The sequence below is a fragment of the Nyctereutes procyonoides genome, unplaced genomic scaffold (assembly GCF_905146905.1).
Source record: "Nyctereutes procyonoides isolate TBG_1078 unplaced genomic scaffold, NYPRO_anot_genome, whole genome shotgun sequence".
In the NCBI taxonomy this organism is placed as follows: Eukaryota; Metazoa; Chordata; class Mammalia; order Carnivora; family Canidae; genus Nyctereutes; species Nyctereutes procyonoides.
The window spans coordinates 7,460,330-7,532,418 of NW_026575082.1; the positions used below are offsets into that span (position 1 = coordinate 7,460,330).

At 40.1% G+C, this 72,089-nt stretch overlaps 2 pseudogenes; both read left to right on the top strand.

Annotated features, from left to right (window-relative positions):
* The first annotated feature begins 3,176 nt into the window (after positions 1 to 3,176).
* LOC129514471 (TSSK6-activating co-chaperone protein-like) lies at positions 3,177 to 3,548 on the top strand (annotated as a pseudogene).
* Positions 3,549 to 17,015: 13,467 nt separating this feature from the next.
* On the top strand, positions 17,016 to 51,633 carry LOC129514461 (dnaJ homolog subfamily A member 1-like; annotated as a pseudogene).
* The last annotated feature ends 20,456 nt before the right edge of the window (positions 51,634 to 72,089 follow it).

Here is a 72,089-nt window from a genome sequence, read left to right on the forward strand (position 1 = left end):
AACAGTCACCCTAAAATTGATATAGAATCTGGGGCACCTGTGTGGCTCAGTGGTTGATGTCTGCCTTTGGCTCAGGTTGTGATCCCAGGATTCTGGGAGTTCCACATGAGGCTCCCCACAGGGAGCCTGCTTCTCCTCCTGCCTATGTCTCTGCCTCTCTCTGTGTTTCTCTCATGAATCAATAAATAAAATCTTTCTTAAAAATCTAAAAAAAAAAAATTATACAGAATCTCAAGGGACACTTAGTAGGCAAAACAATCTTGAAAAAGAAAAACACTGGAGGGTCTCATGTATGCTGATTTCAAAACTTAACTACAAAGCTCCAGTAACCAGATCACTTTACAGGCATAAAGACAGACATAAAGACCAGTGGAATAAAATAGAGAAATGAATCCTCACATACGTAGGCAAATTATTTTAGTCAAGGGCACCAAAACCATTCAATAGGTTTTGGTAGGAGAGGATAATCTTTTCAACAAATAGTGATGGGAAAACTGATTTACCCACATGCAAAATAATGAACTCTTACTACTTACTCTATATAAAAATTTACTCAAATGAATCAAAGACCTAAATATAAAAGTTTTAACCATAAAACTCTTGGAAGAAAAGATTGAACAAAAGTTTCATGACACTGCATTTGGCAATGATTTATTGGCTATGCTATCCAAAGCAGAGAAAACAAATGAAAAAATAGATAAATTAGATTTCATCAAAATTTAAAATGTTGGTATAGCAAAGGATCCCAACAGAATGAAAAGGCAACCCAAGGCATAGGAGAAAATACTTGTAAGTTATAATATGAAAACAGATTAATATCCAGATTACAGAAAGAACTCCTATAACCCAACAAGAAAAACCAAACACCCTACAAAGTGGGCAAAGGACTTAAACAGATGTTTATCCAAAGAAGACATATGCATGACCAATAACCACATGAATAAATGTTCAACATCACTCATCGTAAGAGAAACGCAAACCAAAACTACAATACCACCTCACACCTGTTAGTATGACTATTATTTTAAAAAATAAAATTTTAAAAATTAGACAAATAGAACAAGCGTTGGCAAGGATGTGAAGAAACTAGAATCCTTGTGCATCACTGGTGGGAATGTAAAATGTGTAGTCTCTGTGAAAAAGAGTATGGAGTTTCCTCAAAAGATGAAACATAGAGGGGCACCTGAGTGGCTCTGTCCATTAAGCATCCAACTCTTGGTTGGATATAGAAAAAGCTATAAAAACAGAATGACCAAAACATTTTTGAGAAGTTATAATTAATTACTTGTGTCTCCTCTGTCACCACAGTTGGTGTGTTATTGTATCCCAATGTAAATACATTAAAGAAAAGTTTGAAAACTACCTGTCACTTTTTCAATGTGCCTATATCCAAGAGAGATTTTAAGCCTATTTCACCCAAAAACATTTTCTAAGCAGAAAACCTGATAATACTTTGTGACAAAAGAACTGGGTGCATGAAAAACTTATGACATTTTTCACAATTGCCAGGATCGTCAGTGCAGATGTTTTCTCAAAATGTCAGTAATAATAAAAATCTACATTTGTCAAGAAGTCACTACTTTTCAAAGGACAATGCATACTTACAAAACTTCAAGTTTTCTGTTAAATTACCTTTTCTGAAAAATCTTGAAATTCAAATTTTTATGTCTATATATTTGACATAACTAAATGAATGAATATAACTAAATTCTCTTTGCTACACTGTTGATAACCTCACCGGATGGACGTTTAAACTTCATTAACATTTCAGAGAATGATATCAACATCATGGCAGCATAAGACATCCCTTGCTTTTTTCCTCCCCATGAAAAAACAAAAATTCAGCATCTATCTATGGACAAAAAGATGCATTTGAGGGATCTGTGGAATCCTGAACCATACACGTAGGGACCTGACCTGGAAGGACTCTCACTCACCCTTGTGCCTGGGAACAGGTAGATGGACCTCAGTTTGGCTGCGGGCCTTGCCATGGCCTGTGAACTATCTCCAGGCCCTCTTGGCCATGGTCCAGGAACCCCTGGAGAATACAGACTTAGACTCACCCCTGTGAGAGAGACCCTTCTTGGAGGTTCAGGTTTCTAGAAGAGAATTTTCAACACCCTGTTACAGAAAAGAAAAAAGAAGGAAACAAATAGACCCACAGAGGTGGGTCTAAGAGGAACAGTTTGACTTTCACCATGTCACCCATCCATGAAGGCAGCACAGATTAGGGGCAAGAGAGATCATTCTCCATGTATGACTTCTCCCATAGGGAAAAGGAGAGGGTGTGGGTGAGCATCCAGCTTCCTCAGCTGTGCAACATGCTGCCAAAATTCTCATTTCTCTCTCACCACATCAAAATTGAATAGCGAGGAATTGGGAAGAAACAGTGAGAAGAGCAGATAGGACTCTCAGAGGACATTAAAAGCCCACCCATGAGCCACTGGGAAAGTATCACTCAGGACTCCCCCCATCTGGCACATGGCACCTCCAATGCCCCATACGTCTCACTAACACAGGTTTTGGCAGAGGGCTACTGAGCAAGGACAGAAGCCATCCAAATCTGTAGGCCTGGGAGAGACCACAAATTTGAGATTAGTGCCTCCTTTGGGAAAACAGAGAGAGAGGTTGTCAACACTCAGCCTGGTGTGTTTCAAGATCCAGAGAAGACAGATATGCTTAAGAATGCTGCCACAAGAAGCAGCAAGAAGATGGAGCAAGAAGATGGAGCAGGTGTACCCACAGAAAGTCTGAGCTAGCCTCGGTACCTCTCTCCCGAACACAGTAAAGACTGGAAGAGGTGACAGCTATTTCATGCAAAGAGAGTAATGCAAAACTAGGAGCATGAAAAACAAGGAAATATATCAAAATCTCTTAAAAAGATCAAAATAATCTCCCAGTAACTGGATCCCAAAACATGGAAAATTTTAATTTACTTAAAAAAGAATTCAAAGTAGCTTTTTTAGGGAAACTCAGTGAACTAAAACACAGAAAGACAATTCAATGAAATCATAAAAAGCAGTATACAAGCAAAATGAGAAGCTTAACAGAGACAGAAAACACAAAAAAGAACCAAACAGAAATTCTGGAGCTGAAGAATATAATGAATGAACACAAGGATGGGAGCCTGGTAGGAGGTTTTTGGGCACAGGCAGCCCACCTGTTGGTGTGTCCAGATGGAGCAGCATGCCAGCCATTCCAAAGGAAAAGCCAAAGTGGAAAGTGATGCCATCCCTCTGTGTTGAGCCAAACTTTCCCCTAACTTTATTAATCTTCAAGCATGTTCCCCACCAACCACTTTCTTGAACATCCAGAGAACAAAGCTGCCCTCAGGACTTGACCACAAGCCCAAGGAATGCCTGGGACTCCTAGAATGTATGTATGCAATCTCCATTCAGACCCAGCCCTCCCAACAATAGATGGCTATTTTGGAAAATTTACAAGCATCCATGACACAACTAGCTCCTGAGAGGAGAAGCAAGAAGTCTTCTCTCCCAGTCTTATCCTGCAGTTTGCTGTTAAGTCATCTGCCTCAGTTCAGTAAATGAATTCTGGGGGCGGAAAAAAAGAGAATATAATGAATGAAATGACAACTGCAATAAAAAGTACTAAGAACAGGCTTAATTCAGCAGAAGAAAGAATCTGTGACACTGAAGACAGGAACTTTGAAATAATCCAGTCAGAGGACAAAAAGGGAAAAGGAATGAAAAGAAATGAAGGAAACCTACATGATCCGTGGTACACAATCAAAAGAAATACTCTCAGTTAACCAGATTCCCAAAGGAGAAGAGAAAGAAAAGGGGCAGAGAAATTAAAGATATAATGCTGGGTGGCTCAGTCCATTAGGGCACCAACTCTTGATTTCAGTCCAGGTCATGATCTCAGGGTCCTGGGATTGAGCCCCATGTCTGGCTCCATGCCTGGTGGGGGTCTGCCTGAGAGTCTCTCCCTCTCCCTCTGCCACCCTCCCACTCGCATGTTCTCTCTCACTCTCTAGCTCTCTCAAATAAAATAAAATAAAATAAAATAAACCTTTTAAAAAGAAAAAAAGAATGGCTATGAACTACCCAAATCTGGGGAGAAATGGATATCTAAGATCATGAAGCTCATAGGTCACCAAAGAAAACCAACTTGAGATCCTCTCCAATATGTATTACAGTAAAACTCAAAAATCAGACAAAGGAAAAATCATAAAAGCAGTAGGAGGAAAAAAAAAACTTATAACTTACAAGAAAACCCCCATTAGGCAATCAGTGATTTCTCAGGAGAAACCTTACAGGCCAGGAGAGAATGGGATAATATATTCAAAGTGCTGAAGAAGAAGGAAAAAAAAAAAAACTGCAAACCAAGAATAAAGGAGAGATAGATTCCCAGAGAAACAAAAGCTGAGGGAGTTTACCACAAGAGCTGCCTTAAAAGTAATGTGGAAGGGTGTTTTGCAAGCAGAAATAAAAGGATGCTAACTAGTAAGATGAAAACGTACGGCAATACACAACACACTGACAAAGGTAAGCATATAGTCAAATTCATAATACTCTACTACTGCAAGATGGTGGAATGTTAAGCACTTAACTCTAGTTAGCCTTTTAGAAGGTTAAAGGACAAGAGTATTAAAAATAAATATGGCTAAAATAACTTGTCAATGAACACAGTATAAAAAGAGCTGAATTCTGACATCAAAAATATGAAAGGAGGAGAATAAAAGGGTAGAACTGTTGTATGCACCTGGAATAAAGTTATCATCATAAAATAGAGTATTATAACTATAAAATATTTTATGTGATTCTCATGGTAACCAGAAAACAAAAATCTACAGTACATTCAAAAAGGATAAAGAGAAGGGAATCAATGAAAACCACTACATAAAACCATTAATTCACAAAGGAAGCATCAAGGTAGAAAAAAAGGAGTAGGAGGACTATAAAATAGCTAGAAAACATAAGATGGCATTAGTAAGCCCTCACATATCAATAGTTACTCTAAATGTAAATGGACTGAATTCTCCAATCCAAAGGCACAGAGTGGCTGAATGATTTTTTTTTTTAAGATTCTATCCATCTATTAATGAGAGACATAGAGAGAGAGGCAGAGACATGACAGAGGGAGAAGCAGGCTCCCGGTGGGGAGCCTGATGTGAGACTTGATCTCAGGACCCCAGGATCACGACCTGAGCCAAAGGCAGATGCTCAACCACTGAGCCATCCAGGCACCCCAGAACGATTTAAAAAAACAAAAACAAAATTTAATTATATGCTGCCTACAAGGATACACTTCCATTTCAAGGACCCACATAGATTCACAGTGAAAGCATGGGAAAAATATTCCATGTAAGGAGAAGTCAGAATAAAGTAGGGATAGCTATACTTACAGCAGACACAGTAGACTTTAAGAAAAAATTGCAACAAGAGACACAGAAGGTCATTATACCATTATAACGGAGCCAATTCATCAAGAAGATCTAACAATCATAAACATAGATGCTCCCGCATCAGAGCACCTAATTATATTAAGCAAATGGTGTCAGACCTGAAAGGAGAAAGAGATAACACTGATAATATTAGGGGACTTCAACACTCCACTTCAGCAATGGATAGATCATCCAGACAAAAAAATCAACAGTGAAACACTGAACCCTTCTGCACTGTTGGTGAATGATCCAGCAATCTCACTTCTGGGTATTGACCCAAAGGAAATGAAAACAGGATCTCAAAGAGATATGTGTACTCCCATGTTCTCGGCAGCATTATTTACTATACCAAAGACAGGGAAGCAACCTAGTGTCCACCAAAGGATGAATGGATAAAGATATATATATCATAAAAAAGAAGGAAATTCCACCATTTGTGACAAAACAGGTGGACCTTGAGGGCACCATGCTACATGAAAAAGTCAGAAAAGCAGGGGATCTTTGGGTGGCTCAGCAGCTTAGCACCTGCCTTTGGCCCAGGGCACGATTCTGGAGTCTCAGGATCGAGTCCCACATCAGGCTCCCGGCATGGAGCCTCCTTCTTCCTCTTCCTGTGTCTCTGCCTCTCTCTCTCTCTCTCTCTCTCTCTCTCTCTCTCTCTCTCTCTCTCTCTGTCTATCATAAATAAATAAATCTTTGGGGAAAAAAAAGTCAGAAAAGCAAAGCCAATGCTGTGGAATCTAAGAAACCCAAATGCGTAGAAACAGAGTAGAAAGGTAGTTACCAGAGACTGCGGAGTGGGGAAAACTGGGAGATGTTGGTCAAACTCCCATTTAGAAGACCAGTCAGTTCAGATGATCTAATAAACAGCAAGGTGATTATAACAAATAATCCTGTGGTTTATACTTGAAAGTTGGTGAAAGAACAGGTCTTAATTTTTCTCACCACAGAAATGAAATGGACACTAACACTATGTTGGAAATCATGTTGCAATACATAAGTGTATCAAATTAACATGTTGTATGCCTCAAATTTACATAATGTTATAAGTCAATGCTATCTCAAGAAAGCCACAAAGAGAAAAACGTTTCATATGTTGCTTCTCCTTTGGTAATGCTAAAACGTTTTAACCAAAGTTGGTGATTTGGATAATCTTATTCAAAATGTATGATTAGGTAACCATTGCGAGCCAGATACTATGTTCAATGCAAATTATACAAAATAGGGCAGCCTGGGTGGCTCAGCAGTTTAGCACCGCCTTCAGCCCAGGGCATGATCCTGGAGACCTAGGATCGAGTCCCATGTCGGGCTCCTTGCATGGAGCCTGCTTCTTCTCCCTCTGCCTGTGTCTCTGTCTCTGTCTCTCTCTTGTCTCTCATGAATAAATAAAATCTTTTAAAAAAATTATAGAAAATAGAATGGCATATTCCATTGAGTATCGATTACAAGTGGGGTTGTTTTTACAAATCCATGAAATTAAGGGGAAATATAATTAAGTGACTTTTGCTCATACTGGAGAAGTGAAAGATCAGAATAATTGAGAGACCTCTTTGTTGTCAATTTCAGCCCAAAATGCCATTTAAACTGTTTTAGCTGAAAAGCTGGATTAATTGCTTTGTGTTTTGCCCTCTCAGATCCTCCCTGACCACTCTCTGGTATGTATGCTGAAGAACTAGAAAAGAAAAAAAAAAAAAAACAGGCAAAAGATTAGCAGCCTGGAGCATAAGAAGGAAAACAAAACAAAGTAAAGAAGCTCTACAATGACTTTTAAGTTAGAATGAAGAATATCTCTAAACTGGTTCGTGGAGACACTTTTATAAGCATTGAGTCACACTGCAACATAGTTTTATTAATAATGTAGAAGCTTTAGAACAGCAAATGTTTCTGACAGAGCAATACTTTAACTTGAAAGCACAAGCTCCCCTTTATAAACAAAAATGTTTCTTTCACGTTGCTCTGGAAGCACAAAATTTGGTTAGCAATTTCTGAAAGACATCATTAGCTCTTCAGCGCACCATTCCTCTCCTGCGCTGGACAACTCCTCCCAGAAAGGATTTAAATAACAGTGCTCACTTTGAAGAGTACAAATCTCATTGACAGCAAAGGCCACCTGAGGCAACAAGGTTGCTATAGCCTCCTTGTCAAACAGGGTTGGAATCTGAACCTTGAGAAAAAAGGACAAATTCAAGCTCTAAGGTTCAACTTTTCACTCATCTTAAGACTGACATCCTAAATGTTTACAAATAACTATACTTTACTCCTAAACAGGTTTAATGCATGCTCATCGATATCCTCTTTGTCTCCACAATATCCTCTTTGTCTCCACACCAGAATCGTCTACTTATATCTGAATCTGCTAATATATAATAATCCTTGTGGAATAGGCAGAAACAAAATGATTATTTTCAACAATGGTAATCAGAATTTACAGGGTTTTTTTTTTTACACACATTTTGACAAGGAGCAATAACTGTGTGTCCCAGAAGAAAATGAATAAATTCTCTCTTTTTCCAAATATTAGTTCTTTGACCTAATGTTCACACTCAGTAACATTAACTAGAAAGACCGAATAAGGGTAATGGAAAGATTGCCTTTGTAGATATTCTTAGTATCATTTTCTGCTTTTTGACTTGTTTCTTCATATCAAGTGATTTTTAGGGAACCAATCTTGCTTACTGCTACCCAAAAAATTACTCCTATAACTCAATGGCTTAAAGCCACCCATTTGATTTATTATATCTCATTTTAGGGGTGAGAAGCTAGGACGGGGTTCAGGTGGGTGGTTGTTATGCTCCACATGGCACTGATGGGTCACTTGGTGGGACACAGCTGGAAGCAAAACCAAAACACTTTCACTCACGTGCATGCACCTTGGAAATGATGCAAGGGATGGTTAGGAGTCTGGGCTCAGCTGGGACTATCACTTGACAGGCCTACGGTGACTGCACCCTTTGGGCAGTGTCAAAATATCCATAATTGTTATACGGTGGCTCAGGGATCCCAGAAAGACCGTTCAAAGAAACAGAAGGTGAAGCTGACATTTTCTTAAGAATTGGTCAAAGCCATGACAGAACCTAGCTCAGTTCAAGGGAAGGAGACACAGGTCCCACCTCTCAAGAGAAATGTCAAAGAAATCACAGCCATCTTTAATCTGTCCCATCAACGAGCTTTCCTGAGGACCTTCTCCATGTCCCCGCAAATACAGATCATGGTACTTCACCTGCAGACACCCTACTTTCTGACTTACCTAACCTTTATTAAATCACTCGGCTATTACTTCTAGTTAAAGAATTACCTCGGGCTTCTTTTAATGAGTTTCTTTTAATCACAAAAGAAACAAAGAATATTAAAAAGAATTGTTAGCATGCATATTTAAATTTCAGAATACCTATTTTTAGTCAAACAATCATGTTTGTTACCACGCCTTGATATTATCAAGAATGATATATTAACAATACTACACATAAAATCATTTTACTGATACAAGAAAAACCTGTCTCAACTTCAATAAATAATCAGTAGGCTATGGGCTAGCAGCTCTCCCATTTCATGGATTGCAGTTTGAGGCATATAACAAGTAACTTTCTTAGGGTCACTCAGCTGGTAGATGTCAGAGCTGGGCAAGCTGCCTCCCTTGTGATAGAGTGCATACAGTGCTTCTGTTCTATCGAATTACATCAGTTTTTAACATAAAATTCTACAATGAAGTTCAATGCTATTTATCCTCATTCTCTGTGAAACCTCGATATTCAATTTTCAGAAGTACTTATGATCATGTATGCACAGTACATTTTAAAAATCTCAAGGCATTTATATTTAAAACCTCTGACCAGAGCTCTAAGGACATCATAATTTATATTTATGCCCTATACAACTTAGAGGTAATTACATGGCAGTTGGGCTATTTTTTTCTAACTACTATACTAATGTTCAATGACTGCACTTTTGACAATCCACTGGAGTTTCATTAGCAGAAAAAAAAACATCTTGGTAAATGCAACAAGCATCATGCTGGTTTGACAGACCTGAGACAGGTCACTGAAAAAGAGGGAAGAAGTGACACTCAGGTAACTATCCTGGTGTTGGGTCTTAATGTGGTAATTAAGTATCATGAGCTCATTTTTAAAAAATCTACAAAATGATTTTTATCATTTAATGAGAACCACATTGTAATTAAATATTTAATAATGAAAAAAAAATATTTAATAATGGCCCTTACGAAGCATATTTTCAGTATCACCAGTATGCACAATATTTTAACACTGTTGTACCTCAGATTAATATAAGACTCAATGGATTCACAGTATAAATTACATATATCTCTAGCCTGTATCTAATAAAGAAAATTAAGGAGAAACATAAAATCTATAAATTTTATGAAATGTGCACTTAAATAAATAATCTATAGTAATAAAATTATGAGTGTCACAAATCAAAGAATTTCTGAAGTTGGTTCTTGAATGGACCAATAAGAAATATTTAATAATTTTGCTTGCTACATCTTCACTTAATAAATAAAACTGCCCAAAACTCATCAAAGCTTTTTTGAAAATGTTTTCAAACTAACATGACAATGTCCCTTAAGCAGCTTTGGTGACAAACTTTGAGTAAGCAATTTTTATGTTTTTACAGTATTTAGAAAATGTGAAACAAACAAAAATAAAGAGAATAGTAGAGTGAATTTCCTGTTCCTCATCACACAATTTTAACATTTTTGAAATCATTGCTATTAATCTTCCATCCTTGCTCTTACCAACCCCCCACCTCTCTGGTTTGATACAAATCCCAAGTGCTGTATCATTTCATTTGTAAATTACAATAAGCATTTAAAACTTCAAATTGTGCTAAGTTAGGATATTTTACACAATCGATGAATATTGAGTTTAAAATTTAATTATTTTTTAGAAACTGAATAAGAAATGAATATCTGAAGTAAAGTTGAAATGTCATTATCTACACAAGAGAAGCTACTATTTTTAAGATGTTAGAGAGTTATCATTTGGAAATCAATAATGCTTAAGGCAAAATCATCGTTATTAATTCATCAGCGACTCAATATTATTAATCTGGTTTAAGCTGCTGGTTTAACTATATTTTATTGTTTATACCATATCTAATTTCAAAACCCTGCAACAGTCTTGTACATATTTGAAATAATAACTGTGATTTTGTTTTTAAAATATATTTGCTAGTTCAAACTGATCCCTATTCCTTAATCAAAACTGTGTTTTATAGTTTTATAGTAATGTTTTGTAGTAACTACAGGCAAAATCGATGACAAAATACAAAATATATGATAAATCATGTTTCTTCTTATCAACTCCTTATTTTATCAGGCTGTTCCATGTATTAAAGGTAAAATAGCAAATAAGACAGATAAATTCTCCTGTCCTCAAAGAGCTTATAGTCTACTGGGAAAACAGACAATGAAGAAACAGCATTATAAAACATAGAACACTATATGGCAGCAAGTATTATGCGGAAAAATAAAGCCACATGAGGTGGCAAGCAATGACTTGGGGGAGTGGCAGTTGGCTGGATTCCTGATGAGGAGACTTGTGTGTAGTATCTCTGATGAAGGCCAGGAGGAAAGCCCAGCAAAGATTTATAAAAGAACAGCAAGAGGAAAAGACAAGCTTTGAAAGGAAAATAGAATTAATGTCTAAACAGAACTGCAAGAAAACCATGGAGATTGCACAGAGGGAGAAAGGGGGAAAAGCTCCAGGAGTCAAGGTCTATCATATTATCAGAAACCACGTTGTGGGAGAACTTATAGGCTAAAAAGTCGTGACTACAGATTTTGTTCTGAGTGTGATGACAATCCATTAAAGGATTCTAAACAGGAAAGGAAAGTAAACCTCATTTTTAGGTTTAAAACAGCATTCTGGCTTTTGTATGAAGAACTACAGAGCAACCAATATGGAAGCAAGGGGGTAAGTTAAAATTCAACTAAAGAAGTCCACAGAAGAAATGATGAACAAGGGTGGCGGGCGGAAAGATCCTGAGTAGTCACGTTTAAAATATGTATATAATTTATTTACTTGAGAGAGAATATGGGCAGGAGGGGCAGAGGGAGAGAAAAATCTCAGGTAGACTCCATGCTGAGTGTGGAGCCCAACCCAAGGCTCCATCTCAGGGCCCTGAGATCACAACCTGAGCTGAAACCAAGAGTCCAATGGTCAACTGACTGTGCCACCAGGTGCCCCACATTTAAAATATATCTTGGAAGTAGAGCTACAGAGCTTGGTGGATTGGATGTGGGATGCATGGAAAAGAGCATCAAGGAAGATTTCTATGATTTTCACCTGAGCTCCAAATAGATGGGGATGCCTTTAATCAACAACTAGGTGGAAAGCAGGTTTGCAGGAAGTAAATCAAGAGTTCTATTTTGGTCAGGTTACGTTTGAGATGCTTCCTAGACATCTGTAAATGATTTGCTAGAGCACTGAATACACGAGTCTGATGCTTGCCAAGGGGACTGGCGCTGAGGTATCCGTGTATGGGATTCATGAGCGTCTGAACCAGACTGAATGGCATGGAAATCAGTGAGATCGTCCAGGGGGTGAGTGTGCATGGAGAAGGAAATCAGGCTGAGAACTAATCCCTGGGAAGATGAGGAGCTGCCAACTCCTCAGGCAGAGAGAGAAGAAGAAAGTCAGCAAAGCAAGCTATTTGGAAGCCAGGTGATGTAGGTACTTCCAAAATGACAGCATGATCGGCTGCACCCAATGCTTCTGCAAGGGTGAGCTGATGAGAAGTGAATGTTGATTACAGAATTTGCCAAAAGGAGGAAGTTACCGGTAAACTGAGAGTAATCATTTTAGTGGTGTAGCAAAAATGAGTATTTTATTGAAGAAAAATAAGTTATAAATATAAGGAGATAAAGAAACAGAGAAAGCTAACCTCAAATTTTCAGAGTTTTGGTATGAATGGTACCGAAGAAATCATTTATCTGGAGAATTGCTGGGTTTATGGATGACTAGCCCCTTTTCCTTTTCTTTCAAGATTTATTTATTTTTTTTAGAGAGAGTGAGAGAATGAGAGAGCAAGGGAGGAGGGTCGGAGGGAGAGAGAGAATCCTCAAGCAAACCCCCGCTGAGCGTGGAGCCCAACGCAGGGCTCCATCCCAGGACCCCAAGATCATGACTGGAGCAGAAATCAAGAGTTGGATGCGTAACCAGTTGAGCCACCCAGGCGCCCTCATTCCTTTTTCTTAAGATGGAAAAAAATAGAGCATGTTGGAAGGTTAATTGGAATGACAGCATAAAAAGGGAGAACATGATGATGCAGAAAAGAATGAAGATAATTTCAGAGAAAAGTCCTTGAGTAAACTTAAAGATGTGGGCTCCAGCAGCCTTGGGGAGGCTGCAACTGCCCACCATGGATGTATAAGGTGAGTACATGCTCAGACTATGGACAAGGACACGGACTGGATGCTAGCACAGGTGGTCTGTCTACTGCCATGATTCTCAACCGGTCGATCATGAACACCAAAAATAGTTCTTTTTCAGAGCTGGAAGGTTTCAAGCATGTCAACTGTCCTGTGTCTTTAGAGAAGTGGTTTTCAAAGTAGGGTCCCCAGAGGAAATGCAACAGGATCACATGGTACTTCTGAGAAAAATAATTTCTCAGACCCTAACCCAGACTAACTGAATCAGAAACTCAGGAGGAGCCTAATAATGTGTATAAACAAGCCCTCCAGGTATTCTGATGCATGCTGAAGCCTGAAAATTGCTGTTCTAGAGGGTGAGGGAGGAGGTGAGGAGCTGTGCAGGCAGCATCTAAAACTACCCCCAGGCCCATGGCTTCCAAGCAACCACTCCCCTCAGACTCATTGGGTTACTATCAGTACCCAGCCCACCTCCGTGACCCTCTTCAAGAGCAGTCTTGAAGTCTCTACAATTATCTTTCTCAATTTATATTCTTGCAGTGACCATATTCATGGTCTGTAAACAGTGTTTTTATGCTAAAAATCCAAGTTTCTCATTTTTATGAAACTCCAATTTTATATGAGCCAAGAGCTATTTGCAAATGGTTAATATTTTGCTAACAAGTCAGTTCCACTCATTTGTACACTTCACATGTCACAGGAAAATAGAGTATCTTTACATTTCTGGGTATGAAATGTTTCTGAATATTATGATTATCTATGTCCAAAATATCACCTCAAGACCAGAATTTTCTCTTCATGCCACTCTTAGAAGAAACACTACTATCAGTTCTTTGGGTAATTCATGGAAAACTAATGACTCTCTCTCTTCTCATGACCTGGGGTAGGATGTTTGGATCTTGTTTTCCTAGGACTTCAACAAATAAATTCTTCTGGAGGCTACACAGACTGTGGAAGTAGGTGAGTATAGTACACATCTGAAATAATCATAAGCTTATGCTATCAAGATGGTATTTAAATTTTACTCTGGTTATCGCTTGGATTGATCAAATGTTTAATGTAAAGAATAGCCTTTTTCTCATTTTAAATGCTAAAGCTCATCTCGGTGGGAAGTATTACAAACTCTGTTTAATGTGCTTCTTTTACGATGTGAGCATCACCTTTGTCATATTAAAATCCATCCATTTCTAGTAAGATAAAATTAAAAAGAACTCCAGCCGAATATAATTAAAAACTTGGACTATATGTCTTCCAAAGAACCAAGTGCTTTCTGCACTTTGGGGAGTCCTATATGCTTTCCCACTGTGGCTAAGTTCATAAGTGCAGTTGAAAGGATCCGTGCTGATTATAATTACATTCTAAATTAGCCAATATTAGCACTGTGCCAAATAATTCACATAGCATGGTTTTCATGTTAGACAATCAATTACAGTTCAGATGAATCCATGCAAAAATCCATAACTTTTATTTAGGATCACAGTTTTTGTAATTTAACATATTATTACAGCAGAGCCTTCAAAAGGTCAGAGAGAACAATGGAGAGCAATTTCCAGTTAGTAAATGTTCCTTTATTGTCACAAGAGGGTAAGAAAGCTGAGGATATCTGCATGCTTGGTAGGATCAAAATTTCAACTTATTTTGACGCACGCCTTACAGAATACTTTAAAATAGAGAACAGTTCTATCTAAAACCTATTAAAATTTCACAGTAGTGTATCATGATGATACATGTTGTGTTAGAATCTTTTATGTTGGCCAATTCACTGGGAGAGTGCAGAGGTAGGAAGAAACACCTTGGGAGATGACACCAGGTAGGAGCACCTGCCTAGACGCCCAGTAGACAATAGTTTTACATTTTTCCAAATTTGAGAATTTAGCAATATCCTGCTGCCCCCAAGAGTTCTACCTATTGCAATGGCATAGCAGAATCATTCCAGAAAATTCTGTGATTTATCTTCTCCATACCAATGTATTAGAGACTTGGAGAGACACCTCTTATTTTCTTTCAGCATATGGACTATATTTCCCAAAGCCAAATGAAACAGGTTAAATTTCATTCCAAAACGCCTCTAATACAGTGAAAAGAAAAGCAAACACATTTTCAAACATAAGGATTAGGTCTTGTTTTTATCATCAGGTAAGAGTTAATAGTCACAAGTTTTTTCCCCTGAGATTTTAAAATTAAACCATCATCGGAATCTTTATAGGACAAGTCACTGGATATATATATCCTACCAAAACCATTTACCTGTCAGCAAGACATGTAAATCTACATGTCTATGGATGGTTAAGAGAATTAATTGGCCTATGTGAGCCAATTTAGACCAGGTTATATATTAAGTATATTTGGTTCAAAATCAGCAAAATCACACACACACACACAACTACCCTAGCCTCACTCCTCAACTCTGGCTCAACAGAAGCTCTCTTCAGAATAAAGGCACTGTCTGCAAAAGGATGTGGAGGGAAGAGAGTCCTTCATGACCTCTCCTACCACGTTAGCTGGTGGTTTCCTACTGTGAGGTCTGAGAAGCAGATCCGGAAAGAAAAGGATGAATGTTTGAAGCGTGATGACCAACTGTGAGACCCAATTTGACAAGCTCATGGAGACACTTCACCAGAGGTGTAGACAACGCAGAGGCGGGGGGCACAGCCAGGCAAGAGGGAGGAAGGTGATCTCCCTGAGGACACCACATGCTCCCGAGGTCCAGGGCCCAGATGCTAGGGCTGGATGGCCAGAGTTCAAGTCCCACCTCTGCTGATCAGTAGAGGAAGTCTCTTAACCTTTCTGAGCCTCTGCTTCCTTCATCTGTAAAATGCAATTAATAACAGCACTCCTGTATGATGAGAAAACTGCTGTTCTGAATGGCTGCTTAGGCAATTTATGGTATGACAACCCTGCTCACACTCAAATCGGTCCAGAGTTTGGGGTTTTTTCACCTCCCCAAAGTGGGAGTGTAGATGCTGAGGGAGCTACCCACCAACCCCATACAGGTGACCTGTGCCTCCTCACTCAGCAAGTCCTAACCTGCATATTCTTGATTTAATATACCAGCCAGGGATCCCTGGGTGGCGCAGCGGTTTGGCGCCTGCCTTTGGCCCAGGGCGCGATCCTGGAGACCCGGGATCGAATCCCACGTCGGGCTCCCGGTGCATGGAGCCTGCTTCTCCCTCTGCCTGTGTCTCTGCCCCTCTCTCTCTCTCTGTGACTATCATAAAAAAAAAAAAAAATATACCAGCCAGAGGCCCCCAACACACCTCCTACAAACACACAGTGGTTGTCCCAAGGATCCAACCTGTAAAGTTTCAGATCAAGACCTTGTGCGTGGTAACCACCACAGATAGGTTTGCTCTTGCTCCCATTAATATTACCTGCAGTTGCCCCTATTTCAAAATTAAGCACATATTCCCTGGACCTCGTATAGAGGAAAGAAAACATGAACACGTTGCTCCATGTCTTACTGCTGCTCTGTTTTTCTGTCTGCTTGCTTGGGTGGAATCATCTCGGCTACCTTAACTCTCCTGCACGCTGGCTTTACCTTGAGGAAAGAAATGAGCCAGGGTGGGAGGTGGTTTGGGTTGTGTTTATTTGAATAATGTAGACAAATGTTCCTGTTCTCTGGTTTTCTCTGGAAGCACGCCTGCTGTACCGCCCAGAGAAGGGGCCCTGGCAGGTGGGGGCCCAGGCACACAGCACCCCAGCACCTGCCGCTAGCGGGGAGCAATGCGGCCCAGAACACACCAGGCTTGTTAACTGCTCAGCACTCCTAACTAAGCGCTTTTCGACTCCTGGCTCATCTCTTCTGTTTGTGTTGTGTTTTTACTGTTGTTGCTTCTTTGGGAATTTGTGCTGTGCAGGGAGAAGGAAAAAGCTATCTAAAATGCCAAGGAAATATTTCAAGAAAATGCAGACATTTTTAGGTGCTGAATATGTACGTTGTAATAAAATATAAAATAAATAACATGGAATAAATATAAAGGTATTTCCTGTTTTTTTGTTTGTTTTTACCTAAAGGATTCCTGATTCTTTTAGGAACAATGGAAAAGGAGTACGTTATTCACAGTGATGGCACACAAGTGGAAAATATGTAAAATGCACCCCAGATGCACCACTGTGCAAAGTGGGAAAAGCAGCTCATTTTTTCTCTAACGTGTGATTCTCTGATCAACAAAGCTTGGCTGAGTGGCTCCGTGTGTGGTCACCCCTGCAGGTGCGGCGATGGGTCAGGGGGGAGCGGGAGTGGGGGTGCGGGCCGAGCTGGAAGTGGGGGGCGGCCTGGTGCGGGGGGGCCACTCCGGCCAGTGGGGACCCGGGGTGGTGAGAACCTGTGGAAATTCCCTTCTGCCTGCTTTAATTTTCTCAGGAAAAGGGTAAGCAAGGTCGCCAACAAAAAGCAACATCTCGACACAAAAATACCCCGTCGCTTACACATGTGCATAGACGTTCTAGGAGCTTCTACATCACCTTGGAGGAAACAAGAAGGTCGCGGGTCAGAGTCAGAAACCCAACCCAGTGGAGCGAACCCGACCGACGGCCCGATCCCGGGCAGCAGCGAGGCCGCCGAGATGCCGCGGAGGGACTGATGTCCTGGGACACGCGCCCTGGGGGGCCGGGCACACGCGATGCACGGTGCCCCCTGGGCCTCCGCTACCCCAGCTCTGACGGTCCTCATCCCCTGGGTCCCAGCGCCAAGGTCCCCGCCTTGCGGCAGAGCGCACAACCCTGGCGTGAGCTATTCAAGGTGTGCAAGGGTGGTCTGCACCCTAGAATCCTCACCCCCCCACCCCCAGCAAAAAAAAAAAAAAATGCAAAAAATGCAAAAAAAAAAAAAAAAAAACCTTGCCAAATAATCAGCGGTTCCTCTTCATATAGTAATCAGAGGAAATACTTTAAAAAGTATTCAAATTTCAATAAAAAGTATTCAAAAATCATTCACCCTGGCCTCTGCCTTGGTGGTGTCCACCTCTACACGCACGCACCGCTGCACACATCCATGCGGGGCATCCGGGAGCCTCAGCGCTTGAGCGGCTGCCTTCGTCGCAGGTCGTGATCCTGGGGTCCTGGGATCGAGTCCTGCACTGGGCTCCCTGCAAGGACCCTGCTTCTCCCTCTGCCTGTGTCTCTGCCTCTCTCTCTCTCCGGGTCTCTCATGAGTAAATAAATAAAATCCTTTTTAAAAATCCATACGAGGGATCCCTGGGTGGTGCAGCGGTTTAGCGCCTGCCTTTGGCCCAGGGCGCAATCCTGGAGACCCGGGATCCAGTTCCACATCGGGCTCCTGGTGCATGGAGCCTGATTCTCCCTCTGCCTGTGTCTCTGCCTCTCTCTCTCTCACTGTGTGCCTAAGGTAAACAAATAAATTAATTAATTAAAAATCCATACGATTTCAACACACATGCAAGCAAATCTACCCAGTTCCCTTTGCCATGCTGCACTGACTTCACACTCAATTTTTTATGGAGAGAAATTTCTGATCCTCATAAAAGTACGAGTATGGTTTTGTTTTCTCCCTTATTTATTTTCCTTATTTCTTGCAAATAACACAGAGAGGCAGAGCATGGTATTTCTTTCCAAGGCCCTTCGCACACGCATTAGTCACACGTATCTTTAGAAATCAACCTACAGTCATTTTCTTGTCAGCCTATAGTTAAGACTCCCTCAGCATCTCCCACATTTTGTCAGATGTGGCCTCCCTAGCTCCCATATTATCGAGTAGCTCATGCAGCAGTCTGCAGGAACTATACCAACAATTTCTATTTTTAGCATCTTCAAATAGAGCAAGACTGTGTCTAAGTGCTACCAAGGGTCTCCAAATATAATTACATACCGTAATTGATACTGTGAACCATATACAGTTTCCCTGAACAATCTAATGCAGTCCTTGAATGTCTGCCTCAACAAAACAATTTATTGGGCCATTGTGAGAGAAAATACAGAAGCAATAGTTAATTCACCAAAACCAGTACTTATAATCCATTTACCAAAAAATCGGTGATTTATATCACAGAGTGATGGGCTTTTTAAAAGTCATTTTATTTTTCAGTGTCATATTTTATTAACTTCTCCCATTTTGGTCCCTGGCATATTTACATAAATCAATCGCAAAATATCTGGTCTTCTTAATTTCATTTATGGACCATCAAGCTTACCTTTCAAAGATAAAAATTACTGAGGACTTTTCTGTGAGGCTTCAGAAAAATAGGATTTGAAAATAGATAATTAGGTAACTGGCTAAATCACAGTTATGATTTCAATTTTTCTTGAGCCATTAATGAGACTGGCAGTAATTGCCTTCCTGGCTTTTTCCACATGATTAGAAACTTTTCCAGGCTAACATCAAATTTACTCAGCCACATTTGGGTCCAATGAAGACAGAACTGTAGCATTTTTAGGGTCAGAATCAATGAACACATGAAAACAAAGCCGAGTCAAAGGCTTGTCCCAGTGGTTTCAATCTGCCAATCTTTTAGGGATGACATATTTTAGAACACACATTTGTGCCAGCAGAGATTTTTAATTAGCTTTCCGACCTAACAGCAATAATGGAGGGAGCAGAACTTGGGTCACCACTTAATGTGTTTTGGATCCTTTGAAAACTGACTTTTGTTCCCTTTTGAGCCTGGCGCTGACTGCCCTGCATCCCTCCGTAGGAGTTTTGCAGAGCGACAAATCAGCCATGGCACAAATGGTTTCTAATTAACAGTGACAGGATATTGACTGGGGTAACAATTGCTTGATAAAAACCAAAGAAAAGTTTTAAGGTCGTGTATTTTCCATTACATTCAGAAGTGATTACCCTCTCAAAGATTTTAGGTTGATCATTATATTTCCACCACAGATATTGGAAAATCCCCTTTTGAAAAAAAAAAATTTTACTGTTGTAGCTCAGTTGGAGGAAATGGATGAAAGACCACTAATCAATGATCATTCTTACCATGAATCAGCTCTTCTACTCGTAGCTGAATCTTACAAAATGCAAGACATGGGGATAACCAGCAACTAGACAGTGCTGACTTCTGGGGTTTTTCTTAAGGGGAGTATTGTACTCTGAATTCTTCTGCACACACAAGAGTTTACTCTTTCCGACACTATTCTTTTTTTTTTAAGATTTTATTTATTTATTCATGAGAGATACAGAGAGAGGCAGAGACACGGGCAGAGGGAGAAGTAGGCTCCTTGCAGGGAGCCCGACGTGGGACTCGATCCCAGAACCCCGGATCACACCCTGGGCCGAAGGCAGGCGCTCAACCGCTGAGCCACCCAGATGTCCCTGACACTATTCTTTATATACAATATAATGCTGCTCTTTCAAATAAAGCTGAACTGTTTTCCTGCTCCCCTAAATAACTAGATTGCCCTGGGTTCCTCAGAGTCAGCTGCCTTAAAATGATGAGAGCTCAAGTCACTTCACAAATCCCAAAGCACCCCATGGGTGATGACCAAAGCATTCAACATGGGGTTGTTATAGGTACTCCCCCAGGGGACATCTGCTCTCTTATAAGGGTATGGGCAGACAGCTGTTTGTCAGCTGTAAACCCTAAGTAGATCCGATTGTATTACATTACATACTGGAGATGAAGTTCCAAGCAAAGTTAGTCATTAAAAAGTATTCACTGTCAAAAGAACACACTTAAAAATTACTTGTATCCAAGATAAAATGTTTCCATTTTAACCAGGCACATTTGAGCTGTTCAGCATCTAGTGGAAACTCAGTAATTGTCACAGAGTATACAGTCAATTTCTTCCACTAATTAATAAAGTTAGAGTCTCAAAAGCAGAAAGAGCCTTATATATATTCAATTAGTTCAGGTATCCCTATAGTTGAATCCCCTCCAATGTAGCTCTGCTAAGTCACAACCAAGTCTCCGGACAACTTCACGGATGGAGGGTGTTCTAGGAATAAGGAATAGCAAAGGAAGAGACCCTAACGTAGGAGCACGTGTTGCAGGCACACTTGAGGAATACCAAGCAGCCAGTGTTACTGGAGTGGAGAGTGTAAGACAGGGAAAGAATAGATGAGCAAGGGGTGAGCAGGCTGCTAGGTAAGCAGTAGTGCAATTATTCTGGAGGAAATGGACGGAGAGGGTTTGGGGCAGGTAAGTTGCATGAGCTGACATGTTTCCACGGGGTCCCTCTGGCTGTTGTGCTGAATGCATTCTGAAGAGGAGATGAGGCCAGATGCAGAAAAGCCAGTTTGGAGACTCTTTGAATAACACAGGCAACATCTGCTGGAGGATGTGACCAGGGCATTAGCAGAGCAGACGATGAGAAGTACTTCCATTCGGAAGAGATTTATAAGGTAGTCAACAGAACTTCCAGATGGATAGAACATGGTCTCTGAACGACACACAAGAGTAAAGGATGAGCCCAAAGGTTTTATTTCAAATAGTTGGAAAGGTGGGATCGCCATTTACTGACCTGAGGAAGACTGAAGAAAGAGAAGGCTTCGTGGGGTTAAATGGGAACTCCATTTTTGGACAAACTTTCAGGTGCTTATCTAGAAGGAGATTCCAAAAGAGAAGTGAGGTATGCAATCTGGCACTCCGGAGAGAGGCGAGGTTGGAGATTTAAATTTAGGGTCATCTGCACCTGGATGGTATGTAAAGCTTCGAGACTGAAGAAATCACACTAACCCCTGAGTGCTCCACCATCTAGGAGGGAGGGAAGTGAGGAGAAAACTCATTGGAGCCTGAGGAAGAAAGGCCCAGAAGCCAGGAGGTAAAGCAGTGTGTGAAGCCAGATGAAGACCGTGTTTCAAGGAGTAAAGAATGATCAGCTGTGCCAAATGCTGCCCAAGCTCAGGAGCCTGAGAATTGGCATGGGATGTAACAATGTGGAGGTCACGGGGCCTTGACAAGAGCAACGGTGGCAACCTTAGTGGATCTGGAAGGAAGAAACAGAGAGGCAGTGAATACAGGTGGCTCTATGTTGGCTTGGCCATGAAGGAAATCTATCTCACTTGGAATGACAACCTGGCAGCTACGTATTATCACACCCGTGAGGCTCTGAGGAGCTGGTGAGCATCCTAAGGCAACAGGAGCAAACCTTCCACCTTCACATGTCGGGCTCCAGGGGCCATTAAGTAAAACCACTGGTTACCTATGTATATTGGAGCAGCTCTGACACCAATAACATCATCACAAATCCTGTTCATCTCTACTAGTGACTCTTCCCTCCCTCACCGTGTACACGTGCTGTTCCATAGAACGCACTTCTGTCCTAATCAGCTTTCATTCTGCGAGAGCCATTGTGTCACTCCTGCCTAGTGAGTACATTTTTAGAATCCTGATTCTGCCATTATACACATTTGCTATTTTCCCCTATTTTAGGTAATCCAAATGTGTGAAATGGATGCAATTGTTTCTGGTTTTGTTTCCCCAAGGATTACTTATATTTCATTCTCAATTTTTCTTAATCAGAATGTAAATGCCTGGAGCTTTTCCATCTGACTAACCTAAAACACTTCCATTGAAATTTAGGTGTCATTCTTACCTAGACAATACTTTTGAGAATTCTGGTCTTTTCCATAGATTATGAAGTATTATTTTACTCTGGAAAATTTCAAGTGCAGGTGTTGCCATTCATCATTCATCCTAATTTTTAAAAATAGGGTTTTCTTTATATTTGATGCAATATATTATTTGTAAGTTGCCTCGCCTCTTGGTGGCCTCATAAACAGCATTACATACTTCCAGAAAACAAACCAACTGACAAGCTTTGGGTTGGTGGGAAAGTGTGCAACAAGAACAAAGATGTGTTTGTGCCAAGATCAAAGATAAATGATATAATATCAAGTAATATTGAGATGTTTGTTCTGCCCATAACTAAGAACAAAAATCTTTCCTTTCTGAAGCTCTTTCAGATAAATGACAGTAAAATCTCCTTCAGAGGTGCTGCATGCAACCCACCCCCCAGTCTGTCCATCCACAATGGCAAAAATACATACATGGAGGTTCTTTAAAACATATATAGAGAGAGACTCTGGCATGCTCATGCCTCTTTCAGGCCCCTGACAGGCTGACTCAGTTATTCAAACACTAAGAGGAAAAATGCAACTTAGGGTAGAGCCTGGGAAACCTGATTCCATGGCTACTTGAGTACTTGGCTACATGAGTTGGAGTCATCTTGGAGGAATCATCTTTTGTGCAGTCCTGATTAAAGTTCTAGATCTCCATTCAAAATGGTGAGGAAATGACTGAGTATACAATAAATGTGACTCAAAAAACTTGTTATCCACTTTGAAAGAAAAAAAGCCTAAGGTCCATACACCTCATTCTTTATGTAAAAGCTCATGTCAAAAAATTTAAAACTCTAAATATTTTTAATCCATAAAATGAAAAAGTAAATAAACAGAAAATATATTAATAAAGATAACATGATGAGCATGAAATTTTCCTTGTAATCAGGGTCACATCCTTAGAAATAAGCAAAACTATGTGATAATCATCAACATTAAATGATAGAGTTGATTTAGGCCCACTTGATATCCCAACAGGATTGTTTTAGGGTGAGTAACTTGTTGATTCTAAAATATTCCTAAGAGATAACATCTGCAAAGCTAGCCAAACATGGGGGCCGGAGGGGGTTGGTATATGGCAGGAATCTGTTTTTAATTTATTTAAAAATGTAGATTTTTTTTTTAAGATTTATTTATTTGAGAGAGAGAGCACTAGCAGGGGTGAGCAGCAGAGGGAAAAGCAGACTTCTCACTGAGCAGGGAGCCCGATGAGGGAATGGATCCCAGGACCCCAAGATCATGACCTGAGCTGAAGGCAGATGCTTAACCAACAAAGCCACCCAGATGCCCAAGATGTACAATTTTTAAAGTCTAAAGTCAGGGCAGAAATTAGCAACTATCCCAATGAAACATACTAAAAATCTAGGAAAAGTCTAGAATTGAAGAAGAAACTAAGCATATGATAACAGTGGCACTTTACCCCAATGGGGAAATAATTCAATAAGTGCTATTAGGACAATGGACTATACATTAGTACAAAGATAAAGTTAGATCAATACCTTATGCCAAACATAAAAATTTATTCCCAATAGTTTGAAGATTTAAACTCTAAAAATGACAGAAGAAAACGTAGATAACATATTCATCATTTGTGTCATAAAAAAATAATTTTCCAACAGTGCACAAAGTACACAGATGAAAGGGAAAAAATTTGATCGCCAAAATAATTTAAGTATCATACATTTAAAAACTTTAGTGTGGGGATCCCTGGGTGGCGCAGCGGTTTGGCGCTTGCCTTTGGCCCAGGGCGCGATCCTGGAGACTCGGGATCGAATCCCACGTCGGGCTCCCGGTGCATGGAGCCTGCTTCTCCCTCTGCCTCTGTCTCTGCCTCTCTATATCTCTCTGTGACTATCATAAATAAATAAAAAAATTAAAAGAATTTAAAAAAATAAAAAATAAAAATAAAAACTTCAGTGTAACAAAAGCATGATAATCAAAGTTAAATAATAAGCAAAAACATACAAGAAAATACTTAAGACACATACAGAAGACAAAAATGTAACATTCTGAATACCTAAGCAACTACTATGAACTACTACAGAAGGGGGAAAGATGAAATAATAAGCAAGGAATATTCATAGGTAAACCAAAACAATGAAAACACAAATGATTTTTAAAAATTTGAAAAGCTGCTCACACTCATTAGTAATCAGAAAAAATCCAAAACAAACAACAGAATACAGACTGAATCAAATTTTAGAGATTGATTGCAGCTCATATCAACAGAAGCGTGGAGCAATGTAAATGTTTGTAGAATGTCTTTGGGAGGACAAAATAGTATGACATTTGAGGGATAGATGGCATCATAGTAGCTCTCAAAGTTTGACTGTAAAAGATTTAAAAATCTCACTTCCAAGAATCAAATCTGACAAAACCACTAGAATAGGTAAACAACAAAACGTCCTAAAAATGATATAGAAACAGATAAATGTACAGAAATATATGTAGCGTTTTCATAATAATAAAATAGAAACAGCATAAGTATCAGTAGAGGAACAATTAGTTATATGAATTAGGGACATCTCTGCAAAAGAATGAAACTTTTAAAAATTAAGCTGTAGGTATATGTTCCAGTTCATAGAGATGGCCTTAACAAGTCAGGTCTCTATGCAAGTCGTAGTACAAAATACACAGCACAATCCAAGTCTGTAAGTAAATAAAGAAATAAAAAAACCTGTATCAAAATATATGCATACATGTATCTGTACAAATATATACGCTATTTGTAAATACTGAGGTCCATCATTAATATCTGTTTTTAGAAAAATTAAGAAACAATTGATGGAAAACTGTTAATGGTGGTTACCCAGGGGCAATGTCATCATGGGGGCAAAAACACCACATGAACAGTCATGATCACACATGGGCCACTTAAACATTTAAATAATATTTTTAAATAAAATGCTAACTCCTGACCTATTTTCCAAAGATCTTTGTTGTGAAGATAAAATTACATGTGGCATTTCTCTGCAATATAGTCTCAAGTGCTATAAAATTCAGTGTACTATTATTATTCCTTTAGCATGAATAAATCATATGTTCGAAGTCTCTTAAAAAAGAAAGGAGGAAACAAAGAAAGAAACAAAGAAACTGAAGTTGCATAAGAAGAATAGAGTGTAATCAGATCAGATGACCATCTTGATTGCTCTAATTATTGAGACAGTGTTAGCATAAGGGATTTGTAAGAAGAATTAATAACTCAATGTCATTATAAAGCTCCTTGTGTTCCACTCATACAGTATTTCCAGCCAATGAAACAATGATCGATTACTGAACTCTGCAGAAACTCTCTTACTGTTGGTAATGAAGTCTCCATTCCTTTTCACTACTTACTAAACTCCTTTAGTTAGATTTTATTCCATGTTACACTTCATTCCCCAACTGTCACCCAAAGAAGGGCTGTCCAATGACTTTATTTTTAGGCTACCTCTTGGACTTCTCTAAAATTCATGCAAATTTCATGAAAACTTGTATACAAATAAATTATTCCATATATATGTTAACACACACACATACACAGATAGTTGACCCTCGTCCTTGCTGCAGACATGAAGAAACCAATATGCCTTAGTAATATGCTCTTGAAAATTGGTTTTACCAAAAGCACAAAATAAAACATAAGAAATCAATACTGAAACAGATTGCATAACTCAGTGGCATGGCACCTCTTGTCATATGTGTGTATAAATTTTGAGAATAACCATTTATCCTACTGGAATTCCTATAGACCTTACAGTAGAGTCTTTTAACTCATTTTACATCTTAAATCTTTAATTTGGCAAGATAGAGTATTAGACAGCCAAAGGTACTGTAGCAATCATATTACAGTTCTGAAATTGTCAAAAATAGTTTATAATTTTTCTCTTTTTAATTATAAGAATAAGAAGCAATTTCGTGATGCAATATTCACGTTCCATGACAATTATCAGAAAAATAGAATCTCAAACAGGAAATTCTCCGATAGTTACCAAAACAATTTTGTAAGTTCTAGCTTAATTAATTGATCATTTTTCCTAACATCTAATTTCCTAAAGAAGTTACTCAACAAACTTGAAAATTCCTTGATGCTTCTTTAGTGACATCCTTTAAATTGTAAAGTCAAAACAGTAAAGCATTTTTAAATAATAATTTTATCATTCATTTTACTCATCTAGTATAAATACATATTTCCTATACTTTGGCCTCTCAGAGAACTGACCATTTTCAAGGTTTTCATAAGTTTATAATCAATAGGGTTTCAGAGGACAAACAAGTCAATATGGATTCCCAGAGCTTCAGTCTGTAGAAGTCTTTATTACATATGAAAGACCCTGATTTATCTGTACAGTTTAACCCTGAAACAGCAGAAAGTACCTGATTACCAATGAAAGGTTTTTCTTCACCCTGGATCTATGAGATAGCCAAGAAATAGCCAAAATAAGAACTCTTCCCCAAGAAAAGAAATTTGCAACTGGTATTTGCATTCTGGAATTGCCCTTGGGGAAGCAATTTTCTTCTTGCTCAAAGAGGGAAAGTAACACATTGATAATCCCCCTACCAATTCAAGCACTCCTGTATTTTACTAAACTGTTAGATAATGAGTAAGTAAAGCTTAAGAGATTATCCAAATATGTCCAGATATCCAAGGAGTCAGGAATAATTGAAATATTGAAACAGATTATGATCAGCCTTCAGGGAAATCAAGCCTAGGAGAAGCAGATATTTATCAAAAGAGCCAGGAATCTGGGTATTTGACAGAGAGTAAAATAATCAACGACTGTTCTGCTAATTCCCTAATGATTGCACGGGGTGGGGAGTAGAAGGGCATCAGTCTGAAGCCTTGAATATGCTAAGTAAATTTTTGGTTTTGTTTCATTCCATGCTCTGAGTTTCTGTTTTGTTTGTTTTTTTTGTTTGTTTGTTTGTTTGTTTTATTTTTTTATTTTTTTATTTATTTTATTTTATTTTATTTTATTTTATTTTATTTTATTTTATTTTATTTTTTGAGTTTCTGTTTTGGGACAAGAACTAGCTGTATTCTAGGAAAGAGTATTAATCATTGAAAGACTAAATCTGGAAAATCTGTCAGATGTGAAAGAACATCATGGCTGGTCTTGCCACTCAGCATTTTGTCATCTGTCATTTGTCATCATTATATCTGATGGGCCAAGTTCACTCACTATAAAACAAGGGATCGCCTATCAGACAGCTGAGAGTAGGAGAGTCTAGATAATTCCTAAATCAAATAAAAGTCTTAGAGCAGAAGTCAAGGGCAATTCAAGCAGGTGAGAAGTCTCATGGTCTGCCATGGGGCAGGTGGCAATGAGGAAATTGCTGAGGACACTCTAAAGATGGAGGGGAAATGTTACTGTTTTTAGGGGAACTCCAATCAGTGAGGATGAAGATTAGTGGAGAAGCATAACCCAGGTCTCTGATTCTCTTTTACTGAGTCCTCAAAGTCAAGCAAACTTGAGAGGAAAACTCAAAGGAACTGTTTAAGTTAAAAAAAAAAAATCTTTATGCCCTAAGTTCACTGTGGTCTGGATTGCCTAGGGACTTTTAAACTTTGCAGAATGACTTTCTGTGTTTATTCTAGAGAGACCAGTGGAACATAAAAACTTTTTGTCACCTCTCAGGATTCTCAGAAAGACCAATGCCAGAAAATCAATTCAGGAAAGGAGCATTTTTTCTTAGTTTTTTTTTTTTCTATTTTTTTTTTTTAAATAACCAATGTGATAGTCTTGGATTGTTCTATCAGTGGACCTATCCAATAGAGACATGGCTAGAGATCTCTATCAGGAATAAGTCTAGTCCTGGTCAGGGTTTGTCGGCCCTGTAGAACTCCAGGGAGTAGCTGAGGAAAGCTACTGCAGGATGAAAGTTTTTAAGATGAGCTAAAAATGAATGTGGATAAAACCAAGACAAGCATATAGGGGACTACACACTGTAGAAATATTGCTAGAAGCCTTGGGCACACCCTTCTATGCCGCATCCTCTTTTTTTAAGATTTTATTTATTTATTTATTTATTTATTTATTTATTTATTTATTTATTTATTTAAGACAGAGAAAGAGAGAGCATGCAGACAGGGAGAGGAAGAAGCAGACTCACCACCAAGCAGAGCCCGACACAGGGCTCGATCCCAGGACACTGATGTCATGACCTGAACTGAAGGCAGTTTAACCAAGCCGCCCAGGCGTCCCATGTGTCTTCTAAATATACAGCCCATTCTTGTTATTCACAGTAATGATGTTCTATAAAGTCACCACAAGCACTGAATAAGTGAATACTGAATCGCTGTTACCTCTTAGGAAACACAGCGCACATCCTGTGAGTCTCAGGTATTATTGATCAGGAAACCTAGTACCTGCTGGTCATTCTCCAAATTCACCTCAAGTCCTTGCAAGAAGGATTTACCCTATTATTAAGTGTAGGTCTTGCTTATTTTCACTTCCTGCCATTGCAAATACTGTCAACAGAGTCTGCCCCAAACCTATTTTGTCATAAAACATACTTTTCAAACTATTTTTGTCCCACAAATGAAATCATGCTCAAATTCAAAGAACAACGCTACACTGAAAGTTCACATGTGCATACTGTTTGTAAATATCACAAACATCCTAAATAGGATAATGAGCCTATGAGTCTGAGCATCCCAAAGAAATGTCCAGCACATTGATATCAGAAAAGAGAAAAGATCTATATAGGGAAGTGGGAGGAATCACTTTGGAGGATAGATAAAAAGGGAAAAAGTCCCCAGTTACCTCCCTTTGCAGTTGAACCCTCCCCAAGTGCTAGCTTCTCTGCAGCCACACTTCTTTACTGCCTTTATCTTTAAATATACCATTTTTATTTAAGAAAAGAGAAAGAAATAGATTGTTTAAAATAAGTATAACAATTGAAACAAAAGTATTGAAAAATAACCTAAAAGTTTGAGAACATGAATGAAAAATTCTGAAAGCTGAGTATAAAATATGGAGAAAATCAAAGAAATATGGATGATTCCTCTAAAATAAGAAAGATAAAAAGCCTCATCAAATGTAAAGGAAAAAATTAGGAATATAGAAACAAGTCAAATACATTTAAAGAAACAGAAAAGTTTTGAAATGCAAAATAACTAAATACTTCTAGAATAAATTAAAAATAAGAAATGAGGGCTCAGTGGTTTAGCACTGCCTTCGGCTCAGGGCATGTTCCTGCAGTCCCGGGATCGAGTCCCACATCGGGCTCCCTGCATGGAGCCTGCTTCTCCCTCTGCCTGTGTCTCTATTTCTCTCTCTTTCTGTGTGTCTCTCATGAATAAATAAATAAAATCTTGAAAAAAATAAGAAATGAGGAATAAAGGGCCACATGAAACAAGTGGATGATGAAAAAACCAGTAAGTTATAGAAAATCAGTAGTAGAAAAATATCTAAGACATAGCATATTTAATAAGGTAAGTACACCCAAAAGAGGTGAATATACAGCAGTGGAAGTGAAAACGCATTTCCAATGTTGAAGCTGCAGACGAAGTGAAGTCACCGTTTAATGGAATGATATAAAGAGATTACAGCTAAAGAACAGAAGGAGGAGACTCTTGGAAAATGTGTAAATTGAAAGTGTATCATGATATCCATTGGGTTCCACCTCTGTCTTTAGCATGAAATCCCGGCAGAGGCGGACCAGGTAGAGTGCAATGCAAACCCTACATCGTCCCTCCTTCACCCTGAGTACAGACAGGGATCTCATACGTCTGGTGGCTCTTCCACCCATATGCGTGAGATGAGCATAACCCACAGGAAAACCCCAGGCCGAGCAGGAAAGGCAAACACACAAGTTGGCCTTACACAGGGTAGAGGGCTCCAAACAGAAGCCCTTAATCCATGGAAACTAAGTGCTACAAAACCAGCACGCTGAGATTTTCACATAAAACCCTGCAGAGGGGTTGACACTTAGAAACCAAAGAATTTTCACACACAACCTTAGTAATTTTTTTTTTTTTAGTTTCAATCAAGTAACATCATATGTGGGATCCCTGGGTGGCGCAGCGGTTTGGCGCCTGCCTTTGGCCCAGGGCGCGATCCTGGAGACCCGGGATCGAATCCCACGTCGGGCTCCCAGTGCATGGAGCCTGCTTCTCCCTCTCCCTATGTCTCTGCCTCTCTCTCTCTCTGTGTGTGACTATCATAAATAAAAATAAATAAATAAATAAAAATTTAAAAAAATAAAAATTAAAAAAAGTAACATCATATGTTATTAAAACAAGAATATAATGTGTTTCAATAACAGGTATCAGGAGAATCCCATCAGGAGACGGGACCAAATTCAATTTTGTTTTATATATAAAACAAAATCACTACTGTATGGCACCCCAAATTCAGGGAAATTTTGAAGTCTTTATGTAAACGTACAAATACACCCACACCATAAGCAGAACTATCCTGAGAACCAAAAAGTGAAGGTTTCAGGCCATGGTGTGGATGAAACCAAGTCAGACTCAAGAAGTGACTGTGGGTGTAACAGGACAGGTTAAGTTTCTTTTTTTCATCCTCTCTGTACACAGAGGGTTTAAATATTCCCAGGGTCAAGAGTGAAACACATATACTCAAAATTAAGGAATAATACATGACATGTTACTCAATTATCTTTTTAAATTTAAGATTTAATAAGGCCTTTTATTCATTATGACACATCCACATAGCCTTAGCTGAAAAATAACTTTCTTTCTCAATAACTACTTATTCTTTGTAATCATCCAATGTAGGAAAAAACAAGCTACAGAGGATACCTTTTTTCCACACTGAGAGAACACACAAAAGAATGAAATGTAGAGGAACAATCATAAATGTAAGGTCCTATACACTCTAAAAAGATCTGCCATTTTAATTTTCTGGCATGTTACCAGTTACTCTCAATTCCTCCTGCTTGTTGACTTATTTCTTCAATCTTTCCTACTGACAGGAAAGCTCCTCTTAGTATGAAATTATACAATTTTCATTCTGCCTTTGTCCTTTTTCTTATACGGATTAGCATGAGCAGCAGGGCAATGAGGCAGGATCCACACGTGATTTGTAGCTATACCCACCCCTGAGGAACACCCCTGCCATTAACTGCAACACCAGCTGCCCATCCAACACCACACCTTCAGATCCTCCACTTGTATATGGGAATAATAACACAGCATGTCTCACAAAATTGCTTTGCAAAGGTTTACTGTACATGAGATCCATTTGTTTTTATATTTTTAATATTATAAAATGAATGGGAAGAAATCTATAGCAACATTGTATGGAATGTGCTATATAACACGGTGGCCTCGTCTTCCATTTTACTGGTTTATCATTAAAAGATAAACATAGAATGACAGGTATAAAGAGACACCTACAACTCCCCTCAAGTGGATGTCATTATGATATTAGGGGCTGGTGCTCGGCCAGGTGGTTCATCAGACTTACAGGAAAGTCCCCAGAGGGGGGAAAATGTGGGAAGACCCAGTTCTGTGTGTAAATAAGCTGCTTTCTTCATTTGTCCTTGATGCCATATCCTTTCTTACTTAAAAATAAAACATCAGAGTCAAGTCAATGCCATTACAACAAGCTGATAATTCTCTGCCTTCATATTTTTCAAAGCTTCATTCAAGAGCCCTTTTGAAAAACACCCTTGATTTTCCATTAAAATTCAATTTGTTGATTTATGTATTTCAAGATGGGACTTCAGAGATGATTTTGAGAAATCAAAAGCTCTGTTTTTTGAGACATGGTTCTTTGAAAAGCCTGATCCATTGGGTACATACTGGTTTTCGAGTTTGGTTGCTGTTTCCTTTAAAAAAATATAAATTCCCTAAGATAAAAAAGTACTCCTGCATGGGTTCACTTTGAAGACAGATCTTTTCAATATTATATTCTTAAAATGGCAAATTCATCTTTTAGCTGATCTAAAGAATTCAAAGGAAGTTAACATATGCTTTTTTCAAGATCATAAATGTTTCTTTTTTCACACAAGGATCAGAAGAAAATCTTGATTGCCAAAAATACTTTTAAAATTCTACTATATATGTATAGATTGTGGGAAAAGAAAAGGTCAAAGTCACAAAATTTTTGACAAGATAAAACAGATGAAAGAACACACTTTAGAATTCATGGTAGTTGTGGCCACTATATAAACGTTAAGTGCCCAAATTAAATGTCATCGGACTCCTGGGTCACCGTTTACTTTAGAGAGTTTCCTTTCCTTTGTAAGATTCATAAAAGAAAGCCAATGCCTCAAAAGGTTCCTTGGTCTGAATGATTCTTCAGAAGAAAACACCTAAGAGAAGGATTACATTTTCAAGAAAGATACCCAAATCTATAAAGATAACGGAGAACCATCAGATGTATCTGTAGAAGTGAATTTCTAGATTCTAAAAGGCCTATTCTTTTTTTTTTAGAAGTTATTGTATTTAAAAAAAAAGTCTCTCTAGATGTGAATTTGGTCCTGATTTGAACAAAAAAAAAAAATCTAAAACAACATATGGAGCCATAGAGAAAAATGCAAACACTGACAAACTATTTTATGACATTAAGGAATAATTGCTATATTTTAAAGTTTGATAATATTATAGTAGTTTTATTAAAACTTAAAAGAACTTTCCTTTCAGAGATATGTACTGAAGTATTTATGAAGTGCTATGATGTCTAAGAGTTGCCTCAAAATAATCCCTTGATGGAGGAAAGAGTTTGGGGATTTAGATGAAACAAGATGGGCCATATATTGATAGTCACTGAAGGTGAGTGATGGCACTCCGGTGTGCATCATATATTACCTCTAATTTTATAGATGTTTAGAAGTTTTATTAATACATTTTTAATAAGTATTATGCCTTTTCAGCACTTTTCCTTGTGATAAATATTACATTTTGATTTGAAACACCTGATATAGATGTGATGACTCCAGTCCTTTTCATTTTAGGTTGGCATTTTATTAAATAAATTGTCCTTCATACGACAGCCTACACGATTCCTAGTATGTTAGTTGCAGAAACACATTCATATTGAAATGTAAAATATTACGCTAACATACCTTCCCATCATCTGCTGTATGATATATTTGCAAGTATATGGTATACTGTACAAGCCTCATTTATTACAATTCACAAATGGTCTGGCTAAAACATAATTATATATAAATACAGATTCTATGATCTATAAAGATATTCTTATCCAAAGAAATGCAAGGAAATGAATGCCCTTCAATTTAATTCCATCCAAATCCCAGTAACCATAAACTCTCCTCCTCCTAAGCTCCACTTCACCTTTCCACTTCATCATCCATTAGGGTGAAGCTTTTCAAAGAGACAATGGTCCTATGAAGAACTTCCTGCTAGGGACATATTTTCTTTCATTATTCGAGTTTGAAGCTCCCTTTGGCATTTGACTCCACTTCTTTTCCCATGAACAGGAAGAAAAATCAGAAATAGGACTAGAGTGGCTGCTCCTTTCTTTGGATTCTCTTGTGAGGATGTGAAAGCATCAAGACAGGGCTTGGTGAGCGGGGGGGGGGGGGGGGGGGAATCTGATGGAAACCCAAGCATGTAGGACACAGTGGGCTGCAAGAATGTGGGTAGAAAAGCAGTTCCCATCGTTTTTTAGGCTGCTGTCTCTCCTTTCCTCTTTCTCGAATTTCTCATCTTAACCCAGTCATTCTGCTTCTGATTCTGTGTTTCTGTTTTCCTTCTTAACCATTTGTTTCTTATTTAAAGGTAACCATGCTCCAAATTAAAGCTTGCTGTTAAGCAATAAAAAATAATAATAAATAAAATATTTATTATTTAATAAATAAAACTGTTACCAACAAATCAGGGGAGTAAATAAAATTTAATATGATCTATATAGCACCCATCTACATTGGAACTTCAAAACCATAAATACCATCGAATCATTTCAAAATGTGCAACTTTTCCCAGTGTTTCCCTGATTTACTCAAGGGGCCTCTATTTTCCACGGTTGTGAGGACGATGGCACATTGTGATTTTAAATGAAAACCAAGTGAAGGGCCAGCCTGAAAGCAGAACGGAAGATCCAAGTATTCCAGTGGCAATTTTAATAACCTAATACTTGCGGGTTTCAAACAGAGTAATTCATTATGCAACTCTAGCATTTATGAATGGGAGAAGGAAACATCATTCATTTAGCTCATCACCCGCTCCATTTTGCGTGCAATGTAGCCTGCAGAAATTTATGTGTTATCTTCATCTCTCCCCGTGTTGCAGGCAACTGCAGGAAAGAAACTGCTGGGATTCATCATGTAATCAATATCTTGTACATTAAAGCTCAGCATCTCTCTATGCAGCCACAGAACACTTAACCACTGCCAGCCATCCTGTGTGATTCTAGGGTGTACAGTGGACTCCTCAATATTTTATGCTTCTCTTTAGAGGTTTATTTCTATTACCTCTAAAATATCAGGGAAGTAGCCTCTTCATTGTTCTTTCCTTTGTAAACTCTGGTGGTCGCCTTCAGTATGGCATTTATCTCCTTCCTCGGAATGAATTTGATTTTGTGATTCTTGGTTTAACGTATAAACATAGGGGAGTTTTTATTTTGCCCTAGTACCTGTTTCCAAAGTGCTCCACAGTGGGTTTGCCCTACAAAGAAAATTGTTTGAATAGTCTTTGCAAGTTTAAGAGCTCCTCTGAGGAGTTCCCATAATGGCTTTGTTGTTTAAGAGTGTCTTGCCACATTCATTTTTAAAGGGGTAGTAATGAATATGGAAAGGGCAAATCTGGGCCTCTCACAGATGTTTTCCTAAATGCCAATCAGACTCAAGTAAATAAACCCCGAAACCACATAAAGTAAAAGTAAGATTAAGTCTAACCTGCCCTTTGATTTCAAATACTGCGATAGTAATGGAAACAAAGAACTTTTTTTCACTAAAAAAAAAAAAAAAAAAAAAAAAAAATCTACTTCCTCAGACCAGAACTCTCTGGGTTCAGCATCTGGGTAACAGTGCAAAGCAACCTCTCACTATTTATGATTCATTTTCCATTTTTATTTATAACAAGAAAACGATCCAATTTTTTTGGACTTTATTTCATGCTTTTTTTTTTTTTAAATCCACTTATTTTACCTGACAATGATTTGAAGGCCAAAACCTAAAATGACGAACGTCCCTTAGTGCTATTCCTCTTTTTATGGGCCCATTTGCCCCACACTAAATACGTGGAGAAAACACAAAGCACCTGATTCATTAAGCTGGAAGCTATTGTCCCTACAGCAGGACGGGATGGTAATTTACTGCACACAGCCAGGAAAGACACACTTTACAACACAGATTTGCAGCTTTTAACCTGGAAACTTAATAGCAAAGGCAATTCTGCTTACTTTGTTTCCCTTCAAATCGGAAAGAAAGCAGTACCTACTTTGTTACAAAACAGAGCAGGCCGTATTTTATATTGCCACAGTCAATTATGTGAGGCTGTGTAACCTTTCCCAGCTATTAGAGTCTTCAAATCTTTCTGTGCTAATGTTGCCTACACAATAGAGAGGCAGCTTCAAAGCATCTCTGCAGTGCTAGAAAGGGAAGACAGCTGGCGCTGCTCAGAGACTACGCTGATGACCAGATTTCTAATTTATAAAACTGGGACAGCACACGTCAGGGGAACATCATCGGGGGTTTTGTGAAGGTATATCTCCAGCTATTTCCTTTTGTCAAGTAAGGACTTGTTTACTGGGAAAAAGAGAGAGAGAGAGAGAATAAAAAAAAAAAAAAGAAAGAAAGAAAGAAAGAGACCTGAAAGCTTTTATTGAGAGAAGCAGGCAAAATAAAACAAAATCCACGTTCAATTTAAACAGAAAGCTACAAGTTTTAATATTCACGTTCCAGACAAAGTTGTGCTCCAATGTACACATTTGGGAGATTTCTAGTGACAAGGTAGATGGAGAGCCCCACACATTGACCAGGCTCACCTTCAAGCCCCCTTGGACCTTGGTTGTAACAAAACATTCACTACTGGAAGGAAATGATACAGTTGTAAAAACCATGGACCTCCCATTGTTGTAACTACTGATGATCCCTTGGGTTGGTTGCTTGGACACTTTTACTCCACCCCATGTGTCTCCTGAACTACCATGTAACTCCGGATAACACCAGATCACCAACCTCTGAAAGTCAGGAGGTGGGGTAATTTGGGCAGGCGTCTGCGGAGGTGGGTAGGAGTCCACTACAGGCAACTGATGACCCACAGTGGGCTCATTAAATAAAACACACTAATTTCTAGATTTTCACATCAATTTTTCATTAGTTTTGTAGACGGCTTGTTTCCAAACGTGGTCTCATCAAATATCTTGTTTGATCTTTGTAACTCAGGAAAGTGTCTGAGTTCATGGTAGTTTGCCCATTTCAGAGGAGGGAATGTGGATTCAGAGCAGCTATGTGGCTTGTCTCAGGTCACACAACTAAAAACAGAGGAACTGGGCCTAGAAATCTGCTCTTCCAACCCATGGATGAATGCAAATGGATTTTTAACTTCTCACAAATGGATCTGGGGAACAACAAACATTGCGATTACCTATAGGGCATCATGTTTCACATGTTTCGCATGAAAGCAGAGAGAAATGCTAAGGTATGTATGAATTAGATAGAATGGAGCTTTTCATAGGATGATTTTGAGCCGTTTAAACCAGATTGCTTTGTTCTTGCAGACACGTTACTCACAACAATTCCCTAGATCTTAAGAAAGAGGGAAATGTAAACTCTCCATCAGGAATTGTACTAAAAGCTCCATGTTAAATGGAAGTGCTTAATGTGGTTGCTTAACTCCTGCAAGATACAAACGTTCAGAAGCCCAGTAGAGGAAATAATAATTCTCAAACATAAGATAGATTCACAATGGGGGATCAAAACAAATAAGCTTTTAGTTAGCCCTTGATATCAAGGTTTTCACAAGATATAATGAAATAGCCACATAGAAGTCAGGCTTGAGAGAGAGACTCCCATCGTGCAGTGGAGGAGACGGATTTCTTCTGTCTCCTATACTTGTATTTTTGCTTTTGCAAACAGCTCAGGGACAGTGCCTCCGCCAACACCTCAGAGCTTCCCTATGCGTTGTTCTTTTGACAATTATGCTGTGAATGTCAAACAACAGAAATATGAATGTAACATCGAAACTGGCTGTGGTCCCACCTACAAATTGCCAGCATCATCTAAACACAAAGACAGCTCTTAACTTGATAACCAGTGAATCTTTCAAGAAATTGTCTTTGTTCTTTGGCCTTACACTTTTGTGACCTTAAATGAAATGAGACGTCCTTCAAAGAAATACCAAGCCCAACATCTAAGGTATGCGATGTCAAAGAGACGATTCATTTACGACGCATCAGAGTATGAAAGCACAACAGCAAGTCTTCACCAAGAACACAGAACAGTGGTTTTGTGACATCCTTGACTGTGAGAATAACTGCTACCAAGTCTCATGCTGAACACGACAGTCATCACATTTTATAAGCCAACTCACTAAACCAAAATTCATCTGGCCGTGCAATCTGATGATCCAGGCCAGTTCTGCTCAGCCGCCTCTTCAGATACCTTCTTCCTTCTTCACTGGTCCATGGACGTTGCCCCGAAACTGACCTCTTAACTCCACGTGGACATGCACATCTTCAAGTTAGAATTTGCTGATATAAATGTATAAGGTTAAGCAGCACCCACAAATTTCAAAAAAAAACTACTGTAACAGGTGTGACACTGTCAGGCTATACAGTATAACACAAGCATTTCACTTCACAATTGAGCTTGGATGCTCCCCGGAATCCTCATGGTAATGAACTGACTTAAGGAGATTGGCTAGGATGACATCATCAGAGAGAACTGTCAGGTATTTGATCCCACACCCTCTTGATACACACAATTTTATCCCATGTCATCGGACTGCTCATATCCACATTTTGCCACTTCCTTTACTTCATCTAAGCCCTCTGCATATTTCTAAGTAGAAATTACAACCAGCTCAGTATCTACAGCTGCCATTTTTATCCTCCTGCACTTGTCCAGGGGGAGACTCAGGAATCTTTGTGCATCCCTCTTTACCTAAACCTAAAAAATGTCTCAATTTCTATTCTTCTGCTAAAGCATAAGGCTGAAATGACACAGGAAAAAAAAATCTTGAGCCATACTTACATTTCTGGTAATATCTAACATAATTTTAAGGTGGAGCCAGAAATTCTCTGAACAGGTTAGATCACTGGAGGTCTAGCGTATTTAAAGGCCTCTAACCATCTGACCCTCTCCCAGGTCAGAGAGATTTTAAACCCCTCTTGTGCAGAAATCTGAGGCACACAGTAATGCTTGTCACACATGCAAAATCAGTAAACTTTCTTTTTTTATTTAGATATAATGGACATATAACATTATATCAGCTTCAGGTGTACAACAGCATGATTCAGTATTTGCATATATTAGAAAATGCAAAATGATTACCACGGTAAGTCTAGTTAAAATCCATCACCGTATATAGTTATGAAATTTTTCTTGTGATGAAAGCTTTAAGCCTAGCAGCTTTCAAATATGCCATTCTGTACATTAGGTCCCCAGGAGTCATTTAATTTCTAGTTAGAAGTCTGTACTTTTAAGTCTCTTCTCCCATTTTGCTCCCTCTACCTGACCCCCATCTACCTCTGGCAACCACCAATCTGTTTTCTGTATCCATGAAAAGTACTTGCTCACCCTAAACATGGAGGAGATCTGAAAATTCGTTTTTTTGTAATACCTCGTAATGCCTTTTACCATCTCCCTCATTTCAAACTAAATATCAATATCCACCATCCTGGTGAAATGGGTATAAAGGCCAAAAACTCACAGACAAAATACCACATATATTTTTTAAATTTGAGCTTTCTGATACTCATTCCCCAGAATTAAAAAAAATTAAGATTTATTGATTTATTGATTTGAAAGAGAGAGTGGGTACACGAGTCAGGGAGAGGTAGAGGAATAGAACCTTCAAGCAGACTCCCCACTGAGCACAGAACCCTACACAGTACTAGAGTCCATGACTCATTATATCATGACCTAAGCCAAAACCAGGAGTCAGAAGCCCAAACGAATAAGCCACCCAAGCCCCCAGAATTAAAATTTTTTAAAGTACAATCTGATTTTTCTCTTAATGTATAACACCAGTACAATCTGATTTTTCTCTTAATGTATAACACCAAGTAGATTGCAACTGTATCTAGTTCTCAAAAATCTCCCTCCCTCTCAGGTCTCAAAAGTATTTTCTCTCAAGGCTATTACGTCTACCATGGATGACAAAAGTCTATTTTGAAACTCCAAAGCTGAGAATTTCTTTCCCTTTCCATTTCTGTGGCACCACCATACAGCAGGCAGTAAATAGAGAATGAATTCATGGCTGCCTAAATGGAGGAGGATCAAGAACGATAGGAAATACTCATTTTAAAAAAATTGCTGAAGAGTTTGATCATATTTGCCTTCACATCATATCTCCTGACTTAAAACATTCTTTGTTGAACATCCTCTGAGACTAGAAGGTCATATTTCACTAAGGAAGATTAACAGATATGGTTCTCTCTCTTTTTTGTCCAAACAACTAAGTCCCTTGGCCTCCACCACCTCACAGAGAGCCTCCTCATCCTACTGAGGTCCTAACACACACATACAACTGCCTGAGGTCCAGCCTGCTGAAGTCGCATTCTTGCGTCCAAACACCAGAGAGAAGCCTCCAATGAGGAGGAGGAGGGTGCTGCAGAGGGGAGCTATCACCCAGTCTGAACCCTTTCTCTACCCTGCCCCTGGGTCAGAGGAGGTGGGTGTCAGGGTGTCAGGCTACTCATCTCAGAAAACAAGAATTATGGCTCAACAATCTGTATTAAAATTCAGCTCTGTCATGATGCTTTACTAGTGATCTTCCCCAACCAGCATACGATCAGATTATAAGGAAGCCCAGGACGTCAGGAAAGCCAGGGGTCTTGTCAGTGGTATTGTCTACATTTTAGTGCACTTGTGAAAGCGGCCTGTGTAACTGAGTACTAACTGCCTTTATTCTCCTTGTCATAATCACTTCTTCAGTGGATGTTGTCATTAATTTCTTTGCAAAGGCGGCCCTTGGTAGACTTAATTTGGTCAAGCTCCTTATTCAAGTAAAACCTCTTCCCAACTCAGGTATTTATGGACAAAGAATTTCAACTTTGTGGACATAAAATAACAGAGAGCTGAAGGCAGATGAGGGTGAGAGCTTGGTGAGGAGGTGCTGCAAGATGGCCTGTGGGTCATCCCGCAGGAAGTGGTTCCGTCAAGCCCGTGTGCGAGTGCTGGACTCCGGCTGAGCAGGTTTCTACACAGACCCTGCCTCTACTTGTTAATTATGACCCATTTTCTCAACAAGAGGGGATTTTCTTCAGGAAGTTCTGCTGACAAAGCTTTCATCATTTTCCAGGGAGGCTGGGTGCTGTTTGTTTACGTGATTGCTATCAAAGCTGCCACAGGGTGACCTGAAGCAAACACGCAGCTCCCCAAGGAAAGAAAAGAGCCCCAAAGTCTTCTGTGTTCAAGTCGAAAAAGACTCTTGAGGGGAACTGTGTTCAGTGTGTGAGAATTGGAGGACTGTTTCACTCCGTGTGCTGAGTTTGCAGTCGACACATGAGCGAGTGATTGGGTTTGCATATCTTCTGAAACGATAAAAAGTGGCTGTCATTGAGTCTCCCCCCTTTACTCTTCACCACCCAGTGAGGCTGCCCTCAGTGATCCTGCACCATCCGATGGATCATGCTTTTTAACTGATGCCGATGGCCTCTCTGGTCCAGTTCCCAGGACAAGTGGCAGTGGAGCGCCATGTTAGAAGTTTATTCCCACCCTCTCATGCTCAGCCTTGCACACATTCATTGGGCCAAGATGGCAAAATCGAGAACACTTTCCAGCACTTGGCTGTGTGGGCACCATTTCACTCCTCGAACTCAAGGACTCCACGTCTTGAGTGTGGGCCACCAGCCTAGACTCACTTTTCTCAAAGAAGTTATACATCAAGAGATTTCATCCCCTTCCCTTCCACAAGACCTCAGCCAATGCTGTCATAACCCACAGTGACAGCTCTCTAAGTTGATCTGGGGTGAATTCAGGTACCTTAAGTCTCTAAAGTCGGTGGGTTCCTGATGGAAATGGATCTACTTCACACCAGTGATCAGCTTCACATGCTAGAGCACTCAACAGATGGCTAGAGCACCCAACAAAGTCACAAGAAATGTTGGTTTTACCAAAACCCAGAAAAAAATGGCTGCTAACCTGCCAACTTCTGCATCACCTAGAGACATGCCTAAGTATACTTCCAAGTATCAAAGTAGTTTTCCAAATATATAATCACAGAGTGAAGAAAGTAAGAGTTTGGACATGTTACGAAGTTAAAAAAAAAAAAAAGCTTTGTGGAAAAGATATATGAGCCTACTATATGCATATGTACAGCCATGTAAATAGCTACTCATAAACTTTCCCAGGGAAACAATAACTTATGCCAACTGAGTAGCCAAGAATTCTGATTCCATTTATTTGGCTATCTGGAAATCCTCTATTTCTAAAATGATTTCTAGTCTCACACCCTAGAGCCCCAGAAGTCTATTTTGTTCAGCCACAGCTGTTGGTGATTTCTTAAAAGCAGCCATATACACACATGCATTGAAGCTCCTCATTCTTCTTCCACACCAAAACCCAAATGCATGGTACTATCAGCTGGGCATGCACATAAGCCTTGACCATGAACAAACTATCTTCCTGGGAATTACTTTTCCAAGTGGAGAGATTTAAAGTTTTCAGGCCGAGTGCCACAGTAAACACTTCACTTGACCACTTGACATGGCAATGAAATTTTGCCAGGGTTAGGACTAACCCAAAGGAAAACCAGATCGGCACAGCTCCAAAGCCCCATTTCTTGATGGGTGTGCATAAATGCTCATCCTAAAGGAATAATGCAGGACAGGTGATCCTCTCAAGGCCATAAGAGAAAACCAGTTGAAGCCTGTAGTTCTCAGAAGAGGACAGGCTGCCTAAAGAAACTGCGTATTGCTCGCATGTTGACCACCTTTAGCAGAGCCATGTCACCTTCCCTTCTGCATAATAAGCATCCATATATGTGTTCTCCCGGGACTCCTATTACTAGTCCCTGCGTAGATCAGGGACAGATCAGCGGTGAAGAAATAGCTTGCTCAGCCACCCTCTGACCTCCATTATGCATAATGCCATTTAGCCACGAACATAACTTTTGTTAAAAGAAGAAGAAGAAGAAGAAGAAAGAAGAAGAAGAAGAAGAAGAAGAAGAAGAAGAAGAAGAAGAAGAAGAAGAAGGTCTGTACAGAGCATATACATGGAAGAAAGAAAACACACACACACACACACACACTAGACAAAATAGCTGCCAGCCCCTCCAGCCCAGGAGGAAAAAATAGTTTGGGCCTCTTACTATTTCCATAGCGTTCATCTCCCAGGAATGAGTCACCCCGTGGGAACATACTGTCTCTCCTCCGTTACTACTCAAGCCCTCCGCTCTTGGCCTACATTTCTCTCCAGGTTTTGCCTCCAGTTATTCAGGCACCAGCTGAGAAATGAAGAGTTATCAGTAACCTGAGTGCAATTCTCACCTGTTAAATATTAAATATTTCAAATGGTCTCTGAAAAGGGGGGAGACTCAATGACAGCCACTTTTTATCGTTTCAGAAGATATGCAAACCCAATCACTCGCTCATGTGTCGACTGCAAACTCAGCACACGGAGTGAAACAGTCCTCCAATTCTCACACACTGAACACAGTTCCCCTCAAGAGTCTTTTTCGACTTGAACACAGAAGACTTTGGGGCTCTTTTCTTTCCTTGGGGAGCTGCGTGTTTGCTTCAGGTCACCCTGTGGCAGCTTTGATAGCAATCACGTAAACAAACAGCACCCAGCCTCCCTGGAAAATGATGAAAGCTTTGTCAGCAGAACTTCCTGAAGAAAATCCCCTCTTGTTGAGAAAATGGGTCATAATTAACAAGTAGAGGCAGGGTCTGTGTAGAAACCTGCTCAGCCGGAGTCCAGCACTCGCACACGGGCTTGACGGAACCACTTCCTGCGGGATGACCCACAGGCCATCTTGCAGCACCTCCTCACCAAGCTCTCACCCTCATCTGCCTTCAGCTCTCTGTTATTTTATGTCCACAAAGTTGAAATTCTTTGTCCATAAATACCTGAGTTGGGAAGAGGTTTTACTTGAATAAGGAGCTTGACCAAATTAAGTCTACCAAGGGCCGCCTTTGCAAAGAAATTAATGACAACATCCACTGAAGAAGTGATTATGACAAGGAGAATAAAGGCAGTTAGTACTCAGTTACACAGGCCGCTTTCACAAGTGCACTAAAATGTAGACAATACCACTGACAAGACCCCTGGCTTTCCTGACGTCCTGGGCTTCCTTATAATCTGATCGTATGCTGGTTGGGGAAGATCACTAGTAAAGCATCATGACAGAGCTGAATTTTAATATAGATTGTTGAGCCATAATTCTTGTTTTCTGAGATGAGTAGCCTGACACCCTGACACCCACCTCCTCTGACCCAGGGGCAGGGTAGAGAAAGGGTTCAGACTGGGTGATAGCTCCCCTCTGCAGCGTTCTGGCCCAGCCTCCCTCCCCATTTGATGGCCAGCTCCACTGATGGTCAGCATGGTTGAGTGGGACTTTCTGATCACAGTGCTCGAGATAGCAGAGTGTGGTAAAGAAGAATCGCCACTAGCCAAACCTAACAGGCCCTCCGCATTCACACCTGTCTCCTGCTCTAATTAAAAATTCAAGGTAAGGGCGCCTGGGTGGCTCAGTCGATTAAGTATCCAACTCTTGATTCCAGCTCAGGTCATGATCTCAGGGCTGTGAGAGGGAGCTCCATGTGAGGCTCTGTGCTGGGCTTGGAGCCTGCTTGAGATTCTCTTCTCAACTTCTGTCCCTCCCCACACATATAGCTGTCTCTCAAAAAAAAAAAATGATTTTCAAGGTAAATGACTCTACCAAGAGATTAAAATCAAACACCTTTTCCTTAAGGTTGGTAGAGATCACACATCTGAGAACTCAGTGTGTAGCCACAAACCCCACACGCAGAAAGGCTAAATGATGAACAAACGTGCAGAAGCTAGCTGGTTCACCAGTTACCTAGAGAAAAGTTGCCACCTCAGCAAGGCCTGCTGTTCAGGAAGTTTGGGTTGTGGCCACGTAAAGACAGGACTACGGTTACAGAGACTGTGCACCGGGGCTTTGTGACACAGACTGTTACAGTCTGGTAAAGGGGGTTCTTCCCTATAGAATAAGATAATGGACACAATCAGTCATCTTACTAATTTATTTTCTGTATTCTATGTGTTTTTCTCTCCTAATTAAAAAGCCATTTTCCATTCTGTAATTACCTCAAAAACAAATATACCATACTACCTCTTGGGCTAAGCAATCTGGAAAATTAAATTCCAGAATATGAATTAGATAGCTGGAAACATGTTATCTCATTTTATATATTTATACGCACATATGTAATTATAGATCTATCATATATAGTACCCCACATGACATAATATATATAAATGTATATTTAACATAAAATTTTTATAAACTTTTAGTCATTTAAAATGTTTTATTTTCATATTGAGCTCAAAAGCTTCTTCCATTGCTATGGGGAAGAAGACGTAAGAATGCTCCGTTTCAGTACCTCTGCTGTTTATGTAATCACTACTGTAATCTCAACCTACAATTTATATTATTAGATTATTTGGGTTTTCTACTCTATGCTGCACTGCAGAAAAGAATAAGTTTCCCTGAAGAGGAACCATGTGTAAGGTAGGTGTTATGGACAAAACTGTGTCCCTACCAAATTTATATGTTGAAGTACTAACCCTCAATGGGACTATCTTTGGAGAGAGGGCTTTTAAGGTGGAAATTAAGTCATTGGGGTGGGGGGTCTCTGACATGATAGGACTGGTGTCCTTTTCAGAAGAGGCAAAGGCACCAGAGACACCTCTCCCAATGTGCACATGCAGGACACAGACCACATGAAGCACGGTGAGAAGGCAGCCATCTGCAAACCAGGATGAGAGTTCTCACCAGAAACCAACCCTGCCGGACCTTGATCTGGGATTTCCAGCCCCCAGAGCTGTGAGAAAGTAAACGTCTGTTGTTTCAGCCTCCCAGCCTGTGGTGCTCTGTAATGGCAGCCTGAGCAGACTAACGCACCGCCCTGGCACAGAACGAAACTGTCTTGTTGCACATTCCCGTACCAAGAATCATGGTGCTCCCTACTGCACAAGGAATGAGATCTTAGGGACACCGCTTCCAACTACAGCAGAAACACATTAAAAATAACACAGGGGCAAGACATGGCCTCATGTTCTACACTTGGCTATTGTGTTTATTTAAGTGAGCTAAGGTATCTGGATGGCTTTAAGTTCAATCTATGTTGATAAAGCAGAAAGTCACACGAGTAAGGTGAAAATTCAAAGGTGTGTTTAAAACCAGGGCCAGAATGTGAGACATTTTGACGTGAAACCCATTATTGGAAAAGATAAGCATACTGAAAGAATTCAGAATGTCTCGTGTCAATGAAATCTAAAGTTTCTCTGATCAGTTATTTTATACTATGTACTTGGTGTGAAATAAATGAAAAAAAAATGTTTTCAGGTTTAAGAAGAAATATTTGACATTTCTGTTGTCTTTACTATTAAAAGTACAGTAAATACTGGGAAACAGAATTCAGCTCTACCTCACAAGTTACAGCATCGATAATCAGACTGATGCTAAGAAAAACTCAAGGTAAGTGATAATACTTCCCTTCCCTGAGGAATGCCCCTGGTTTGGACACACTATGCCTACAAATCATACACTCAGCTGCTGTCTTCTTACCTATAGATCAGATTCTGTTGGGTACACAGAACATTTTCTGTTTATAGTTTTTAGTCTTATTTAGTTTGTGATTTCACAAAATCTAGATTTCTTTTGATGAAAAATCAGATCTAGCAACTCTTACTGGAGTCTAGGAGCAAGTGTTCCTCTGGAGGTGCATGATTCCCCAATTCCCCAGACCCACTCAAGACCCCTTTGTTCGTTTTCTTACCTCCCTGGCTCCTTCAGACATTTTATGTATTACCACTACTTTAATATTGGGATTTTTTTTAAGATGTTATTTATTTAAAAGAAAGATTTTATTTATTTTGTGAGAGAGAGAGAGAGCATGAGCAAGGGGAGAGGCAGAGGGAAAGAGAGAATCTTAAATAGACTCTGCACTGAGCATAGAGCCTGATGCAGGACTCAATTTCATGACCTTGAGATCTTGACCCGAGCTGAAATCAAGAGTTGGATGCTTAGCCAACGGAGCTATCCAGGGGCCCCTGGGATTTTTTTTTTTTTAAGAAAGCCAATGTAAAGCACCTGGGTGGCTCAGTCGATTGGGCATCAGCATTTGGCTCAGGTTATGATCTCAGGGTCCTGGGATCAAGTCCCACATGGCACTCCCTGCTCAGCTGGGAACCTATGGCTCCCATTCTCTCTCTGTCCCATCTCCCCACTCAGATGCTCTCTCTCTCTTGAATAAATAAATAATTTTAAAATAAGACAAAAGTAAGCCAATGTATTGGTCTTCCCTCTCCATCAATATTTTCCTTTCTACAAACCAATCATAATTGGAGGCTGTAATGTCTGGATGGCAAGTAGAGTAGGGAGAAAGAACTGACAGTCATACATCTGATCTTGGGAAGCACAGTCCAGGAAAGCAGATAAAATAGAAGAGGTAAAGACAGAAAGATGTGCAGCCATGTGTATATTTTAAATTTTTATATACTCAGTACATGTTATATAGACTCAGTATATGTAATCACATTAGAGGATAGAGATGGTGTTGGAAGAGCATCAGAACTATACTAGATGAAGACTGAATGGATCCTGAGGTTTGGGGTAGGAAACATACACTCAGCCTGCCACCCAGTTCTGGATTTGAGAAGGGGATTCAGTGGTGATAGCAAGTGAGGCCAGACTCCGCACAGCAAGTCTGCAGAGATCACAGATCTCTCCTAAGGTGAGAATGACTCATGGAGAGGCAGTGGGGTGGGTGTGCATTAGCTGGGCTCACACACACACACAACTGCAGAAATGTGGAGGGAGAACATTATCCCAAAGATTCTGACACAGCTCTAAAAATAACCTGGCACAAAAAAAGTCTTTAAATTGTTAGCATTTAAAAAAAAAAAAACCTTAAGATTAAGTATATGCACATGGTTGTGCAACCATCACCACCATCCATCTCTAGAACACTTTCATCTTCCCCAACTGCAAGCCTGCAACCAGAAAAAGTAACTCCCTGTTCTCTCCTCCCACAGCCCCTCCCTCCTCTCTTCTGTCTTTATGAATTTGACTACTTTGGGAACCTCATATAAGTAGAATCATACACTATGATCCTTTGGTGACTGACCTACTTTAACATTTTAAAATAGTTATGCTATGTAAAACAAATGAACAAAGAAAAAAAGTGACAAACAAAAACACAGGCTGTTAGATACGGAGAACAAACTGGTGGTTGCCAGAGGGGGGACTGGGAGGGGTGGTGGGTAAAACAGATAAAGAGCACACTTACCATGATGAGCACTGAGAAATGTACAGAATTGTTGAATCACTATATCTATCGTACACCTGAAACGAATATAAAACTGCATTTTGGGGCACCTGGGTGGCTTTGTGGTTCAGCACCTGCCTTCGGCTCAGGTCATGATCTCAGGGTCCTGGGATAGAGTCCTGCACTGAGCTCCCTCCAAGGAGCCTGCTTCTCCCTTTGTCTATATTTCTGCCTCTCCTTCTGTGTCTCTCATGAATAAATAAATAAAATCTTTAAAAAAATGCTGCATGTTAATTATACTTGATTTTATTAACATTTAAATTTTAAAAACAAAGAATAAAATGGTTGTGCTATGTGTATTTTTACACACACACACACACACACACACAAAAGAAAAGACTCAAGGAATCACTTACTTTCTTTATGAAATAGGAGCAGAAAATCACAAGGGAAAAATAAGCAAAAGGCTTTATTGGAAAAAAGCCGACAGGACAAGAAGATGAGTAGAATGAGGGAGAATTGCAGATAAATTTCAAAATGGAGAAGAACATTAAAATTGACACAGCAGAGAGTAATACAGCTAAACAGCTGCTATAGAAAATTGAATCTGAAGTATGAATGACAAACATAAAATAAGCCCCTAATATATAGAGAACATTGTCCCGGGCACATAGCAAGTATTCTAGAAGGGGCAACCGTGATTATATTTGGGAGACAGGGGTGTGAGAAGATCTTCATGATAGAGAAAAGAATAAATAAATAGATTGAGGGAAGATGTGAAGGACACATGACCCAGAGGCTTCCCAAAAACTTCACAACACATTCCAGGCAAAGCCAAGACAAACAAAACAGATGGACCACAGTGATTTTAATGGCAAGGATTTTTTTTTTTTTTAATCCACAGCACAGGAAAAACAAACAAAAAAAGAGGATACCTAAAGAGGGGAAAAAATGTTTTGTTTTTTTTTTAAGATTATATTTTTTTATTTATGAGAGAGAGAGAGGCAGAGACACAGGCAGAGGGAGAAGCAGGGCTCCATGCAGGGATCCTGATGTGGGACTCGATCCCCGGTCTCCAGGATCATGCCCTGGGCCAAAGACAGGCGCGAAACCACTGAGCCACCCAGGGATCCCCCCCAAAATGTTTTTCTTTATATATTTTTTCTTCTACACTAAATGCCACAAAAAATAAACAAAAATAAACAGAGTAACATGTATTATATTTAAGGAGTTTAAGGGTTATGATCTGCAGATTATTCTTTCAACAAAGATACTGAAAAACTACCACTAGCCAATCAAGAAATGAGCCAAAACCAAGGACCAAAGAACAGGAAAATCAAAGTTAAAAATAAAAAAGAGGAGTGTATGGGGTGGAGGTTTCTGATAAAACACCCAATCACAAAAATCCCTATTTAGCATCACCACCTAAAATCACCAAAACTGACTGAATTACCCACATTTAGGAAGCTAAAAATACAAACAAGTCTTAATCAAGATTTAAAGCAAAATACATCATTATGATTGCTATTTCTTACTGGGGGAATGAATAATCTTGTTACTGAACGTAACACATTCCTGCAGGATTACTTATTCCACATGGAGTCTTACCACAGGGTTCAAACTCCCCCATGAAAGTCAGGTTGGTGGTCAGAGGTGGTGATCATACACAGGGGCCATCAGATTATTCTCCCCCTTCTTGTGGGTGTTTGCAATGCAGCATATTAAAAAGTTTCAAAAACAGGAAAAAGACAAGTGTAAGAAGGGGGGTGGAATTCCAGAAGTTAAAAACAAAACCTTTATGTATAGCTTTAAACCAGCTACTTTACCAAAATTAAGAAAAGTGTAAGCTCAAGTTAAGAGATACAAGTTTGAGAATGTCTCCCTCAAAGTTCCAGGTTAGCTTACCAACTAAAGCAGGTGTGGACTCAAAAGAACTGCTCAAAATAACAACAACTACTTGGCAAAGCAAAGGTATCCAATTTACCCTCCTCAGTAGGGAATATAGAAGGCAAAATGTGTTATTTTTTCCTAATTTACACATTAGGATTACATAATGAAGAAAATAAAATGTCAAAACTGACTCTAGGGGGCACCCAAGTGGCTCAGGTCATGATCCCAGGGTCCTGGAATTGAGCCCCGCGTTGGGTTCTATGCTCAATACAGAGTCTGCTCCTCCCTCTGCCCCTCTCCTTACCACTACGGCTCTCTCTTCCCTCAAATAAATAAATAAAATCTTAAAAAAAAAAAAAAAAAGGCTGATCCTAAGACATGTTAACAAATGATACTCAAGAAAAAACTGGAAGAAAATTTAAAACAAAACTTTTTAAGTAAGATTTTATTTGAATAAAATTATGTATTAGTATTTTTCCTTCTTTCTCTCCATGTCTGTATTTTCCAAATCTCCTTTAATACACATGGTAACAGGAACTTTCCAGAACGCTTTGTGAAAAGCAGAGGAGCAGGGCCTGCCCAAGCTGTGCTCAGCAACGCATTCATTCCCACTCCCCCACACTGGCCTCAGCCCACTCACCAGCTGTAGAAAATGGTGAAAGAACCACTTACTATGATGTTTGGGGTCAAAACCCAATGTCACCCAGAAATAATTGAAAAAGGCTTACAGGACACTGGCCCTGCAGTTACCACTCTGAAAAGAATCCAAATGAAGGACAGAAGTTTAAACAGATTTCTCAAGCTAATGAAGTGCTCTCTGATGCAAAGAAAAGGGAATTATATGACAGAGGAGCATAGGCAATTAAAGAACGTGGGAGTGGGTGGTGGTTTGGGTTCCCTCATGGACATCTTTGATATGATTTTTTGGAGGAGAAGGAAGGATGCAGTGAGAAAGGAGAGGTAAAAATGTTGTGCATCAGCTCTCAGTAATCTTAGAAGATTTATACGACGGTGCAACAAGAAACCTAGCTCTGCAAAAGAATGTGATTTGTGACAAATGTGAAGGCCGAGGTGGTAAGAAAGGAGCAGTAGAATGTTGTTCCAGTTGCCAAGGTTCTGGAATATAAATAAGAATTCACCAGAATGGTTCAGCAACTTCAGCCTGTGTGCATGGAGCGCCAGGGCCAGGGGGAATGGATCCATTCAGTCCTAAAGACTGATGTAAAGGCTGCAATGGAAGGAAGATAATTCAAGAGAAGAAGGTTCTAGAAGTTCATATTGACAAAGGCAGGAAAGATGGCCAGAAAATAACATTCCATGGTGACAGAGACCAAGAGCCGGGACTGGAACCAGGAGATACTATGATCGTTTTAGATCAGAAGGACCATGCTGTTTTTACTCAGCCAGGAGAAGACCTATTCATGTGTACACATACACAGCTGGTCGAAGCACTGTGCAGCTTTCAAAACCCAGTATCTACTCTTGACAACCAAACCACTGTCATCACCTCTCAGCAAGGTCAGATTGTCAAGCACGGAGATATCAAGTGTGTGCTAAATGAAGGCATGCTAATTGATTGTAGACCATATGAGAAGGGTTGTCTCATCATGGAATTTAAGGTAAACTTTCCTGAGAATGGCTTTCTCCCTCCTCTCCTTTCTCTCTTTGCTGGAAAAACTCCTACCTGAGAGGAAAGAAGTAGGAGAAACTGATGAAATGGACCAGGTAGGACTGGTGGACTTTGATCCAAATCAAGAAAGATGGCGCCATTACAATGGGGAAGCATATGAGAATGAACATCATCCCAGAGGTGCTGTTCCGTGTCAGACCTCTTGATGGGGCCAGTGAACAGCACTGCTGGCATTTTATATGCTGTAGTGAATGAGTAAAGGACTAAAATCATAGCTCACTACTTGTTACTGTTTTTGTTCTAATATTCAACCATGGCAGTGTTTTAAAAGTTAAATGAAGAATACACTCAAATACAAAAGCTCAAGAAATTACACATAGTAACAGTTATAATGAGATTTCCAAATCTCTTTTAATATATATAGTAACAATTATAATTGTAACAATTTATAATATTTTAACATCTGGGGTTTTTCTCTTGCCCAGGTCTTGAAGACATTTGGAGAGTGTCATGGCCTGAATGTCTGTGTCCCTGTCCAAGCCATATGTGATGGTCATCCCCAGTTTGATGGTATTTAGAAATGGGATTTTTAAGAAGTGATTAGGTCATGAGGGTGGAGCCCTCATGAATACGATTAGTGCCCTTAACCTTTGTTAAGGTCTCTTTAGACCCCAGAAGGCTCCCTTGTACTTTCTGCCTCATATTGTGAGGACAATGTGAGATGGTGGTCTATGAACCAGGAAGAGGGTGGTCTCCAGACACAGAATCTATAGGCACCTGATCTTGGAATTCTAACCTTCAAAACTGAAAAAAAAAAAAAAATCCATCATTTAAGTTTTTTTTTTATTTTCTTTATTTGAGAGAGAGAGAATGAGTGAAAAAGTATGAGGGGGAGAGACAGAGGGAGAAGCAGACCTCCCTCTGAGCAGGAAGTGATGCAGGGCTCAACTCCAGGACCCTGAGATCATGATCTGAGCTGAAGGCAGATGCTTAACTGACTGGGTCACCCAGGCTCCCCAAAATCCCATTTTTTTATAAGCTACCCCGTCTATGGTATTTTTGTTATGGCAGCCAGAAGAAACCTAAAGAGACAAGATTTTAAAGTAAAAATGAGACTGAATTTGTTATTCATTTATTCATATATCTTACCAAAAATAAAGTATACAATATTGAAAGTAATTCAATATTGAAATGAAATAAGGTGGATACAAAAATATAAGAATCACCAACTAATTTTTTTTAGTCCAGAAATTTCACAAATGCAACTAAGGGCCTTATAATGACAATGGCATCCACTGATAAGCTCAATTTTCTGGATGGAAATTAAAAGCTCCATAAGCCTGAGGAGGTTTATTTTCTGTGTACCTCTTCTATTATATTGGTGCCATTTTGATCATCACTGAACTGGTAGTTGCTTTGCTCCTTCAAAGCTCTCACTAGAAAAAAAAAAAAAAGGATTCTCATCTATTCCATAATGAGAAGCTCTCAATCGTTAGTCAAATGACCATATTCAAAACCTGTATTTTCTACAAAGCATACTACCATTTTAGCATTTTCCTTGATAAAGTATCGCTTTATGATATGCCTCAGACTTTAACCTACTTTCTTGTTACACACATTTTAATCTGATCAAGGCTCTTCCTTGTAATTATTTTTTACACTGTTATCATTTTCCACTGGTCTTTTCAAATTCCACTTGGTGTGGGGTCTGATAGCCCACCTGACCTTCCAGGTACTCATTCATTTTGCAGGAACCTCTGGGCACCTACCCTTCTGACTTTCTCTTCCAGGATGTTTTTTTATTCTTGCTTTTTGCATCTCTCCACATGTTGCTCTGGAATGATTTATCATCCTTGTTGTTCTTAGGAATCACTTTCGCTCTAATTGCAAAGCTAAATAAATTGCACTTCTTCACTGTCACTTTGGAGAATTGCTTTCAGTAGAACATTTCTAATGATGGCCTAGAGAGCTCCTAAAAAATAAGGTCAGAATCACTGTATTTCAAGAGTGTTACAAAGCATCCTGAGCACAAAGATCTTTTGTATATACAGGCAAACCATGGACACACTGCACGTTCAGTTCCAGACAATTGCAACAAAATGCGCATCACAATAACAAGTCAAATGATGGTTTCCGGGTACATATAAGTTATGCTTATACTATAGTGTAGTCTGGTAAGTGCACAACAGCATTTGTCTGAAATGTACATACCTCAAATTAAAAATATTTTATTGCTAAAAAATGCTAAACATCATCTGAGCTTTCAGTGGGTTATAATCCCTGGTCACAGATCACCAAAACAAAAATATAATAATGAAAAGTTTGAAACACGGTGAGAATTACCAAAATGTGACTTGAAGTAAGCAAACACTGTCGGAAAACACGTTGTGGACAGATTTCCTCCACCCAGGCTGCCTCAGACCTTCACTTGCATCTGCAAAGTGCACTAAAGTGAAGCGCAGTAAAATGAAGTATGTCTGTAAAAACAAAGAGTCGGCTAATTTTACTCCTATAATGTAAAAGTTTTTCCATACGTTTCAAATATTTTGACTCTCAGCACTATTGTCTCAGCCTCAAAACTATGAGAGACTGAATACAGAAGTGGACGGTGGTCAGACCAGATGTAGAAATTGAACTCTAGCCTCCAGCCTAGACAACAACTAGTCCAATAAACCAACCCACTCTCTGCAGTAGCCAAACCAGAAAGCCAGCCTACTCTGCAAGTCACACTTGTAGGAAGTCAGACCATTATCTCTAGCAACAGTCCAGGAAACCAAACAATAACCCTTGCAGTGATCCACCCAAGCCAGGACTTGATTTATGATTGACAGCTTTGCTAATAGCAGTCAAAGAAAGCCAAATATGCACCTGGAACCCACCACATAGGATGCCTTGCTTCAGGAAAGCCCACCTGCAGCTCCCCGCTGATGCCCTCCAAACAGGGCATATTGGGAGCCTTCCTCTCTTCCCTATAGAGCATCCCCCCTGCCTGCCTCTGAGTTTCTGCTCAGCCCAAGTAATGGTGGCCCATCCCCTTGCTAGCGCGAGCAAGCACTGAATAAACAGCCTTTGCCAGTTCTCATTCAGGTGGTCTTCATTTACACCCAACCTAGCCTTCAAAAACACTGGTCAAGCTTAACTTTTAGATATAGTGTGGACGCTAACATGCCCACTTTATTTACTGTTTTCTTATTCCTAGAGACATAAGGCTCAAAGTTCCAAATTTTGCTGCATATATTCCATGGAAGTCACACTTACTACAGTGGCTTTGTACTCACCACAAAATAATTAATGCCTTTTTATCTGAGGATTTATGTATTTATAAATTAATCTTTATTGGGTGTTTGCTATGTGTGAAGCACCAGGGGAAACACAGATAAACCAGATGTGATTTTAACATAGATGCTCCGGGTCTGATGCCATCAACTATTTCAATGAGGATGACCTATCACATTTGCATGTCAGACTGAGCACAAGGTAACAAGGTATTATATATCTAATGGGAAAGTATGGACTCCTCCTTGGGCTCCCACCAGCTCCCACCAGCTCCCACCTGGAAAAGTGGTTGGGGAAAATCAAAGTAGTGTAGCCTTCCACACTGAGTTAGGACAGCTTAGGACCCTATTGAGATGGTTCTGGCTTCCAGAAATAGTAGTCCAGAGAGCCAAGTTGAAAGGAATCAGATCACCAGGTACTTGATGAGAACACAGAACTCTGTGTCCTTAACAGGAAGCTTCATTTTTATCCTAGGCAAATATAGGACTTTCCTTTGGACTACTAACAAAATCTCTGACAGCAAAGCCTGTATCAAAGCTCAGAACTGGCTTAAAAGAACAAGAGGAAAGCCCTTTTGTACCTGTAACTTTTCCCATCTCACTTCCGGACAATGCTGGTTGTTCCAGAGTGGACCCTGTTCCCTTTGGTGGCCCAGCAGCCTTTCCTCCAGTTACTCAGAAGTCCACGGAAACCCCTGTAGGGAGCATCACTGTCCCAGGGACTCCTGCCTGAACACATGCAGATCCATGGCTTCCAATACAGACCTCTTCCTCCCCTACCCCGGCCTAGTTATTCCACCATTTGTGAGAAAGAACTACTTCTCCATCCATGAACGCCCATAGCTGAGGAGTATCTAGAGAGGCCTTCAAGTAGAAGGATCAAAGAACAAGCAGCATAATAATGAAGTTGCACCAGTCTTGAAAAAAAATAAACATGACAATTAAGAGGAAGAGTTATATGGCCAAGTAGCATGCAGCTCAATACTGGGGCTCTTGCCAGGCACAGGCGTTCGGATGCAAGAGAATTACTAATCACCCCATGTGCTCGGCTCACTCATTTGTTTTGGTCTCTATTTAACCCGACAGGCATGCAAAACTCCCTGTGTGGTGTGGCCGCTGAAGAAAACTGTTAGTCCTTCTCATCATGTGTCACGTAGGATTTTTTTTCTTTTTCCCCAAGCTATACTTCCAGGAGCTCATCCTTCTGGCTGCCTAGCTGAAAAGGAATATTTGTAAATCTCAGTTACAAGGCCCAGCATGAGCATCCGAGAGTATGCAAATTTCAAGCCCAAGCTCCTGTGTGCTCATCAAGCCAGGGCATAAAATTCACAACAGAGTCTGATTCTAAAATGAAAATATTATACAAAATATTTCGATTACCCACAAACTCATACAACTCCATTGGGGGTGTATCCATGGAGAACACCTAAATGATGGGTTTCCTAGTCATTAACACAGGGTTGGAATATATAGTCAGGAGATTTTTATTTCTTTTTTTCTCTTTCCAGATGAATGACATTCTCCTCTATTTTTCAAGTCTCCTGCAAGAATGTGCCAGGTACCCTCTGGGACTCTTCCGCCAACCTTTAATGTAACCCACCTCTCCATGGTCTTGTGATTAGCTTGTGCCTGCGGTAAGAAAAAAGCTTCTGAGATATAAAAATCAGGGCCTGGACCTTCCTGAAGATGATACATTTACACGTACATATGAATCGTAATTTGAAGGATTTAACTTTACATTCCTTATGCCTGTAAAGTGAACCAGAATGAGATATTCATGATCCCTCCACAAGAAAATAAAGAAACACATCTTAAAGTCACTTACAATCTCATATAAAGTGTGATTTCTAACCCCACCATTTTAATGACGAGAAGCTGATTCAAACTTCCCTTCTGCTAAGCCTGCACCAAAGCATTTTATATTCTTCCAGACTCTTTATAGGCTTGGACTGGGTAATTAATCCCCCCAGTGTAATATAAAGGTAGGTTAATGCAAATATGCAGTCACCTAGAAGCAGCCGGCTGAGCAGGTGATGCAGGCAAGCATCTCAGCACAGAGAACTGCCTGGAAATGCGAGCATGAAGCGGGGGCAGGAGGAGGAATGGGGCAAGAGGTTACAAAATCAACCACACAGCCATTCTCTTTCCAGAGAAAGCAGAATTCACTGGCTAGATTAAAAATGGTCAAGAAAGTTTATTGCCAGTTTATTTCTACAATGTAAATATTATTAGGTGAAAAGAAACAGGAAACCAATTCAATTCCAGCGTGAATGTAAATAACAGTAATGGGCAATATCTGACCTCCTCATCTCCGACTCACAAACCTCCTCTGCTTATGAGAACAAATGCTCCAGGGTGGATCACATCCAGGACCAATGACACTGCATAGGCAATTCAATAGCTTCCAATCCGTGCCTCTTGTTCACTTTTTCTAGATGAGAATGTGTGGTTAAAAAGATGGACTTCTGAAAATTTTGCTCGCATTTCAAACTTCTTCCCATAAAAGCCACTGTGAAGCTAAGGAATGATTATCCTGGGTTATTATCATTGATTGATTCAGCAAAAGCTGGAAAAGGTAGATTATTTTTAAAAGTATGTGTTTTTTTGCAAATCTTTTTAGAATCCCAAGAACTAATACAATCATTAACATGCTAAAGTAACAGCAGTTATATGAATGTAAGAATTGTTAGTAGATGAAGTAACTACTGATAATCACAATGTCATCACAAAATCATGTGTGTAAAGAGAATAATTTTGAAATCTGGTCATTGTTATGCAGTTTATAATCTGGAAAGAAAACAAAACATGTATGACACAATAAAGATAGCACGAATACCCCGTGTCAACAGGGTGCAAGTCTTTCCAAAGAAGAGGGAAATTGTCGAGGAAAACAGTTTTCAGGTAAGACACCGGTGAAGGACACTAGAATTTCAGCTAACTCTTAAATGGTAAGATATAGAGAAGTGGCATGGAAACATTCTAGCTCTGGAAAATCACATGAGTAACACTGAAACCATACAAATGGTTGCGTACAATATTACCAAAAGGAAAATTGATACCATTCCTTCATATTTGCAATGACCACATGACCAATACAGCAAAAAATTCTGTTCACAAGAGCCATAAATTTTTTTTAAGTTACAAAACACTTAGAAATAAATTTCTCAAGAAATGTGGAAGATCTAGAGGATAATGCTCTGAAATGTTTCTGTAAGGCCGACTGAATAAAGCAAGAAGGCCATTCCTCTATGACATGACCCAATACCAATACTGCTGATCATTTCTCTTAATTAATACATTCAGTAGAAATTCAGTAACCTATCCTAATGCTTTTAGAACTCTTCAAAACCTGACAAGTTGATGCTAAAAAACATGTAAAAGAAAAATACAACTTGAATAGCAAAGAATTTGACAAAAGAGGAGATACTTCCTTGATATAAATAAAACTATAGAAAATTAAACAGCAGGAGTAAAGGTGCCAGAAATGATAGATAGATCAATAGAACCAATGAAAATATTCATAAGCAATCCCAGTTATTTAGGGCTGAAAGTATTAAAAGGTGGCATTTCAAAGTAGTGGGGAAGGATGTACTATTCAATTTGCCCATGGAGTGTTGGAACAATTGGCTATAAATTACAAAAAAAAATTAAATTTAGATCCCTGTATCACATTAATCATATTTTAATTTTCATCATATTAAAGGGCTAAATGTGTAAAAAAAAAAAAAAAAACTCTGGTAGCAGAGGAGAAAACAGGGGAGTTGCTTATAACCTCAGGGAAAGCCAGGAACCTACCTTAAACAGATAGAAAGCAGAGAAGCAATAAAGGGAAATGGATAAATATAACTACATAAAAACCATAATCTCCACTACAAGTGAGAACCCCAGTCAGGGAGAAAAGATTTGCCTTCTTTGCACAAAGAACTATACCCAAAATTTTAAAACTCCAGACACCTCCCTTCCCTCTATTATCATGCCAGTATGAACATAGCTCATAAATCAGCAAGGATCTCTTGGATCTTTCCTTCTCCTAGATATCCATTTTCAGGGATACAAGGAGACTCATATAAACTGTAGACCCCAGATTACAGGTACGAACTGGAAAGAAATCTCAAGATAGGATGGGAGTAATGCAGAAGGCAATATAGCTCAGAGAACACAGACAGTACGCTTTCAAAAGTGTGAACACAGGATCATGGCAAGGGTTATACCCCATTTTTGCCACCATGGTTGTGAGATGTACATCGAGCTGCCAAAAAAAAAAAAAAAAGGCCCCATTGGATACAGTTTTGTTTCAAAACCCAATGAGATTTGGCCACAGATAAATCATTTTCCAAAGCAGAGGGAAAGAAAAGCAACTAGAATGGAATTCTGCTCTGGTTTATCTAATGCCCCACAGGAAACTTGTAAGTAGGTGGTCCCGGAAAGCCCAATTCATTCAAAGTTACATAAAATACAGGGAACTGGCACAATATCAATGCAAAGATACAATAATAGAAAATAAAAGGTATGTTTAAATCTGTTATTAACAAATGAATAACACTCAGCAGAAGAAAAAAATGTTGCCAAAGAACAGAAAAATCTGCACCAGAATTGTATGAGAAATTTAACACCCCCTGAAACGGAACCACAGACATACAAGCCTTATACCATCAGAAATACTACACAACACACACACACACACACACACACACACACAACAGAAATGCAAAGTAGTAGAGACTTCCTAGTAAAATGCTTTTTAATATCGATAAAGCCAGAAAATATATAATACTAAAAAACTAAGACCAAACTTCTCTGTCATTTAAATAAATGTAAATGAGCCAAACCCAACTACTTAAAGAAGAATTTTTGTCTGGTTCCAAAGCAAAAACAATTGTATATGGAAGAAAAATCGAAATGGAACTGAAAAGGTTGAGCAAAAAAATAAAAGCAAAACAAAACCAAAGACAGAGAAAAAAAAGTGAGAGAGAAATCATGATCTTATAAAAAGAGCTCATGAAATACACAGCCAAAAATAGCAAGATCAAACAAACAAATAGTAAAGCAAAGACAACTATCACAAATTCCAAAAGGTACAATTCAGCATGAAGACATGGTTCCAATATCATACAGCAAAAAGTATAGGAGATACAAGGAGGAACGGGCAGAAATAAGCTGATACTAGAAGATCCTAAACCAAGTCCAAAGCCTAACGCAAGTAGACAAAACCAAATCAGTATTTAAATGATTTAAATAACATAATAAGTAAGTTATATAATTTATATAGAAAACCCAGAAAACAGTGAAAATCCCTTCTAGTCGAGTACTTACGGGCAATTCATAAAAGTTAGCTACATATGTGACCCCAAAGACATTCATTCAAAAAGCACCAAACTGACAACCACAGTCTTGATAGGCAGATTTGGACCCTCCTCCACTGGTGTCATGTCCATGAGTCTCATGGCCAAAGATTCCACGAGGTTATTAATCAACTGACCTTCAAGTAGGAAGATCACCTTGGAATAGCCAGGTGGAGCCCTTGAAAGCAGAGCTTTCTCCCTGTTGAGGAGGTGGGAGTCAGAAAAAAGGCAGACAACATCCCAAAGCACAAGTAAGACAGGAACTTTGCTGGCTCCAAATGGAGAGGGCCGCAAGGAAAGCCCGAGAAGGAAGTTAATTCTGCCAAGAATCACTGAGGTTGGAAGAGGATCTGGGCTTTCCTCTGGCTGTTTTTTTTTTGCTTCCAGCTCTGTGAGACCCTGAGTGGAGAGACCAGCACAGTTGCCCTTCAGAACCAAGGTCGCCAACGCGTGCTGCTTGATGCCGCTGGACTGGTGGTAGCTTATTAAACAACAGAAAACCTCAGCTCAAGAAGTAGAGTTAAACCAGAACATCCAGGTGGGCAGAAAGTGAGAGTACAGTGAGAAAAATAACTCCCTCTCAGATTTTAAATAAAAATATATGAAGATTTGTTTGGTTGTTTAGCTTCATTTATTTTATCCTAAATCTATCGCCAAATGTATGGATACTCTATAAATTTGAAAAATGGATTGATCTTTAAATGAACTAACAAGGTTTTTCTCTGAATTTATATCTGAGGGTACTTGATAGCATAAGAAATATTTCATCCAAAGAAGTAAAATATCAATAGCAATAAAGAGACTTGTCTTTTTTCGCCCCAAAGAGCCAATGAAAACTGTAAGTGGTAATTCATTTGACTACTTTTTACAGTAAAATGCTGCCAAAGTCAAAACAATTACAGCGGGCCAGAGTATTTTACTGCCATTTAGGTAATTACCCATACATGCATACATCTCAGCAATCCTAAGTAACACCTTCCGAATCTTCATATTCTTCGTATTTGAATGAGCCTCATGCACCGTAACTACAAATACTAGAAGCTATTTCAACCATTCAAAACAGTAAGAATATTTATAGTCCTGATGCCTTCAAAATTTTTAGCCCACCACGCTATGGCACACCCGTTTAGTAGTTTCATGCATCCGTGATATTTTTGGAGAACTCAGACTGAGTTTAGATTTATAGATTTAAATAACTCTATAACAAGTCAATTTAGCTTTTCAAAATACCCATTCAACAAATAGTCTCCATAAAGAGACAGTTTCCTCCACACTGGATTCTGGCTCTTTTCACACATATTTTCTGAAGAGCAGGTTCCCAGGAGATTCCTAACAATGGCTTCCTTTGGATTCATTTTCATAGCAATGATTCATATTTAATTAATGCAACTCAATCATTTCCTTTTAAGCTTTGTCCTCACATAATGAGCCAATTTGTTACCTATTCATTTCTACAGTGCCTGTTTTTCTCACACAGAAATGCTGAAGTAGGTATTAGATCACAAACAGGATAAGAGAGAAAAATACTTCCTTTTGATACGAACTTTTAAATTCCATTAAACCATTAACCAGAGCCAACTAAAAAAAAAAAAAATCATCCAGAAGCAATGACCAACAAATAGAGGAAAGTTTAAAAAAAATACAGAAAAAAACGAGAATGACTACACAACACAAAATAGCAAGTTAATGGAAAATGTACCCTAAATGTGGATGTTTCCTAAGTCACTGAACACTAAAGAATACATAAAGAGCTCTGAGTTTCTCTCCATTCCTCAGTTTACCTGTTGATTAACCATTTCTCACTGTGTTTTGGGAAAGCCATAGCCATACTTTCTTTGAATACATCCTCAAGAAATGACAAGCGCACTATTCCATTGATGTATTTCAGATTTTCCTGGTGGCCAAGCCCAGTTATTTAATTTTTTCCTGATAAAACCAGGCTTGTAGAGTACCCGGTGTCTAGTAAGCACTTTGTGAATGTGTTAAACTTACGACTCTAGCAGACATTCTGTGATTCTGACAGCCAAAGTCACAGAAAGCATTTAAAGTGATTGAGAATATCTGATCAGGAAATGATGCCATTACCCCTTTATTTTCCACACAGTGGAACCACTCAGGTTGGCAGGGGTGAGCATTTCTCCCAGGCTGGAGCTGCCTCCTTAATTCCAGAATTCCACGGTTGTGTGTGTTTTGCAAAGCTGTGCCGTGTTGGACAACAGGGAACAAGCAGCTACCACCTTCCCACCTGCCCGTGAACAGCACCGGGCCGTGACCATCAGCAGCACACAGGTGGGCGGAATGCATTGAGCTCATGGCTTCTTGGGGGGATCTGGAGTTCCAGGAACTTGGGGGTCGGCAGAGCAGTACTCAGCATGTTCTGATCCAGGGAGCCTGCCGCTGGGGGCTTATCACACCGGCTTCATCCCCCAGAGTGCAGTATGTGCACTAAACCAAAGACCAGCAGATGCTGCTGTGTCCCCCCGTCGCCGAAACACACCTGGGAGCCAGGTGGTGAAGCCAGACTGACCTACCCAGGGGTCCTCGAGACCCCCGGGGGAATTTGTGCTTTCTTTCCAAAGCCCTCTAATCACCTCCAGGTTCGCCTGACTAGAGGTCTTGTTTCCTGGCACGATGATCCCATCCACTGGAGGACACCAGCTGGGCTACATCCAAAGCTACAACTCCCAGGACGCCTGGTGGCTCAGCCGTTGAGTGTCTGCCTTGGGCTCAGGTCCTGATCCTGGGGTCCTGGGATAGAGTCCTGCATGGAGCTCCCTGCAGGGGGCCTGCTTCTCCCTCTGCCTATGCCTCTGCCTCTCTCTCTGTATCTTTCACGAATTAAAAAAATCAAATCAAACCAATCAATCTACAACTCCCACCTGGCCATTCTGTCTCCTCAGGCGGGGGTCAGAACAAAAAGGCCCTTGGGCTGCCCTCGGTGCTTTGAACCCAGTGCACTGTCCCTTGCTACCGCAGACCCTGGCAAGAGGAAGGAAAGAACAGAGCTGCCCTGTGCCTGCCGGGATAAACCCTGGATCACCCCCACCTCTGCCGCACAGGGCAGCCAAAATGTGGGCTGAGGATGGAGGAAATGAGCCGGGCCTGGAGAGGAAGCGGGTGCCCCCCAGCACCCGGTCCCAACGGCAGGTGCAGCGGCGCCCTCTCTCGTGTTTTCTGCTACTGACCCAGTTGTACTGAGTCACCTTGGAGACTGCCCTTGGCCACCACTTTGCGGGGAACTCTGAGCTCAGGCGAGCGGGTTTCTGCGACGCCCAGGGGCTGCGCTGGGACGCCCCTCAGCCACCGGGGGCGTCCCCTCGGCCTAGCTCCTGTTCCAGCTTCGGTTGCAGACCCTGCTCCGTGCGGCCTGCAGCCAGCTGGGTGCAGGTGCACCCCGGCGGTGCCTTGCCCTACGCCCATGCTGCAAGGGCTGCCTCCTGCCCAGGGCTTTGAGGGCCCCCAGCAAGGGGCAATGTCTCCAAAAATATCTCCGACTATTTATTTCCACCAACCTCAGAGAGCTAAATATATTTTGCAGTTTCACTCGGTGTTATAGGAGGTAATCAAAAGTTATTGCGATCCTGCCAAACTGCTCAAGATCCTGACCCGGGGCGGCCAGATCCATCGCAGGGCGCTCCGTGGGAGGGACTGCCAGGGACAGGACCGGTGCTTGCCGCGGAGCAGGACACGCGGGGAGGCGGGGCATGCAGGCACCGCATTCTGGCCTTTGCTGACCTTCACCAGGTACTTCTCCCTTAACACGTCTGCTCTGGGGGAGGGGCTGGTACTAGATGTGAAGGGGACGGAAGCCTCCTAAAGCCAAAGCCATTTTCGGGACTGATTAGAATGCTATTCCGAAGAAATTCTGGAGGAGGTGGCCTCTCAGGATTAGACCAATGGAAATAGCATTAGTCAGGCCCACCATGAGCCTCACACACCCCAGTTCATGCCACCATCCCAGGACGTGGGCAGACACTGCGAAGGGCACCCAGGGAGCTGGAGAGGCCCTGATGGAGGGTGTGGGGTGGCCAAAGTTTAACTTTCTCCCTATGACAGGTTCTCTCTCTCCATGGGGAACTGGCAGCAAGCTCCCTGAGCAGACCCAGCCCTAGGGAGGCATCAGGGCTTCCATCACAGGCCTGCACTCCTTGCTCCCGCACCAGCCACGCCTGGTACCGGTTACTGCAATGCCCTCCTGCCTTTCTGCAAATCCAGTGGATTACAGAAACCACTGAGATCTTCCTTTGGACCAGGCCCTGTGTTATTGGAATCCATTCAAGCCCCACATGGCAGAGGATGTTAAAACCAAATGCAAAAGCTGTGCCTTCTCATCCAGAAGTTCCCAAACAGGGAACTTATTAGAGGCCACTCACCCCCTGCACCTGCTGGAGTGTGTGTGCGTATTTCCCTGTCCTTGGCACCAGGCAGGGAGGGCTCTGTCGACACTCTCATGGTGACAGATGGCTTTATTCGCCATGTCCAAAGGTATCCCAGCCAAAAGCAAAACGAGTCCACAGCAGGTTGAATCCTCTATGAAAATACCTGACAGGATACCTGTCAGGAAAATATCCACATAAATCCACTCAGCTCAAGAAAAAGACACTGAGCACTGGTTGCCACAAGAAGCATTTCATTTGACAGGGTTACAGAAACACTTCTCCCATTTCAGGGGTCAGCAAACCATAACCCATGAGTCAGATCAGGCCTGTTGCCTATTCTTAGACAGCCTATGAGCCAAGGAAGGTTTTTAAATTTTTAAATGGATGAAAAAAATGAAAGGAAGATTTTTGTGATGTGTGAAAACGGTATGAAATTCAAATTTCAATGTCCATAAATAAAGTTTTATTGGAACCCAGCCACATTCATTCATTTTCATACTGCCTGAGGCAGCTTTCACACTACCAGGACAGAGATGCGTAGCTGCAAAAGCTCAGAATATTTATCATCTATTTTGTCATTGGCTGAATTGTATCCCCAAAGATTCATATGTTGGAAGTCCTAATCCCCCATACCTCAGAATGCAACTGTATTGGGAGACTGGGCCTTTAAAGAAGTGATCACATTGAAATGAGGCTGTGAGGTGGGCCCCAATCTAATTGGACTGGTGTCCTTATAAGTGGGGATTTGGAGAAACCTGGTATCCTATTCAAAAGACTGGGGGGGGGGCGGGATATGCAGAGGAAAGCCCATAAGGGCACAGCAGGAGGGTGACCATCTGTAAACCAAGAAGAGAGGTCTTAATTCAGTAACTGAATTGGCTAACACTTTGACCTTGGACTTCCAGCCTCTACAACTGTGAGAAAGTATACCTGCTGTGCAAGTCACCCAGTTTGTGGTATGTTTGCAGCTCTAGCCAACTCAAACACACCCCTTTACAGAAAAAGTATGCTGACTCCTGTCTACACCATGAAATCCTTCACAAATTCACCTGTGTTTTCAACTATATAGCTCAGTATGTCATCAGGGTCCCCAGAGAGTATAGCCTGATTCACCCTATCTTCTTCCAAGACCAGTGGAGAAGAGGCATGCATGCTGTTGCCATTTGCAGAGGGTCAGGACACACAGTCACCCCAGCTCAGCCACCAGGCCAGAAACGAAGGACCACCTTGCTGGGTTCAGATGACACCTGCAGATTTCTGGGTGGAGGTAGAGACAGAGACACTCAGTTCTGCACGCCTGTCCCAGCATCAGGCATGCATCTGCCCCTAAAACTCTGCTTACTGGCTCCAGGCTGTTTCCCTTCACATTGCCTTGGTGGCTCCAGGACATCAAGGTTAGAAGCACTTCCACGGGCTCTGATACTTAATCCCCTTATAGCATGTCATGACAATCCCTAGTTTCTGCGTCTTTCTTTCCCTCCTCTCTTTTAGAGGACGTAAAACATTCCAGCTGTGTTGTTAGCAGGACCATGTCTCTCTACATGTCTCATGTTAAGGAAAACTTTAGGTTATTTGCCTCTTTCCTGCTCTTACAGGGAGCAGGAAGGGATGGTTTACCAGCTTTTGCTTGCTTTGCTGAAATGTGCTTCAGAGATATGCAAACGCCATGTAAGGAGACAGCATCCATCCTAACACTCTGAAACACAGCAGCCCCTCAGAACTACAGCAGCCTTTTATGTCAGCTGCACAGTTATCAAGCACAGCCTTCTACCCAGACACCGCATGCATTTAGCATTCTGCCCTTGCCTCCAAATAAAAAAGAGAAAATGCCTGGACAAAGTAATGCTGTCTCGATAAAAGCTCGATCTTTTTTTGGTAAATACATGGTGGGATTAATGTAATTTATTAGCTATGAATTCTTGGCATTTGTCCACCTTTTTAACTGCACCAAATACATATTAAAAAAAAAAAGAAGGAAAACAAGGAAGACCCTTTTCTTCAACCTCTGCTAACTAAGTTTAAAATAAGCGAATAGTAACCACAACCACAAACACACTGATATATTAAATATTTACTTTCTGGGCCATTAGTACTATCTGAACAGTACAGTCCAGCAATTAATATGAATAAGATCTGCCCACACTTCTCAGGTAGGATGCTACTGGGAAGCAGAGCAGAATCCAATGTGGTGCTGCCTTTGAGTGGCTTGCAGGAGTGCGGAGAAGGTGCCAGAAGTGGCAGCAGCAGGTGAGGCGAGCGCTGAGCCGTGTGCTGATATCACAGCAGCCAGCGGAAGCTGGACTCCAGACCCAGGGAGAGGAGGCTGCAGTGGGGAGAGGCGGGCAAGACAGTAAAGAATACTTCCTGGAGTACAGTGACACCTGGGCTGAATCTTAAAGAATGTAGAGGTTTAGCTAGGTAAAAAGGAGGACAAAGAAAAGGGCAGATGTGCCATCCAGATCAAAGGAAAGCTGCACATGAAGTGTTTCTATGAGCCGCATAAAGACTCATGTTAAATGACATTTTAGAGTGGAACATAGATGTGACTTGACGACTCAATACTAATCTTGAATCTCCACCTCGATCCAGCCTGATACAACTCATATCTAACCTGCCCATTTTCTCCATTCTCTGTTCAGTCAGGCAACAAATATTTCTGAGCACCTGCTGTGTGCCAGGTGCCACTGTAAGCACTCAAGATGCAAGAGGGACCAATACAGACCAAGTCCCTGCCTTTAAGGAACTAATACTCTGATGGGCTCAAAACAGACATGTATATAAGTATTGTAAGAAAATTAAAACTTATGCTATTAAAAAAAATTAGCCACTTAAGTAAAGCTTCATGACAAATGATAGCCCAATGATCTAGAACAGCCTGTCCAACCTGGTACCCACTAACCACATATGGCTATTTAAATTCAAATTAATTAAAATGAAATAAAATGTACAATGTAGTTATTTGGTAGCATTAACCACATTTCAAGTGCTCGGTGCCTCTGTGGCTGGTGGATACTGTATTGGACAGCACGGACACAGAGCATGTCTCTCATTACCGAAGGTTCTGTTAGATGGCACCGATCTAGCACATGTCCCAGTGTAAAAACACCTGCCATCTTCCTCCCACCAACAGCAGTGTAATAAGGATTTCATCAGAGATCTACTGACAAAGCTCATTCTGTACAGTAATTCATGAATAAAAGTCTCCCATTACATTTAAAATTTGGTTCACACACAATTCTTTCTAAATCATGAAATTGCACCAAAATATGATATAACATACTTTAGATATAAACATTCATATGTGACATTTTACATTTTGGACACAAGGTTGAGAATGTACTTTTTGCCTCCATTCCTGACATGTCATTAGAATGATGAATAAAGGGATCCCTGGGTGGCGCAGCGGTTTGGCGCTTGCCTTTGGCCCGGGGCGCGATCCTGGAGACCCGGGATCGAGTCCCACGTCGGGCTCCCGGTGCATGGAGCCTGCTTCTCCCTCTGCCTATGTCTCTGCCTCTCTCTCTGTGTGTGACTATCATAAATAAATAAAAATTAAGAAAAAATTTAAAAAAAAAAAAAAAGAATGATGAATAAAAAAGAACCCTAACAATTTTTTCTTTTATTTTTTAAATGAGAGAGTTTTGCACAGGATTCCAAGACTGTACAGATGCGGGAGATGTGAATGATGAGACCCAGCAGGAAAACCACAACTTAAAAGATGTATGGTGGGAACCCTGGACAAGCCAGCTGCCAATCTGGAGAAACTCAAGACTGCAAAGTGCCAGGAAAGTAGGGGAAAGAGTCGTGGAAATAAACAGCCTGTAAAGGTTGGTCCTCACCCCACCTCTAAGTCCTGTGTGGGGAAACACGTGGCTGCCTGTTGTTATAAGACAAGCCACGCAAAAAGATGCTCTTCCCTACTCCCCACCCCCAAATTGGGCACAACGTCAGGAAGAACCCGGACAACCATTACAAGGGCATAGCACTAAGGGAGCTATGTTTCCTAGTATTTCACAATATTTCAAAAACGGGTCTATGCAGTCTGGGGCAGTTTGTTAGTGTCTCATTTTTAAACACAAATAGGCAACCAAGCATCACCAGACATTTGAAGAAATCCTGTATCATAAAAACCAAGATTTAAAAAAAAATGAAAAGACCTCAGGATTAAAAGAACAACACAATATCAAACAACAACAACCAAAAAAGATCATGCAGAAAAGAGAACTTTTTGAGAGTCTAATTCAGAGACCTCTAAGGAGAGGTCCATCCACAAATAATAACAATTTGCTATGAAAAAGGAAAAATAAAAAAAAAGAAAAAGGAAAAATCAGAGAATCAGAAAACACTCTTAGAAATTAAGTATATTATTAATTATTATCAAATTATTGCCAACAATCTCAATAGGAAGGTAGGAAGAAGATAAACGACAGCTCGTAAGAAAATCACACAGAAGGAAGAGATGATAGTCACTAAATAAAATCAGAGAAGAAATCCAGTTTGTTTTCCATCAAATTAACAGATCCCAGAGATAATGGAGATCATGTGAATAAAGAGCAGATATTAAGGCTTCCACAGAAGATAAAGGAAAACTCAACTAGAAAGTAATCCAATTTCTCATCACTAATATTGGATGGTACATGAAACATAGCAACACTTTCACATTTCTGATGGGAAAATCATTCTCAACAGAAATATCTATATATGTCAACCACTTGGTTGATCATAAGTGCCAAAGGAAGGCATTTTCAAATATGCTAGGACTCAGAGTATTAACTTCCTTCTTAGAAAGTGAATCAAAGATGTAATTCAGCAAAAGAAAGGATTGAGCCAAGAAAGAGAATGAGAAAGAGGAAATCAGGATGCAGGAAAGGGTGGGTCCAGCTCAGGAGACCCATCAAAGGGGAGTGGTCCCAAAGAGGAGTCACCTGCATTCAGAGCAAAAATGACAAAGGACTCAGAGAGAGGTCTTCGGGCAAAGGAGAAATTAATAAAATAAATGGTATTATATTGATTTATATGAAAATGAGACTATAGTAAAGGCAAAGAATCAAGTAAAAAAAAAAGGCAATAGAATTCCATGTAAAACAAAGAGTTCGAAAACAAAAAAACCATGATCGTTGTACATGGTCCCCTAGTGAGCAATGAATGCATAAACCCGGTCAACTATTTTATTTTCAAGCTCTTATCAAAATCTCAGCAAAGAGAGGCATTTGCATGGCTCAGTCAGTTGCATGTCTGACTCTTGATTTCAGCTCAGGTCATGACCTCTGAGTAGGGAGATCGAGACCTGCTTGGGGCTCCGTGCTCAGCAGAGAGTCTGCTTCTCTCTCTCTTCCTCTCCCTCTTCCTGCTTGAGCACATGAGCATGCTAACTCTCTCTCTCTCTCTCTTTCAAATAAATAGTTAAAAAAAAAGTCTTGACAAAGGGGGCACCTGGGTGGCTCAGTGGTTGAGTGTCCGCCTTCAGCTCAGGGCATGATCCTGGGGTCCTGGGATGGAGTCCCACATCGGGTTCCCACAGGGAGCCTGCTTCTCCCTCTGCTTCTGTCTCTGCCTCTGTCTGTGTCTCTCATGAGTAAATAAATAAAATCTTTTTATTAAAAAATCTTGACAAAGAAAAGAAGACAATTATGGTGATAATATAAAATGAAAGGTTATGTGAACAATATAAAATTACAGAAAACAAAAGCTGAAAGAATAACATATTAGTATCCACATACACAAGGTAAGGCATCAGGAGATACTTGCAATGAAGCAAGAAATAAAGAGGTAAAATATTAGAGTCCACAAACAATCAAAAAACTAAAAATGGTAATAAAATTCTTATGGGATAGAGGCAAAGATGTTTGGTGTAGTGATTCAAGGACTCCTCACAAAACATGTCTGAAATCAATGAATTAAACGTATTACTTAACAGTGTAGAGGCAAGTATCAGAAAACAGGTTAATAAAGTTAAAGATTGTTCCCTCTAAGAATGGGAGTTAGAAAAGGGGAGAATGTTGCTTTTCATTATAAATGCCTATGTACCATATGATTTTTTAAGTACATGCATACAATTCTTAAATCAAATCTGCATTACTCTATAATTATAGAAATACTATTATTTTCACTGTTGACAAAGTCAAGATTTCAAGGTAAGGCAATTTGTCTTCGGAAGCTACATTCTCAACTACAAAATTAATTAGATGCCTCCACTAAGATATATTTGGTGAAAGAAAATTAGGAAAAAAAACTAATATGACATTTTACAGACTAGTGGCCTCAAAGTCTGTTTCCCAGGCAGGTAGTAACAGCAACACCTGGAAACTTTTGAGAAACTTGATATAAGTACCATATGCATGTGCATAAAAATCAAGCAGGCCCACCCAAGACATACTGAATCAGCATGAGGGTGGGCTCCAGCAGTCTGGAGATTAATAAGCCCCCCAGGAGATTCTGACGTCCACTAAAGTGTAAGAACCACTGTTAGGGACGAAGAAAAAGTTGGGAAGAACAGACACCTCGTCATCTATAACCAAAGCGTGGGGAAGAAGGACTTCTACATTCCTGGTATTTTGCTGGCAAGTGTTACCATTGTTGAAATAGTGGTAAACGTATATAAGCAGTAAAAGTGCATGTGCTCGAATAGGAAAATACAGAAATTTTCCAGAATCGCCAAAATACTCATTAAACTGGGGGCACCTGTGTGGCTCAGTCAGTTAAGCAACTGGCTCTTGGTTTCTGCTCAGGTCATGATCTCAAGGTCATGAGATCCAGCCCCACACTGGTGTTTGAGCTCCATGGGTAGTCTGCTTGGGGATTCTCTTCCTCTGTCCCCCCATAAATAAATAAATTTTTATATTAAAAAATACTCATTAAACTATGCTTACTTCCCCAGAAAAATATAGGTGAAATTTTATATAGATGTACTCTCTAGATAAAATTAAGACAAAAAAAAAAAAAACCTGAGGCAGAGTTGAACATATGTACAGATACAAGAAACATACCAAAAGTTAAATTAAAATCTATATAAGCACATACACAGCAACTGAAGTGTTCACAGCCTCTCTAGCATAACAATATTTGTGTCTCTGATGCTCCTAAATGCCATGACCATGCAAAATGTGCCAGCAAGAAAAGTGTTAATTAACCAAAGCAGATTAAATTTCTTCCTCACATATATTACCCTAGCTCTGGCAATAAAGCCCAAGTTATTTTTCAAATATCTTCCCCACATGGCTAATCATCTTTGATTTTCACAAATCAAAGTTTAACATAACATCTGTAATCATAGACTTTTTACTCCAGAGATTCCATCCAGCTCAATCCTTTTTGGATCCTACTCTAAAATCAAGAAAGCCTTCAAGTCAGAGAAGTTCTCAGTGCTTGACATAAAAGTTCTCTGTGTATAAAATATTTTAAGAAGGATACAGAAGATGTGGCATGGAAAGAACTAACGCAGATCAAAAAGGAGAAAGAGCAGAGAACAGATGAGGAGTGTGACTTACTGTGATTCAAGTTCAAATTACAGAATAAAGCAGACAGAACGAAAGGAACGCAGAGAAAAGACGGAGCCCAGGTGCCACCAAAGGAAGCTGATGATAGAATCATAAAATGAAATGGACCTGGAGAAAATGGAGATTTAAAAACCATCATTATAGTTGATTTATAGAATCCAGCTTAAAGGCCTGTTAGAGAAACATTAGGTGCACATTTAGTTGCAATTTTTTTAAGCT